Source organism: Saimiri boliviensis, chromosome 5, assembly GCF_048565385.1.
Source record: "Saimiri boliviensis isolate mSaiBol1 chromosome 5, mSaiBol1.pri, whole genome shotgun sequence".
In the NCBI taxonomy this organism is placed as follows: domain Eukaryota; kingdom Metazoa; phylum Chordata; class Mammalia; order Primates; family Cebidae; genus Saimiri; species Saimiri boliviensis.
This window is the reverse complement of record NC_133453.1, coordinates 152,613,142-152,685,230: the sequence shown is the minus strand read 5'-3', so window position 1 is coordinate 152,685,230 and position 72,089 is coordinate 152,613,142.

The window sequence follows — 72,089 nt, the reverse complement described above, 5'->3', positions numbered from 1 at the left end:
TGTGTATTTTCAAAAAGTTGTCTCTACCTGCCATAGCTCATGAAGTCAAAATGAGTGAGCTGTGTCCCCTTGAGTTGAGCATTCTTTTAGTAAGAAAGTAAATACAACCCCAAGCTGTGTTATTTTCAAAAATACAAATACAACACTTAGCTGTATCTTGGAAAATGATACAAATACACGCCCAAGCTGTGTTATTTTCAAAAACACAAATACAACCCTTAGCTGTATCTTGGATTATAATACAAATACAAACCCGAGCTGTGTTATTTTCAAAAATACAAATACAACACTTAGCTGTATCTTGGAAAATAATGCAAATACACACCCAAGCTGTGTTATTTTCAAAAACACAAATACAAGCCTTAGCTGTATCTTGGAAAATAATACAAATACACCCCCAAGCTGTGTTATTTTCAAAAATACAAATACAACCCTTATCTTTATCTCAGAAAATAATACAAATACACCCGCAAGCTGTGTTATTTTCAAAAATACAAATACAACCCTTAGCTGTATCTTGGAAAATAATGCAAACAAACCCCCAAGCTGTGTTATTTCCAAAAAAGCAAATACAACCCTTAGCTGTATCTTGGAAAATAATACAAATACACCCCCAATCTCTGTTATTTTCAAAACTACAAATACCATCCTTAGTTGTGTCTTTGAAAATAATACAAATACACCCCCAAGCTTTTTTATTGTCAAAAATACAAATACATACCTTAGTTGTATCTTGGGAAATGATACAAATACACCCCCAAGATACGTTATTTTCTAAAATACAAATACAACCATTTGCTGTATCTTGGAAAATAATACAAATACACCACAAGCTCTGTTATTTTCAAAAATACAAATACAACCCTTAGCTGTATCATGGAAAATAATACAAATACACCCTCAAGCTGTGTTATATTAAAAAACACAAATACAACCCTTAGCTGTAATTTGGAAAATAATGTAAATGCACACCCAAGCTGTGTTATTTTCAAAAACACACATACAAGCTTTAGCTGTATCTTGGAAAATAATACAAATACACCCCAAACCTGGGTTATTTTCAAAACAAAAAATAAAACCCTTAGCTGTATCTTGGAAAATAATACAAATACACCCCCAAGCTGTGTTAGTGTAAAAAATACAAATACAACGAAAAGATGTATCTTGGAAAATAATACAAATACACAACAAGCTGTGTTATTTTCAAAAATACAAATACAAACCTTAGCTATACCTTGGAAAATAATACAAATACCACCACAGGCTTTGTTATTGTCAAAAATACAAATACATCCCTTAGCTGTATTTGTAAAATAATACAAATACACCTTCAAGCTGTGTTATTTTCAAAAATACAAATACAACCCTTAGCTGCATCTGGAAAATAATACAAATACACCCCCTAGCTGTGTTACTTTCAAAAATACAAATACAACCCTTAGCTGTATCTTTGAAAATAATACAAATACAATCCCAAGGTGTGTTATTTTCAAAAATACAAATACAACCATTAGCTGTATCTTGGAAAATAATTCAATTACACCCCCAAGCTGTGTTATTGTCAAAAATACAAATACAACCCTTAGCTGTATCTTGGAAAATAATACAAATACACCCCCGGCTTTGTTTTTGTCAAAAATACAAATACAACCCTTAGCTGTATCTGTAAAATAATACAAATACACCTTCAAGCTGTGTTATTTTCAAAAATACAAATACAACTCTTGGCTGTATCTTGGAAAATAATGCAAATACACACCCAAGCTGTATTATTTTCAAAAACACAAATAGAAGCCTTACCTGTATCTTGGAAAATAATACAAATACACCCCCTAGATGTGTTATTTTCAAAAATACAAATACAACCCTTAGCTTTATCTGGGAAAATAATACAAATACACACCCAATCTGTGTTATTTTCAAAAATACAAATACAACCCTTAGCTGTATCTTGGAAAATCATACAAATACACCCCCAAGCTGTGTTATTTTCAAAAAAGCAAATACAACCCTAAGCTATACCTTGGAAAATAATTCAAATACACCCCCAAGCTGTGTTATTTTCAAAAACACAAATACAACACTTAGCTGTATCTTGGAAAATAATACAAATACAAACCCAAGCTGTGTTATTTTCAAAAATACAAATACAAGCCTTAGCTGTATCTTGGAAAATAATTCAAATACACCACCGGCTTTGTTATTGTCAAGAATACAAATAAAATCCTTAGCTGTATCTTGTAAAATAATTCAAATACACTCCCAAGCTGTGTTTTTTTAAAAAACACAAATACAACCCTTAGCTATATCTCGGAAAATAATACATATACAACCCCAAGCTGTGTTATTTTCAAAAATACAAATACAACCCTTAGCTGTTTCTTGGAAAATAATACAAATACAACCCCAAGCTGTGTTATTTTCAAAAACACAAATACAACCCTTAGCTGTATCTTGCAAAATAATACAAATACACTCACAAAATGTTTTATTTTCAAAAATACAAATACAACCCTTAGCTGTATCTTGGAAAATAATGCAAATGCACACCCAAGCTGTGTTATTTTAAAAAACACAAATACAAGTTTTAGCTGTATCTTGGAAAATAATACAAATACTCCCCAAAGCTGTGTTATTTTCAAAACTAAAAATACAACACTTAGCTGTATCTTGGAAAATAATACAAATAAACCCCCAAGCTGTGTTAGTGTAAAAAATACAAATGCAACTCAAAGATGTATCTTGGAAAGTAATACAAATATACCCCAAGCTGTGTTATTTTCAAAAATAGAAATACAAACCTTAGCTATACCTTGGAAAATAATACAAATACACCCACAGGTTTTGTTATTGTCAAAAATACATATACAACACTTAGCTGTATCTGTAAAATAATACAAATACACCTTCAAGCTGTGTTATTTTCAAAAAGACAAATACAACCATTAGCTGTATCTTGGAAAATAACACAAACACACCCCCAAGCTGTGTTATTTTCAAAAACACAAATAGAACCCTTAGCTGTATTTGGGCAAATAATACAAATACACTCCCAAGCTGGGGTATTTTCAAATATATAAATAGAACCCATAGCTGTATATGGCAAAATAATACAAATACAACCCCAAGCTGTGTTATTTTCAAAAATACAAATACAACCCATAGCTTTGTCTTGGAAAATAATATAAATACACCCCCAAGCTGTGTTATTTTTAAAAATACAAATACAACCCTTAGCTGTATCTCAGAAAATAATACAAATACACCCACAAGCTGTGTTATTTTCAAAAATACAAATACAACCCTTAGCTGTATCTCGGAAAAAAATACAAATACTCTTCCAAGCAGTGTTATTTTCAAAAATACAAATACAACCCTTAGGTGTATCTCCGAAAATAATACAAATACAAACCCAAGCTGTGTTATTTTAAAAATTACAAATAAAACCCTTAGCTGTATCCTGGAAAATAATAGAAATACACCCCCAAGCTGCGTTATTTTCAAAAATACAAATAAAATCCTTAGCTGTATCTCAGAAAATAATACAAATACAACCCCAAGCTGTGTTATTTTCAAAAATACCAAAACAACCCATAGCTGAGTCTTGGAAAATAATTCAAATACACCACCGGCTTTGTTATTGTCAAAAATACAAATACAACCCTTAGCTGTATCTTGTAAAATAATTCAAAAACAACCCCAAGCTGTGTTTTTTTGAAAAAAATAAAAAATACAACCCTTAGCTGTATCTTGGAAAATAATACAAATACAACCCCAAGCTGTGTTATTTTCAAAAATACAAATACAACCCATAGCTTTGTCTTGGAAAATAATATAAATACACCCCCAAGCTGTGTTATTTTTTAAAATACAAATACAACCCTTAGCTGTATCTCAGAAAATAATACAAATACACCCACAAGCTGTGTTATTTTCAAAAATACAAATACAACCCTTAGCTGTATCTCGGAAAAAAATACAAATACTCTTCCAAGCAGTGTTATTTTCAAAAATACAAATACAACCCTTAGGTGTATCTCCGAAAATAATACAAATACACACCCAAGCTGTGTTATTTTAAAAATTACAAATAAAACCCTTAGCTGTATCCTGGAAAATAATAGAAATACACCCCCAAGCTGTGTTATTTTCAAAAATACAAATAAAATCCTTAGCTGTATCTCAGAAAATAATACAAATACAACCCCAAGCTGTGTTATTTTCAAAAATACCAAAACAACCCATAGCTGAATCTTGGAAAATAATTCAAATACACCACCGGCTTTGTTATTGTCAAAAATACAAATACAACCCTTAGCTGTATCTTGTAAAATAATTCAAAAACAACCCCAAGCTGTGTTTTTTTGAAAAAAATAAAAAATACAACCCTTAGCTGTATCTTGGAAAATAATACAAATACAACCCCAAGCTGTGTTATTTTCAAAAACACAAATACAACCCTTATCTGTATCTTGGAATATAATAAAAATACACCCCCAAGCTGTGTTATTTTAAAAAAGACAAATAAAACCCTTAGATGTATCTCTGAAAATAATACAAATACAACCCCAAGCTGTGTTATTTTCAAAAATACAAATACAACCCTTAGCTGTATCTTCGAAAATAATACAAATACACCCCCAAGCTGTGTTATTTTCAAAAATACAAATACAACCCTTAGCTGTGTCTTGGAAAATAATACAAATACACCCCCAAGCTGTGTTATTTTCGAAAATACAAATACAACACTTAGCTGTATCTTTGAAAATAATACAAATACACCCAATTGCTGTGTTATTTTCAAAAATAAAAAGACAACCCTTAGCTGTATCTCGGAAAATAATTCAAATAAACCCGCAATCTATGTTATTTTCAAAAATACAAATACAACCCTTAGCTGTATCTTGGAAAATAATACAAATACACCCAAAAGCTGTGTTATTATCAAAAATACAAATACAACCCTTAGCTGTATCTCGGAAAATAATACAAATACAGACCCAAGCTGTGTTATTGTCAAAAATTCAGATACAACCCGAAGCTGTATCTCGGAAAATAATACAAAGACACCCCCAAGCTGTGTTATTTTCAAAACTACAGATAAAACCCTTAGCTTTATCTCGCAAATTAATACAAATACACAAACAAGCTGTTTTATGGTCAAAAATACGTACACAACCCTTAGCTGTAACTCGGAAAATACTACAAATACACCACCAAGCAGTGTTATTTTCAAAAATACAAATACAACCCCTAGCTGTATCTTGGAAAATAATACAAATACAGCCCCAAGATGTTTTATTATGAAAAATACAAACACAACCCTTAGCTGTATTTTGGAAAATAATACAAATACACCCCCTAGCTGAGTTATTGTCAAAAATACAAATACAATCCTTAGCTGTATCTTGGAAAATAATAAAAATACACCCACACGCTGTGTTATTGTCAAAAATACAAATACAACTTTTAGCTGTATCTTGGAAAATAATACAAATACACCCCCGGCTTTGTTATTGTCAAAAATACAAATACAACACTTAGCTGTAACTTTGAAATTAATACAAATACACCCCCAACCTGTGTTATTGTCAAAAATACACATAAATCCCTTAGCTGTATCTTTGAAAATAATACAAATACGCCCCCATGCTGTGTTATTGTCAAAAAAGAAATACAACCCTTAGCTCTATCTTGGAAAATAATACAAATACACCCCCAAGCTGTGTTATTTACAAAAATACAAATACAATCCTTAGCTGTATCTCGGAAAATAATACAAATACGCCCCCAAGCTGTGTTATTTTCAAAAATACAAACAACCCTTAGCTGTATCTCGGAAAATAATACAAATACACCACCAAGCTGTGTAATTTTCTAAAATACAAATACAACCCTTAGCTGTATCTTGGAAAATAATACAAATACAACCCGAAGCTGTGTTATTTTCAAAAATACAAACACAACCCTTAGCTGTATCTCGGAAAATAATACAAATACACCCCCAAGCTGTGTTATTGTCAAAAATACAATTACAACCCTTAGCCGTATGTCAGAATATAATACAAATAAACCCCCAAGCTGTGTTATTTTCAAAAAAACAAATTCAACCCTTAGCTGTATGTCGGAAAATAATACAAATACACCCCCAAGCTGTGTTATTTTCAAAAATACAAATAAAATCCATAGCTGTATCTTTGAAAATAATACAAATACACCCAAAAGTTGTGTTATTTTCAAAAATAAAAATAAAACCCTTAGCTGTATCTCCGAATATAATACAAATACACCCCCAAGCTGTGTTATTTTCAAAAATAGAAATACAACCCTTAGCTGTGTCTCGGAAAATAATACAAATACACCCACAAGCCGTGTGATTTTCAAAAATACAAATACAACCTTTAGCTGTATCTCGGAAAATAATACAAATACACCCCTAAGCCGTGTTATTGTTAAAAATACAAATAAAACCCTTAGCTGTATCTCGGAAAATAATACAAATACACCCCCAAGCTGTGTTATTTTCAAAAATACAATTACAACCCTTAGCTGTATCACAGAAAATAATACAAATACACCCCCAAGCGGTGTTATTTTCAAAAATACAAGTACAACCCTTAGCTGTATCAGGAAAATAATACAAATACACCCCCAAGCGCTGTTATTTAAAAAAATACAAAAACAACACTTATCTGTATCTCCGAAAGTAATACAAGTACAACCCCAAGCGGTGTTATTTTCAAAAATACAAATACACCCTTAGCTGTATCTTGGAAAGTAATACAAATACACCCCCAAGCTGTGTTATTTTCAAAAATACAAATACAACCCTTAGCTGTATCTTGGAAAATAATACAAATACACCCCAAAGCTGTGTTATTGTCAAAAATACAAATACAAACCTTAGCTGTATCTTGGAAAGTAATACACATACACTCCCAAGCTGTGTTATTTTCAAAAATACAAACACAACCCTTAGCTGTGTCTTGGAATATAATACAAATACACCCCTAAGCTCTGTTATTTTCAAAAATACAAGTACAACCCTTAGCTGTAACTTTGAAAATAATACAAATACAAACCCAAGCTGTGTTATTGTCAAAAATACAAATACAACCCTTAGCGGTATCTTTGAAAATAACACAAATACACACTCAAGTTGTGTTACTGTCAAAAATACAAATACAACCCTTAGCTGTATCTTTGAAAATAACACAAATACACCCACAAGCTGTGTTATTGTCAAAAATACAAATACAACTCTTAGCTGTATCTTGAAAAATAATACAAATACCCCCCAAAGCTCTGTTATTTTCAAAAATACAAACACAACCCATAACTGTATCTTTGAAACTAATACAAATACACCCCCAAGCTGTGTTATTTTCAAAAATACAAATACAACCCTTAGCTGTATATTGGAAAATAATACAAATACACCCCCAAGCTGTGTTATTTTCCAAAATACAAATAAAACCCATAGTTGTATCTTGAAAAATAACACAAATACACCCCCAAGCTGTGTTATTTTCAAAAATACCAATAAAACCCTTAGCTGTATCTTGGAAAATAATGCAAATACACTCACAAGCTCTGTTATTTTCAAAAATACAAATACAACCCATAGCTGTTTCTTGGAAAATAATACAAATAACCCCCCCAAGCTGTATTATTTTCAAAAATACAAATACACCCCTTAGCTGTATATTGGAAAATAATACAAATACACCCAGAATTTGTGTTATTTTCATAAATACAAATAGAAACCTTAGCTGTATCTTGGAAAATAATTCAAATACACACCCAAGCTGTGTTATTCTCAAAATTTCAAATACAACCCTTAGCTGTATTTTGAAAATAATTCAAATACACTCCAAAGCTGTGTTACTGTCAAAAATACAATTACCACCCTTAGCTGTATCTTTGAAAATAGCACAAATACACCCACAATCTGTGTTATTGTCAAAAATACAAACACAACCCTTAGCTCTATCGTGTAAAATAATACAAATACCCCTCCAAGCTCTGTGATTGTTAAAAATACAAATACAACCCATAACTGTAATTTTGAAAATAATACAAATACACCCCATAGCTGTGTTATTTTCAAAAATACAAATACATCCCTTAGCTGTATCTTGGAATATAATACAAATAAACCCCCAAGCCGTGTTATTTTCCAAAATACAAGTACTACCCTTAGCAGTATCTTGGGAGAAAACACAAATACACCCACAATCTGTGTAATTTTCAAAAATAACAATAAAAACCCTAGCTCTATCGTGGAAAATAATGCAAATACAACCCTAAGCTGTGTTATTTTCAAAAATACAAATACAACTCTGAGCTGTATCTTGGAAAATAATACAAATACAACCACAAGCTGTGTTATTTTCAAAAATACAAATACAATCCTTACCTGTATCTTTGAAAATAATACAAATACAACCCAAGCTGAGTTATTGTCAAAAATACAAATACAACCCTTAGCTGTATCTTTGAAAATAATACAAATACACCCCCAAGCCGCGTTATTGTGAAAAATACAAATACAACCCTTAGTTGTATCTTTGAAAATAATACAAATACACCCCCATGCTGTGTTATTTTCAAAAATACAAATACAACCCTTAGCTATATCTTTGAAAATAATACAAATAGAAGCCCAAGCTGTGTTATTTCCAAAAATACAAATACAACCCTTAGCTGTATCTTGGATAATAATACAAATACAACACCAAGCTGTGTTATTTTCAAAAATACAGAACTTAGCCGTAATTCAGAAAATAAGACAAATACACCCCAATCTGTGTTAATTTCAAAAATACAAACACAACCCTTAGCTGTACCTTGGAAAATAATACAAATACAACCCCAAGCTGTGTTATTTTCAAAAATACCAATACAATCCTTAGCTGTATCTTGCAAAATACTACAAAAATCCCCCCAAGCTCTGTGATTGTCAAAAATACAAATACAACCCATAACTATATTTTTGAAAATAATACAAATACACACCAAATCTGTGTTATTTTCAAAACTGCAAATACAACCCTCAGCTGTATCTTGGAAAATAATAGAAATACAAACCCAAGCCGTGTTATTTTCCAAAATACAAGTACAGCCGTTAGCTGTATCTTGGAAAAAAACACAAATACACCCCCAAGCTGTGTAATTTTCAAAAATACCAATACAACCCTTAGCTGTATCCTGGAAAATATTGCAAATACAACCCCAAGCTATGTTATTTTCAAAAATACAAATACAACCCTTAGCTGTACCTTGATAAATAATACAAATACACCCCCAAGATGTGATATTTTCAAAAAGACAAATACAACCCTTAGCTGTAAATTTGAAAATAATACAAATACACCCCAATCTGAGTTACTGTCAAAAATACAAATACAACCCTTAGCTGTATCTTTGAAAATAATACAAATACACTCCCAAGCTGCGTTATTGTGAAAAATACAAATAAAACCCTTAGTTGTATCTTTGAAAATAATACAAATACACCCCAATGCTGTGTTATTTTCAAAAACACAAATACAACCCTTAGCTCTATCTTTGAAAATAATACAAATACAACCTCAAGTTGTGTTATTTTCAAAAATACAAACCAAACCCTTAGCTGTATCTTGGAAAATAATACAAATACACCCCCCCAGCTGTGTTATTGTCAAAAATACAAACACAACACTTAGCTCTATCTTGGAAAGTAATACAAATACACCACCAAGCCGTCTTATTTTCAAAAATACAAATACAAACGTTAGCAGTATCTTGGAAAGTAATACAAATACACCCCAAAGCTGTGTTATTTTCAAAAATACATATACAACTCTTAGCTGTATCTTGGAAAGTAATACAAATACACCCCAAAGCTGTGTTATTGTCAAAAATACAGATATAATTCATAGCCTTATCTTGGAAAATAATACAAATACACCCCCAAGCTGTGTTATTTGCAAAAATACAAATAGAACCCTTAGCTGTATCTTGGAAAATGATGGAAATACAGCCACAAGCTGTGTTGTTTTCAAAAATACAAATACAAACCTTAGCTGTATCTTGGAAAATAATACAAATACAACCCCAAGCTGTGTTATTTTCAAAGATACAAATACAACCTTTAGCTGTATCTATGAAAATAATACAAATACACCCACAAGCTGTGTTATTTTCAAAAGTACAAATACAATCCTTAGCTGTATCTTTGAAAATGATACAAATACACCCCCAAGCTGTGTTATTTTCAAAAATACAAATACGACACTTAGCTGTATCTTGGAAAATAATACAAATACTCCCCTAAGCTGTGTTATTTTCAAAAATACAAATACGAACCTTAGCTCTATCTTGGAATATAATACAATTACATCCCCAAGCCGTGATATTTTCCAAAATACAAGTACAATCCTTAGCTGTATCTTGGAGAAAAACACAAATACACCCTCAGGCTGTGTTATTTTCAAAAAGACAAATACAACCCTTAGCTGTATCTTGGAAAATAATACAAATACGTCCCCAAGCTGTATTATTTTCAGAAATACAAACACAACCCTTATCTCTATCTAGGAAAATAATACAGATACACCCCCAAGCTGTGTTATTGTCAAAAATACAAATACAACCCTTAGCTGTATCTTTGAAAATAATACAAATACACCGCCAAGCTGCATTATTTTCAAAAATACAAATACAACCCTTAGCTGTATCTTGGAAAATGACAGAAATACACCGCCAAGCTGTGTTATTTTCAAAAATACAAATACAACCCTTAGCTGTATCTTGGAAAATAATACAAATACACCCCCAAGCTGTGTTATTTTCAAGAATACAAATAAAACCCTTAGCTGTATCTTGGAAAATAATACAAATTCACCCACATGCTGTGTTATTTTCAAAAATACAAATAAAACCCTTAGCTGTATCTTGGAAAATAATACAAATACACCCACATGCTGTGTTATTTTCAAAAATACAAATACAACTCTTAGCTGTATCTTGTAAAATAATACAAATACACCCCCAAGCAGTGTTATTTTCAAGAATACATATATAACACTTAGCTGTATCTTTGAAAATAATACAAATACACCACCAAGCTGTTTAATTTTCAAAAAACAAATACAACCCTTAGCTGTATCTTGGAGAATAATACAAATACAACCCGAAGCTGTGTTATTTTCAAAAATACAAATACAAACCTTAGCTGTATCTCGGAAAATAATACAAATACACCCACAAGCTGTGTTATTGTCAAAAATACAAATACAACCCTTAGCTGTATCTCGGAAAATAATACAAATACACACACAAGCTGTGTTATTTTCAAAAATACAAATACAACCCTTAGCTGTATCTAGGAAAATAATACAAATCACCTCCAAGCTTTGTTATTTCCAAAAATACAAATGCAACCCTTAGCTATATTTGGAAAATAATACAAATACACCCCAAGCTGTGTTATTTTCAAAAATACAAATACAACCCTTAGCTCTATCGCAGAAAACAGTACAAATACACCCACAAGCGGTGTTATTTTCAAAAATACAAGTACAAGAGTTTGCTGTATGTCGGAAAATAATATAAATACACTCCCAAGCTGTGTTATTTTCAAAAATACAAATACAACCCTTAGCTGTATCTCGGAAAATAGTACAAATACACCCCCAAGCTCTGTTATTTTCAAAAATACAAAAATACAGAACTTAGCCGTAATTCAGAAAATAAGACAAATACACCCCCAAGCTGTGTTAATTTCAAAAATACAAATACAACCCTTAGCTGTATCTCGGAAAATAATACAAATACACCCCCAGTCTGTGTTATTTTCAAAAATACAAATACAACCCTTAGCTCTATCTTGGAATATAATACAAATACAACCCGAAGCTGTGTTATTTTCAAAAATACAAATACAACCCTTAGCTGTGTTTCGGAAAATAATACAAACACACACCCAAGCGGTGTTATTTCCAAAAATACAACACTTAGCTGTATCAGGAGAAATAATGCAAATACACCCCCAAGCTCTGTTATTGTCAAAAATACAAAAACAACAATTAACTGTATCTTGGAAAAGAATACAAATACAACCCCAAGGTGTGTTGTTTTCAAAAACACAAATATAACCCTTAGCTGTATCTCAGAAAATAATACAAATACACCCCCAAAAGGTGTTATTTTCAAAAATACAAATACATCCCTTAGTTGAATGTCAGAAAATAATACAAATACACCCCCAAGTTGTGTTATTTTCAAAAATACAAATACAACCCTTAGCGGTATCTAGGAAAATAATACAAATACACCCCCAAACGGTGTTATTTTCAAAAATACAAATACAACCCTAAGCTATATCTAGGAATATAATACAAATACACCCCCAAGCTGTGTTATTTTCAAAAATACAAATACAACCCTTAGCTGTATCTTGGAAAATAATACACATACACCCCAAAGCTGTGTTATTTTCAAAAATAAAAATACACCCCTTAGCTGTATCTTTGAAAATAATACAAAGACACCCCCAAGCTGTATTATTTTCAAAAATAAAAATACAACCCTTAGCTCTAACTTGGAAAATAATACAAATACACCCCCAAGATGTGTTATTTTCAAAAATAAAAATACAACCCTTAGCTGTATCTCGGAAAATAATACAAATACACCCACAATCTCTGTTATTTTCCAAAATACAAATACAACCCTTAGTTCTATCTCGGAAAATAATACAAATACACACCCAAGCTGTGTTATTTTCAAAAATACAAATACAACCCATAGCTGTATCTCAGAAAATAATACAAATACACCCCCAAACGGTTTTATAGTCAAAAATACAAATACAACCCTTAGCTTTAACTAGGAATATAATACAAATACACCCCCAAGCTGTGTTATTTTCAAAAATACAAATGCAACCCTTAGCTGTATGTCAGAAAATATTACAAATACACCCTCAAACTATGGTATTTTCAAAAATACAAATTCAACCCTTAGCTGTATCTCGTAAAATAATACAAATACACCCCCAAGCTGTGTTATTTTCAAAAATACAGATACAACCCTTAGCTGTATCTCGCAAAACAATACAAATACACACCCAAGCTGTTTTATAGTCAAAAATACATATACAACATTTATCTGTAACTCGGAAAATAATACAAATTCACACCCAAGCTGTGTTATTTCCAAAAATACAAATACAACACTTAGCTGTATCTCGGAAAATATTGCAAATACACCCCCAAGCTCTGTTATTGTCAAAAATACAAATACAACAATTAACTCTATCTTGGAAAAGAATACAAATACAACCCCAAGGTGTGTTATTTTCAAAAACACAAATACGACCCTTAGCTGTATCTCAGAAAATAATACAAATACACCACCAAACGGTGTTATTTTCAAAAATACAAATACAACCCTTAGCTTAATCTCGGAAAATAATACAAATAAACCCCCAAGTTGTGTTATTTTCAAAAATTCAAATACAACCCTTAGCGGTATCTCGGAAAATAATAAAAATACACCCCCAAGGTGTGATATTTCGAAAATACAAAAACAATCCTTAGCTGTATCCTGGAAAATAATACAAATACACCCCAAAGCTGTGTCATTTTCAAAAATAAAAATACAACCCTTAGCTGTATCTTTGAAAATAATACAAAGACACCCCCAAGCTGTGTTATTTTAAAAAATAAAAATACAACCCTTAGCTCTAACTTGGAAAATAATACAAATACACCCCCAAGCTGTGTTATTTTCAAAAATACAAATACAACCCTTAGCTGTATGTCAGAAAATATTACAAATACACCCTAAAGCTGTGGTATTTTCAAAAATACAAATTCAACCCTTAGCTGTATCTCGAAAAATAATACAAATACACCCCCAAGCTGTGTTATTTTCCAAAAGACAAATACAACCCTTAACTGTATGTTTCAAAATAATACAAATACACACTCTAGCTGTGTTATTTTCAAAAATAAAAATAGAACCCTTAGCTGTATCTCGGAAAATAATACAAATAAACCCCCAAGCTGTGTTATTTTCAAAAATACAAATACAACCCTTAGCTGTATCTCGGAAAATAATACAAAAACACCCACAAGCTGTGTTATTTTCAGAAATACAAATTCAAACCTTAGCTGTATCTCGCAAAAAAATACAAATACGCACCCAAGCTCTTTTATAGTCAAAAATACATACACAACCTTTAGCTGTAACTCTGAAAATAATACAAATACACACGCAAGCTGTGTTATTGACAGAAATACAGATAAAACCCTAAGCTCTATCTCGGAAAATTATACAAATACACCCCCAAGCTGTGTTATTTTCAAAAATACAGATACAACCCTTAGCTATATCTCGCAAAATAATACAAATACACACCCAAGCTGTTTTACAGTCAAAAATACATATACAACCTTTTTCTATAACTAGGAAAATAATACAAATACACACCCAAGCTGTGTTATTGTCAAAAATACAGATACAACCCTTAGCTGTATATCGTAAAATAATACAAATAAACCCCCAAACTGTGTTATTGTCAAAAATACAAATACAACAATTAGCTGTATCTCGTAAAGTAATACAAATACACACCCAAGCTGTGTTACTGTCAAAAATACAGATACAACCCTTACCTGCATCTCGGAAAATAATTCAAAAACACACCCAATCACTGTTATTTTCAAAAATACAAGTACAACCCTTAGCTGTATCTCAAAAAATAACACAAATACACACCCAAGCGGTGTTATTTTCAAAAATACAAATATAACCCTTAGCTGTATCTCAGAAAATAATACAAATGCACACCCAAGCTGTGTTATTTTCAAAAATTCATATACGACCCTTAGCACTATCTCGGAAAATAATACAAATACCCCCCCAAGCTGTGTTATTTTCAAAAATACAAATACAACCCTTAGCTGTATCTCAGAAAATAATACAAATACACCCCCAAGCTGTGTTATTTTCAAAAATACAAATACAACCCTTAGCTGTATCGTGGAAAATAATACAAATACAACCGCACGGTGTCTTATTTTCAAATATACCAATACAACCCTTAGCTGTATCTCGGAAAATAATACAAACACACACCCAAGCTGTGTTATTTTCAAAAATAAAAATAAAAACCTTAGCTGTATCTCGGAAAATAATACAAATACACCCCCAAGCTGTGTTATTTTCAAAAACACAAATACAACCCTTAGCTGTATCTCGGAAAATAACACAAATACACCACCAAGCTGTGTTATTGTCAAAAATACAAATACAACAATTAGCTGTATCTCGTAAAGTAATACAAATACACACCCAAGCTGTGTTACTGTCAAAAATACAGATACAACACTTAGCTGCATCTCAGAAAATAATTCAAAAACACACCCAATCACTGTTATTTTCAAAAATACAAGTACAACCCTTAACTGTATCTCGGAAAATAACACAAATACACACCCAAGCGGTGTTATTTTCAAAAATACAAATATAACCCTTAGCTGTATCTCAGAAAATAATACAAATACACACCCAAGCTGTGTTATTTTCAAAAATTCATATACGACCCTTAGCACTATCTCGGAAAATAATACAAATACCCCCCCAAGCTGTGTTATTTTCAAAAATAAAAATAAAAACCTTAGCTGTATATCGGAAAATAATACAAATACACCCCCAAGCTGTGTTATTTTCAAAAACACAAATACAACCCTTAGCTGTATCTCGGAAAATAATACAAATACACCCACAAGCTGTGTTATTTTCAAAAATACAAACAACCCTTAGCTGTATCTCGGAAAATAATACAAATACACCCCCAAGCTGTGTTATTTTCAAAAAACAAATACAACCCTTAGCTGTATCTTGGAAAATAATACAAATACAACCCGAAGCTGTGTTATTTTCAAAAATACAAATACAAACCTTAGCTGTATCTTGGAAAATAATACAAATACACACACAAGCTGTGTTATTTTCAAAAATACAAATACAACCCTTAGCTGTATCTAGGAAAATAATACAAATCACCTCCAAGCTTTGTTATTTCCAAAAATACAAATGCAACCCTTAGCTATATTCGGAAAATAATACAAATACACCCCAAGCTGTGTTATTTTCAAAAATACAAATACAACCCTTAGCTCTTTCGCAGAAAACAATACAAATACACCCATAAGCGGTGTTATTTTCAAAAATACAAGTACAACAGTTTGCTGTATATCGGAAAATAATATAAATACACCCCCAGGCTGTGTTATTTTCAAAAATACAAATACAACCCTTAGCTGTATCTCGGAAAATAGTACAAATACACCCCCAAGCTGTGTTATTTTCAAAAATACAAAAAAACAGAACTTAGCCGTAATTCAGAAAATAAGACAAATACACCCCCAAGCTGTGTTAATTTCAAAAATACAAATACAACCCTTAGCTGTATCTCGGAAAATAATACAAATACACCCCCAGTCTGTGTTATTTTCAAAAATACAAATACAACCCTTAGCTGTATCTTGGAATATAATACAAATACAACCCAAAGCTGTGTTATTTTCAAAAATACAAATACAACCCTTAGCTGTATTTCGGAAAATAATACAAACACACACCCAAGCGGTGTTATTTCAAAAAATACAACTCTTAGCTGTATCAGGAGAAATAATGCAAATACACCCCCAAGCTCTGTTATTGTCAAAAATACAAAAACAACAATTAACTGTATCTTGGAAAAGAATACAAATACAACCCCAAGGTGTGTTGTTTTCAAAAACACAAATATAACCCTTAGCTGTATCTCAGAAAATAATAAAAATACACCCCCAAACGGTGTTATTTTCAAAAATACAAATAAATCCCTTAGCTGAATGTCGGAAAATAATACAAATACACCCCCAAGTTGTGTTATTTTCAAAAATACAAATACAACCCTTAGCTATATCTAGGAATATAATACAAATACACCCCCAAGCTGTGTTATTTTCAAAAATACAAATACAAACCTTAGCTGTATCTCGGAAAATAATACACATACTCACCAAAGCTGTGTTATTTTCAAAAATAAAAATACACCCCTTAGCTGTATCTTTGAAAATAATACAAAGACACCCCCAAGCTGTATTATTTTCAAAAATAAAAATACAACCCTTAGCTCTAACTTGGAAAATAATACAAATACACCCCCAAGCTGTGTTATTTTCAAAAATAAAAATACAACCCTCAGCTGTATCTCGGAAAATAATACAAATACACCCACAAGCTCTGTTATTTTCCAAAATACAAATACAACCCTTAGTTCTATCTCGGAAAATAATACAAATAAACACCCAAGCTGTGTTATTTTCAAAAATACAAATACAACCCATAGCTGAATCTCAGAAAATAATACAAATACACCCCCAAACGGTTTTATAGTCAAAAATACAAATACAACACTTAGCTGTATCTAGGAATAAAATACAAATACACCCCCAAGCTGTGTTATTTTCAAAAATACAAATGCAACCCTTAGCTGTATGTCAGAAAATATTACAAATACACCCTCAAACTATGGTATTTTCAAAAATACAAATTCAACCCTTAGCTGTATCTCGTAAAATAATACAAATACACCCCCAAGCTGTGTTATTTTCAAAAATACAGATACAACCCTTAGCTGTATCTCGCAAAATATTACAAATACACACCCAAGCTGTTTTATAGTCAAAAATACATATACAACATTTATCTGTAAGTCGGAAAATAATACAAATTCACCCCCAAGCTGTGTTATTTCCAAAAATACAAATACAACACTTAGCTGTATCTCGGAAAATAATGCAAATACACCCCCAAGCTCTGTTATTGTCAAAAATACAAATACAACAATTAACTGTATCTTGGAAAAGAATACAAATACAACCCCAAGGTGTGTTATTTTCAAAAACACAAACACAACCCTTAGCTGTATCTCAGAAAATAATACAAATACACCACCAAACGGTGTTATTTTCAAAAATACAAATACAACCCTTAGCTGAATCTCAGAAAATAATACAAATAAACCCCCAAGTTGTGTTATTTTCAAAAATTCAAATACAACCCTTAGCGGTATCTCGGAAAATAATAAAAATACACCCCCAAGGTTTGATATTTCAAAAATACAAAAACAACCCTTAGCTGTATCTCGGAAAATAATACAAATACACCCCAAAGCTGTGTCATTTTCAAAAATAAAAATACAACCCTTAGCTGTATCTTTGAAAATAATACAAAGACACCCCCAAGCTGTGTTATTTTCAAAAATAAAAATACAACCATTAGCTCTAACTTGGAAATTAATACAAATACACCCCCAAGCTGTGTTATTTTCAAAAATACAAATACAACCCTTAGCTGTATGTCAGAAAATATTACAAATACACCCTAAAGCTGTTGTATTTTCAAAAATACAAATTCAACCCTTAGCTGTATCTTGGAAAATAATACAAATACACCCCCAAGCTGTGTTATTTTCACAAAGACAAATACAACCCTTACCTGTATGTTTCAAAATAATACAAATACACACTCTAGCTGTGTTATTTTCAAAAATAAAAATAGAACCCTTAGCTGTATCTCGGAAAATAATACAAATAAACCCCCAAGCTGTGTTATTTTCAAAAATACAAATACAACCCTTAGCTGTATCTCGGAAAATAATACAAAAACACCCACAAGCTGTGTTATTTTCAGAAATACAAATTCAACCCTTAGCTGTATCTCGAAAAAAATACAAATACGCACCCTAGCTCTTTTATAGTCAAAAATACATATACACCTTTAGCTGTAACTCTGAAAATAATACAAATACACACGCAAGCTGTGTTATTGTCAGAAATACAGATAAAACCCTAAGCTGTATCTCGAAAAATTATACAAATACACCCCCAAGCTGTGTTATTTTCAAAAATACAGATACAACCCTTAGCTGTATCTCGCAAAATAATACAAATACACACTCAAGCTGTTTTACAGTCAAAAATACATATACAACCTTTATCTATAACTCGGAAAATAATACAAATACACACCCAAGCTGTATTATTGTCAAAAATACAGATACAACCCTTAGCTGTATCTCGTAAAATAATACAAATAAACCCCCAAACTGTGTTATTGTCAAAAATACAAATACAACAATTAGCTGTATCTCATAAAGTAATACAAATACACACCCAAGCTGTGTTACTGTCAAAAATACAGATACAACCCTTAGCTGCATCTCGGAAAATAATTCAAAAACACACCCAATCACTGTTATTTTCAAAAATACAAGTACAACCCTTAGCTGTATCTCGGAAAATAACACAAATACACACCCAAGCGGTGTTATTTTCAAAAATACAAATATAACCCTTAGCTGTATCTCAGAAAATAATACAAATACAAACCCAAGCTGTGTTATTTTCAAAAATTCATATACGACCCTTAGCACTATCTCGGAAAATAATACAAATACCCCCCCAAGCTGTGTTATTTTCAAAAATACAAATACAACCCTTAGCTGTATCTCAGAAAATAATACAAATACACCCCCAAGCTGTTTTTTTTCAAAAATACAAATACAACCCTTAGCTGTATCATGGAAAATAATACAAATACAACCGCAAGGTGTCTTATTTTCAAATATACCAATACAACCCTTAGCTGTATCTCAGAAAATAATACAAACACACACCCAAGCTGTGTTATTTTCAAAAATAAAAATAAAAACCTTAGCTGTATCTCGGAAAATAATACAAATACACCTCCAAGCTGTGTTATTTTCAAAAACACAAATACAACCCTTAGCTGTATCTCGGAAAATAATACAAATACACGCCCAAACTGTGTTATTGTCAAAAATACATATACAACCCTTATCTCTATCTCTGAAAATAATACACATAAACCCCAAGTTTTGTTATTGTCAAAAATACAGATAGAACCCTTAGTTGTATCTTTGAAAATAATACTAATACAACCCAAAGCTGTGTTATTGTCAGGAATACAAATACATCCCTTAGCTGTATCTTGGAAAATAATACAAATACACCCCCAAGCTGGGTTATTGTCAAAAATACAAATACAAACATTAGCTGTATCTTGAAAAATAATTCAAATACACCCACAAGCTGTGTTATGGTCACAAATATAAATAAAACCCATAGCTGTATCTTGGAAAATAATACAAATACACCCCCAAGCTGTGTTATTGTCAAAAATACAAAGAGAATCCTTAGCTGTATCTCAGAAAATAATACAAATACACCCCCAAACGGTGTTATTTTCAAAAATACAAATACATCCCTTAGCTGAATGTCGGAAAATAATACAAATACACCCCCAAGTTGTGTTATTTTCAAAAATACAAATACAACCCTTAGCTATATCTAGGAATATAATACAAATACACCCCCAAGCTGTGTTATTTTCAAAAATACAAATACAAACCTTAGCTGTATCTCGGAAAATAATACACATACTCACCAAAGCTGTGTTATTTTCAAAAATAAAAATACACCCCTTAGCTGTATCTTTGAAAATAATACAAAGACACCCCCAAGCTGTATTATTTTCAAAAATAAAAATACAACCCTTAGCTCTAACTTGGAAAATAATACAAATACACCCCCAAGCTGTGTTATTTTCAAAAATAAAAATACAACCCTTAGCTGTATCTCGGAAAATAATACAAATACACCCACAAGCTCTGTTATTTTCCAAAATACAAATACAACCCTTAGTTCTATCTCGGAAAATAATACAAATAAACACCCAAGCTGTGTTATTTTCAAAAATACAAATACAACCCATAGCTGAATCTCAGAAAATAATACAAATACACCCCCAAACGGTTTTATAGTCAAAAATACAAATACAACCCTTAGCTGTATCTAGGAATATAATACAAATACACCCCCAAGCTGTGTTATTTTCAAAAATACAAATGCAACCCTTAGCTGTATGTCAGAAAATATTACAAATACACCCTCAAACTATGGTATTTTCAAAAATACAAATTCAACCCTTAGCTGTATCTCGTAAAATAATACAAATACACCCCCAAGCTGTGTTATTTTCAAAAATACAGATACAACCCTTAGCTGTATCTCGCAAAATATTACAAATACACACCCAAGCTGTTTTATAGTCAAAAATACATATACAACATTTATCTGTAAGTCGGAAAATAATACAAATTCACCCCCAAGCTGTGTTATTTCCAAAAATACAAATACAACACTTAGCTGTATCTCGGAAAATAATGCAAATACACCCCCAAGCTCTGTTATTGTCAAAAATACAAATACAACAATTAACTGTATCTTGGAAAAGAATACAAATACAACCCCAAGGTGTGTTATTTTCAAAAACACAAACACAACCCTTAGCTGTATCTCAGAAAATAATACAAATACACCACCAAACGGTGTTATTTTCAAAAATACAAATACAACCCTTAGCTGAATCTCGGAAAATAATACAAATAAACCCCCAAGTTGTGTTATTTTCAAAAATTCAAATACAACCCTTAGCGGTATCTCGGAAAATAATAAAAATACACCCCCAAGGTTTGATATTTCAAAAATACAAAAACAACCCTTAGCTGTATCTCGGAAAATAATACAAATACACCCCAAAGCTGTGTCATTTTCAAAAATAAAAATACAACCCTTAGCTGTATCTTTGAAAATAATACAAAGACACCCCCAAGCTGTGTTATTTTCAAAAATAAAAATACAACCCTTAGCTCTAACTTGGAAAATAATACAAATACACCCCCAAGCTGTGTTATTTTCAAAAATACAAATACAACCCTTAGCTGTATGTCAGAAAATATTACAAATACACCCTAAAGCTGTTGTATTTTCAAAAATACAAATTCAACCCTTAGCTGTATCTTGGAAAATAATGCAAATACACCCCCAAGCTGTGTTATTTTCACAAAGACAAATACAACCCTTACCTGTATGTTTCAAAATAATACAAATACACACTCTAGCTGTGTTATTTTCAAAAATAAAAATAGAACCCTTAGCTGTATCTCGGAAAATAATACAAATAAACCCCCAAGCTGTGTTATTTTCAAAAATACAAATACAACCCTTAGCTGTATCTCGGAAAATAATACAAAAACACCCACAAGCTGTGTTATTTTCAGAAATACAAATTCAACCCTTAGCTGTATCTCGAAAAAAATACAAATACGCACCCTAGCTCTTTTATAGTCAAAAATACATATACACCTTTAGCTGTAACTCTGAAAATAATACAAATACACACGCAAGCTGTGTTATTGTCAGAAATACAGATAAAACCCTAAGCTGTATCTCGAAAAATTATACAAATACACCCCCAAGCTGTGTTATTTTCAAAAATACAGATACAACCCTTAGCTGTATCTCGCAAAATAATACAAATACACACTCAAGCTGTTTTACAGTCAAAAATACATATACAACCTTTATCTATAACTCGGAAAATAATACAAATACACACCCAAGCTGTATTATTGTCAAAAATACAGATACAACCCTTAGCTGTATCTCGTAAAATAATACAAATAAACCCCCAAACTGTGTTATTGTCAAAAATACAAATACAACAATTAGCTGTATCTCATAAAGTAATACAAATACACACCCAAGCTGTGTTACTGTCAAAAATACAGATACAACCCTTAGCTGCATCTCGGAAAATAATTCAAAAACACACCCAATCACTGTTATTTTCAAAAATACAAGTACAACCCTTAGCTGTATCTCGGAAAATAACACAAATACACACCCAAGCGGTGTTATTTTCAAAAATACAAATATAACCCTTAGCTGTATCTCAGAAAATAATACAAATACAAACCCAAGCTGTGTTATTTTCAAAAATTCATATACGACCCTTAGCACTATCTCGGAAAATAATACAAATACCCCCCCAAGCTGTGTTATTTTCAAAAATACAAATACAACCCTTAGCTGTATCTCAGAAAATAATACAAATACACCCCCAAGCTGTTTTTTTTCAAAAATACAAATACAACCCTTAGCTGTATCATGGAAAATAATACAAATACAACCGCAAGGTGTCTTATTTTCAAATATACCAATACAACCCTTAGCTGTATCTCAGAAAATAATACAAACACACACCCAAGCTGTGTTATTTTCAAAAATAAAAATAAAAACCTTAGCTGTATCTCGGAAAATAATACAAATACACCTCCAAGCTGTGTTATTTTCAAAAACACAAATACAACCCTTAGCTGTATCTCGGAAAATAATACAAATACACGCCCAAACTGTGTTATTGTCAAAAATACATATACAACCCTTATCTCTATCTCTGAAAATAATACACATAAACCCCAAGTTTTGTTATTGTCAAAAATACAGATAGAACCCTTAGTTGTATCTTTGAAAATAATACTAATACAACCCAAAGCTGTGTTATTGTCAGGAATACAAATACATCCCTTAGCTGTATCTTGGAAAATAATACAAATACACCCCCAAGCTGGGTTATTGTCAAAAATACAAATACAAACATTAGCTGTATCTTGAAAAATAATTCAAATACACCCACAAGCTGTGTTATGGTCACAAATATAAATAAAACCCATAGCTGTATCTTGGAAAATAATACAAATACACCCCCAAGCTGTGTTATTGTCAAAAATACAAAGAGAATCCTTAGCTGTATCTCAGAAAATAATACAAATACACCCCCAAACGGTGTTATTTTCAAAAATACAAATACATCCCTTAGCTGAATGTCGGAAAATAATACAAATACACCCCCAAGTTGTGTTATTTTCAAAAATACAAATACAACCCTTAGCTATATCTAGGAATATAATACAAATACACCCCCAAGCTGTGTTATTTTCAAAAATACAAATACAAACCTTAGCTGTATCTCGGAAAATAATACACATACTCACCAAAGCTGTGTTATTTTCAAAAATAAAAATACACCCCTTAGCTGTATCTTTGAAAATAATACAAAGACACCCCCAAGCTGTATTATTTTCAAAAATAAAAATACAACCCTTAGCTCTAACTTGGAAAATAATACAAATACACCCCCAAGCTGTGTTATTTTCAAAAATAAAAATACAACCCTTAGCTGTATCTCGGAAAATAATACAAATACACCCACAAGCTCTGTTATTTTCCAAAATACAAATACAACCCTTAGTTCTATCTCGGAAAATAATACAAATAAACACCCAAGCTGTGTTATTTTCAAAAATACAAATACAACCCATAGCTGAATCTCAGAAAATAATACAAATACACCCCCAAACGGTTTTATAGTCAAAAATACAAATACAACCCTTAGCTGTATCTAGGAATATAATACAAATACACCCCCAAGCTGTGTTATTTTCAAAAATACAAATGCAACCCTTAGCTGTATGTCAGAAAATATTACAAATACACCCTCAAACTATGGTATTTTCAAAAATACAAATTCAACCCTTAGCTGTATCTCGTAAAATAATACAAATACACCCCCAAGCTGTGTTATTTTCAAAAATACAGATACAACCCTTAGCTGTATCTCGCAAAATATTACAAATACACACCCAAGCTGTTTTATAGTCAAAAATACATATACAACATTTATCTGTAAGTCGGAAAATAATACAAATTCACCCCCAAGCTGTGTTATTTCCAAAAATACAAATACAACACTTAGCTGTATCTCGGAAAATAATGCAAATACACCCCCAAGCTCTGTTATTGTCAAAAATACAAATACAACAATTAACTGTATCTTGGAAAAGAATACAAATACAACCCCAAGGTGTGTTATTTTCAAAAACACAAACACAACCCTTAGCTGTATCTCAGAAAATAATACAAATACACCACCAAACGGTGTTATTTTCAAAAATACAAATACAACCCTTAGCTGAATCTCGGAAAATAATACAAATAAACCCCCAAGTTGTGTTATTTTCAAAAATTCAAATACAACCCTTAGCGGTATCTCGGAAAATAATAAAAATACACCCCCAAGGTTTGATATTTCAAAAATACAAAAACAACCCTTAGCTGTATCTCGGAAAATAATACAAATACACCCCAAAGCTGTGTCATTTTCAAAAATAAAAATACAACCCTTAGCTGTATCTTTGAAAATAATACAAAGACACCCCCAAGCTGTGTTATTTTCAAAAATAAAAATACAACCCTTAGCTCTAACTTGGAAAATAATACAAATACACCCCCAAGCTGTGTTATTTTCAAAAATACAAATACAACCCTTAGCTGTATGTCAGAAAATATTATAAATACACCCTAAAGCTGTTGTATTTTCAAAAATACAAATTCAACCCTTAGCTGTATCTTGGAAAATAATACAAATACACCCCCAAGCTGTGTTATTTTCACAAAGACAAATACAACCCTTACCTGTATGTTTCAAAATAATACAAATACACACTCTAGCTGTGTTATTTTCAAAAATAAAAATAGAACCCTTAGCTGTATCTCGGAAAATAATACAAATAAACCCCCAAGCTGTGTTATTTTCAAAAATACAAATACAACCCTTAGCTGTATCTCGGAAAATAATACAAAAACACCCACAAGCTGTGTTATTTTCAGAAATACAAATTCAACCCTTAGCTGTATCTCGAAAAAAATACAAATACGCACCCTAGCTCTTTTATAGTCAAAAATAAATATACACCTTTAGCTGTAACTCTGAAAATAATACAAATACACACGCAAGCTGTGTTATTGTCAGAAATACAGATAAAACCCTAAGCTGTATCTCGAAAAATTATACAAATACACCCCCAAGCTGTGTTATTTTCAAAAATACAGATACAACCCTTAGCTGTATCTCGCAAAATAATACAAATACACACTCAAGCTGTTTTACAGTCAAAAATACATATACAACCTTTATATATAACTCGGAAAATAATACAAATACACACCCAAGCTGTGTTATTGTCAAAAATACAGATACAACCCTTAGCTGTATCTCGTAAAATAATACAAATAAACCCCCAAACTGTGTTATTGTCAAAAATACAAATACAACAATTAGCTGTATCTCGTAAAGTAATACAAATACACACCCAAGCTGTGTTACTGTCAAAAATACAGATACAACCCTTAGCTGCATCTCGGAAAATAATTCAAAAACACACCCAATCACTGTTATTTTCAAAAATACAAGTACAACCCTTAGCTGTATCTCGGAAAATAACACAAATACACACCCAAGCGGTGTTATTTTCAAAAATACAAATATAACCCTTAGCTGTATCTCAGAAAATAATACAAATACAAACCCAAGCTGTGTTATTTTCAAAAATTCATATACGACCCTTAGCACTATCTCGGAAAATAATACAAATACCCCCCCAAGCTGTGTTATTTTCAAAAATACAAATACAACCCTTAGCTGTATCTCAGAAAATAATACAAATACACCCCCAAGCTGTTTTTTTTCAAAAATACAAATACAACCCTTAGCTGTATCATGGAAAATAATACAAATACAACCGCAAGGTGTCTTATTTTCAAATATACCAATACAACCCTTAGCTGTATCTCAGAAAATAATACAAACACACACCCAAGCTGTGTTATTTTCAAAAATAAAAATAAAAACCTTAGCTGTATCTCGGAAAATAATACAAATACACCTCCAAGCTGTGTTATTTTCAGAAACACAAATACAACCCTTAGCTGTATCTCGGAAAATAATACAAATACACGCCCAAACTGTGTTATTGTCAAAAATACATATACAACCCTTATCTCTATCTCTGAAAATAATACACATAAACCCCAAGTTTTGTTATTGTCAAAAATACAGATAGAACCCTTAGTTGTATCTTTGAAAATAATACTAATACAACCCAAAGCTGTGTTATTGTCAGGAATACAAATACATCCCTTAGCTGTATCTTGGAAAATAATACAAATACACCCCCAAGCTGGGTTATTGTCAAAAATACAAATACAAACATTAGCTGTATCTTGAAAAATAATTCAAATACACCCACAAGCTGTGTTATGGTCACAAATACAAATAAAACCCATAGCTGTATCTTGGAAAATAATACAAATACACCCCCAAGCTGTGTTATTGTCAAAAATACAAAGAGAATCCTTAGCTGTATCTCAGAAAATAATACAAATACACCCCCAAACGGTGTTATTTTCAAAAATACAAATACATCCCTTAGCTGAATGTCGGAAAATAATACAAATACACCCCCAAGTTGTGTTATTTTCAAAAATACAAATACAACCCTTAGCTATATCTAGGAATATAATACAAATACACCCCCAAGCTGTGTTATTTTCAAAAATACAAATACAAACCTTAGCTGTATCTCGGAAAATAATACACATACTCACCAAAGCTGTGTTATTTTCAAAAATAAAAATACACCCCTTAGCTGTATCTTTGAAAATAATACAAAGACACCCCCAAGCTGTATTATTTTCAAAAATAAAAATACAACCCTTAGCTCTAACTTGGAAAATAATACAAATACACCCCCAAGCTGTGTTATTTTCAAAAATAAAAATACAACCCTTAGCTGTATCTCGGAAAATAATACAAATACACCCACAAGCTCTGTTATTTTCCAAAATACAAATACAACCCTTAGTTCTATCTCGGAAAATAATACAAATAAACACCCAAGCTGTGTTATTTTCAAAAATACAAATACAACCCATAGCTGAATCTCAGAAAATAATACAAATACACCCCCAAACGGTTTTATAGTCAAAAATACAAATACAACCCTTAGCTGTATCTAGGAATATAATACAAATACACCCCCAAGCTGTGTTATTTTCAAAAATACAAATGCAACCCTTAGCTGTATGTCAGAAAATATTACAAATACACCCTCAAACTATGGTATTTTCAAAAATACAAATTCAACCCTTAGCTGTATCTCGTAAAATAATACAAATACACCCCCAAGCTGTGTTATTTTCAAAAATACAGATACAACCCTTAGCTGTATCTCGCAAAATATTACAAATACACACCCAAGCTGTTTTATAGTCAAAAATACATATACAACATTTATCTGTAAGTCGGAAAATAATACAAATTCACCCCCAAGCTGTGTTATTTCCAAAAATACAAATACAACACTTAGCTGTATCTCGGAAAATAATGCAAATACACCCCCAAGCTCTGTTATTGTCAAAAATACAAATACAACAATTAACTGTATCTTGGAAAAGAATACAAATACAACCCCAAGGTGTGTTATTTTCAAAAACACAAACACAACCCTTAGCTGTATCTCAGAAAATAATACAAATACACCACCAAACGGTGTTATTTTCAAAAATACAAATACAACCCTTAGCTGAATCTCGGAAAATAATACAAATAAACCCCCAAGTTGTGTTATTTTCAAAAATTCAAATACAACCCTTAGCGGTATCTCGGAAAATAATAAAAATACACCCCCAAGGTTTGATATTTCAAAAATACAAAAACAACCCTTAGCTGTATCTCGGAAAATAATACAAATACACCCCAAAGCTGTGTCATTTTCAAAAATAAAAATACAACCCTTAGCTGTATCTTTGAAAATAATACAAAGACACCCCCAAGCTGTGTTATTTTCAAAAATAAAAATACAACCATTAGCTCTAACTTGGAAAATAATACAAATACACCCCCAAGCTGTGTTATTTTCAAAAATACAAATACAACCCTTAGCTGTATGTCAGAAAATATTACAAATACACCCTAAAGCTGTGGTATTTTCAAAAATACAAATTCAACCCTTAGCTGTATCTTGGAAAATAATACAAATACACCCCCAAGCTGTGTTATTTTCACAAAGACAAATACAACCCTTACCTGTATGTTTCAAAATAATACAAATACACACTCTAGCTGTGTTATTTTCAAAAATAAAAATAGAACCCTTAGCTGTATCTCGGAAAATAATACAAATAAACCCCCAAGCTGTGTTATTTTCAAAAATACAAATACAACCCTTAGCTGTATCTCGGAAAATAATACAAAAACACCCACAAGCTGTGTTATTTTCAGAAATACAAATTCAACCCTTAGCTGTATCTCGAAAAAAATACAAATACGCACCCTAGCTCTTTTATAGTCAAAAATAAATATACACCTTTAGCTGTAACTCTGAAAATAATACAAATACACACGCAAGCTGTGTTATTGTCAGAAATACAGATAAAACCCTAAGCTGTATCTCGAAAAATTATACAAATACACCCCCAAGCTGTGTTATTTTCAAAAATACAGATACAACCCTTAGCTGTATCTCGCAAAATAATACAAATACACACTCAAGCTGTTTTACAGTCAAAAATACATATACAACCTTTATCTATAACTCGGAAAATAATACAAATACACACCCAAGCTGTGTTATTGTCAAAAATACAGATACAACCCTTAGCTGTATCTCGTAAAATAATACAAATAAACCCCCAAACTGTGTTATTGTCAAAAATACAAATACAACAATTAGCTGTATCTCGTAAAGTAATACAAATACACACCCAAGCTGTGTTACTGTCAAAAATACAGATACAACCCTTAGCTGCATCTCGGAAAATAATTCAAAAACACACCCAATCACTGTTATTTTCAAAAATACAAGTACAACCCTTAGCTGTATCTCGGAAAATAACACAAATACACACCCAAGCGGTGTTATTTTCAAAAATACAAATATAACCCTTAGCTGTATCTCAGAAAATAATACAAATACAAACCCAAGCTGTGTTATTTTCAAAAATTCATATACGACCCTTAGCACTATCTCGGAAAATAATACAAATACCCCCCCAAGCTGTGTTATTTTCAAAAATACAAATACAACCCTTAGCTGTATCTCAGAAAATAATACAAATACACCCCCAAGCTGTTTTTTTTTCAAAAATACAAATACAACCCTTAGCTGTATCATGGAAAATAATACAAATACAACCGCACGGTGTCTTATTTTCAAATATACCAATACAACCCTTAGCTGTATCTCAGAAAATAATACAAACACACACCCAAGCTGTGTTATTTTCAAAAATAAAAATAAAAACCTTAGCTGTATCTCGGAAAATAATACAAATACACCCCCAAGCTGTGTTATTTTCAAAAACACAAATACAACCCTTAGCTGTATCTCGGAAAATAATACAAATACACGCCCAAACTGTGTTATTGTCAAAAATACATATACAACCCTTAGCTGTATCATGGAAAATAATACAAATACAACCGCAAGGTGTCTTATTTTCAAATATACCAATACAACCCTTAGCTGTATCTCAGAAAATAATACAAACACACACCCAAGCTGTGTTATTTTCAAAAATAAAAATAAAAACCTTAGCTGTATCTCGGAAAATAATACAAATACACCTCCAAGCTGTGTTATTTTCAGAAACACAAATACAACCCTTAGCTGTATCTCGGAAAATAATACAAATACACGCCCAAACTGTGTTATTGTCAAAAATACATATACAACCCTTATCTCTATCTCTGAAAATAATACACATAAACCCCAAGTTTTGTTATGGTCAAAAATACAGATAGAACCCTTAGTTGTATCTTTGAAAATAATACTAATACAACCCAAAGCTGTGTTATTGTCAGGAATACAAATACATCCCTTAGCTGTATCTTGGAAAATAATACAAATACACCCCCAAGCTGGGTTATTGTCAAAAATACAAATACAAACATTAGCTGTATCTTGAAAAATAATTCAAATACACCCACAAGCTGTGTTATGGTCACAAATACAAATAAAACCCATAGCTGTATCTTGGAAAATAATACAAATACACCCCCAAGCTGTGTTATTGTCAAAAATACAAAGAGAATCCTTAGCTGTATCTTGGAAAATAATATAAATACACCCCCTAGCTGTGTTATTGTCAAAAATACAAATACAACCCTTAGCTGTATCTTGGAAAATAATACAAATACACCTCCACGCTGTGATATTGTCAAAAATACAAATACAACGATTAACTGTATGTTGGAAAATAATACAAAAACACTCACAAGCTGTGTTATTGTCAAAAATACAAATACTACCCTTAGCTCTATCTCTGAAAACAATACACATACACCTCCAAGCTGTGTTATTGTCAAAAATACAGATACAACCCTTAGCTGTATCTTTGAAAATAATACAAATACACCCCAAAGCTGTGTTTTTGTCAGGAATACAAATACATCACTTAGCTGTATCTTGGAAAATAATTCAAATACACCCCCAAACAGTGTTATTTTGAAAAATACAAATACAACTCATAACTGTTTTTTGGAAAATAATACAAATACTCCCCCAAGATTGGTTATTGTGAAAAATACAAATACAACGCTTAGCTGTTTCTAGAAAAGTAATACAAATAGACTCCCAAGCTGTGTTCTTTTCAAAAATACAAAAATTCAGCCCTTAGCCGTAATTCGGAAAATAATACAAATACACCCACAAGCTGTGTTATTTTCAAAAATACAAATACATCCCTTAGCTCTATCTTGGAACATAATACAAATACACACCCAAGCTGTGCTTGTCAATAATACAAATACAATCCTTAGCTGTATCTTGGAAAATAATAGAAATACACCCCCAAGCTCTGTTATTGTCAAAAATACAAATACAACAATTAACTGTATCTTGGAAAAGAATACAAATACAACCCCAAGGTGTGTTATTTTCAAAAACACAAATACAACCCTTAGCTGTATCTCAGAAAATAATACAAATACACCACCAAACGGTGTTATTTTCAAAAATACAAATACAACCCTTAGCTTAATCTCGGAAAATAATACAAATAAACCTTCAAGTTGTGTTATTTTCAAAAATTCAAATACAACCCTTAGCGGTATCTCGGAAAATAATAAAAATACACCCCCAAGGTGTGATATTTCAAAAATACAAAAACAACCCTTAGCTGTATCTCGGAAAATAATACAAATACACCCCAAAGCTGTGTCATTTTCAAAAATAAAAATACAACCCTTAGCTGTATCTTTGAAAATAATACAAAGACACCCCCAAGCTGTGTTATTTTCAAAAATAAAAATACAACCCTTAGCTCTAACTTGGAAAATAATACAAATACACCCCCAAGCTGTGTTATTTTCAAAAATACAAATACAACCCTAAGCTGTATGTCAGAAAATATTACAAATACACCCTAAAGCTGTGGCATTTTCAAAAATACAAATTCAACCCTTAGCTGTATCTCGGAAAATAATACAAATACACCCCAAAGCTGTGTTATTTTCCAAAAGACAAATACAACCCTTACCTGTATGTTTCAAAATAATACAAATACACACTCTAGCTGTGTTATTTTCAAAAATAAAAATAGAACCCTTAGCTGTATCTCGGAAAATAATACAAATAAACCCCCAAGCTGTGTTATTTTCAAAAATACAAATACAACCCTTAGCTGTATCTCGGAAAATAATACAAAAACACCCACAAGCTGTGTTATTTTCAGAAATACAAATTCAACCCTTAGCTGTATCTCTCAAAAAAATACAAATACGCACCGAAGCTCTTTTATAGTCAAAAATACATACACAACCTTTAGCTGTAACTCGGAAAATAATACAAATACACACGCAAGCTGTGTTATTGTCAGAAATACAGATAAAACCCTAAGCTGTATCTCGGAAAATTATACAAATACACCCCCAAGCTGTGTTATTTTCAAAAATACAGATACAACCCTTAGCTATATCTCGCAAAATAATACAAATACACACCCAAGCTGTTTTACAGTCAAAAATACATATACAACCTTTATCTATAACTAGGAAAATAATACAAATACACACCCAAGCTGTGTTATTGTCAAAAATACAGATACAACCCTTAGCTGTATCTCGTAAAATAATACAAATAAACCCCCAAACTGTGTTATTGTCAAAAATACAAATACAACAATTAGCTGTATCTCGTAAAGTAATACAAATACACACCCAAGCTGTGTTACTGTCAAAAATACAGATACAACCCTTAGCTGCATCTCGGAAAATAATTCAAAAACACACCCAATCACTGTTATTTTCAAAAATACAAGTACAACCCTTAGCTGTATCTTGGAAAATAACACAAATACACACCCAAGCGGTGTTATTTTCAAAAATACAAATATAACCCTTAGCTGTATCTCAGAAAATAATACAAATACACACCCAAGCTGTGTAATTTTCAAAAATTAATATACGACCCTTAGCACTATCTCGGAAAATAATACAAATACCCCCCCAAGCTGTGTTATTTTCAAAAATACAAATACAACCCTTAGCTGTATCTCAGAAAATAATACAAATACACCCCCAAGCTGTGTTATTTTCAAAAATACAAATACAACCCTTAGCTGTATCGTGGAAAATAATACAAATACAACCGCACGGTGTCTTATTTTCAAATATACCAATACAACCCTTAGCTGTATCTCGGAAAATAATACAAACACACACCCAAGCTGTGTTATTTTCAAAAATAAAAATAAAAACCTTAGCTGTATCTCGGAAAATAATACAAATACACCCCCAAGCTGTGTTATTTTCAAAAACACAAATACAACCCTTAGCTGTATCTCGGAAAATAATACAAATACACCCACAAGCTGTGTTATTTTCAAAAATAAAAATATAACCCTTAGCTGTATATCGGAAAATAATACAAATACACGCCCAAACTGTGTTATTGTCAAAAATACATATACAACCCTTATCTCTATCTCCGAAAATAATACACATAAACCCCCAAGTTTTGTTATTGTCAAAAATACAGATAGAACCCTTAGTTGTATCTTTGAAAATAATACTAATACAACCCAAAGCTGTGTTATTGTCAGGAATACAAATACATCCCTTAGCTGTATCTTGGAAAATAATACAAATACACCCCCAAGCTGGGTTATTGTCAAAAATATAAATACAACCATTAGCTGTATCTTGAAAAATAATTCAAATACACCCACAAGCTGTGTTATTGTCACAAATACAAATAAAACCCATAGCTGTATCTTGGAAAATAATACAAATACACCCCCAAGCTGTGTTATTGTCAAAAATACAAAGAGAATCCTTAGCTGTATCTTGGAAAATAATATAAATACACCCCCTAGCTGTGTTATTGTCAAAAATACAAATACAACGATTAACTGTATGTTGGAAAATAATACAAAAACACTCACAAGCTGTGTTATTGTCAAAAATACAAATACTACCCTTAGCTCTATCTCTGAAAACAATACACATACACCTCCAAGCTGTGTTATTGTCAAAAATACAGATACAACCCTTTGCCGTATCTTTGAAAATAATACAAATACACCCCAAAGCTGTGTTTTTGTCAGGAATACAAATACATCACTTAGCTGTATCTTGGAAAATAATTCAAATACACCCCCAAACTGTGTTATTTTGAAAAATACAAATACAACTCTTAACTGTTTTTTGGAAAATAATACAAACACTCCCCCAAGATTTGTTATTGTGAAAAAATACAAATACAACGGTTAGCTGTGTCTAGAAAAGTAATACAAATAGACTCCCAAGCTGTGTTATTTTCAAAAATACAAAAATTCAGCCCTTAGCCGTAATTCGGAAAATAATACAAATACACCCACAAGCTGTGTTATTTTCAAAAATACAAATACATCCCTTAGCTCTATCTTGGAACATAATACAAATACACCCCCAAGCTGTGTTATTGTCAAAAATACAAATACAATCCTTAGCTGTATCTTGGAAAATAATAGAAATACACCCCCAAGCTCTGTTATTGTCAAAAATACAAATACAACTTTTAGCTGTATCTTGGAAAATAATAAAAATACACCCCCAAGCTTTCTTATTGTCAAAAATACAAATATAAGCCTTAGCTGTAACTTTGAAATTAATACAAATACACCCCGAAGCTGTGTTATTGTCAAAAATACAAATACAAAGCTTAGCTGTATCTTTGAAAATAATACAAATACGCCACCAAGCTGTGTTACTGTCAAAAATAAAAATGCAGCCCTTAGCTGTATCTTGGAAAATAATACAAATACGCCCCCATGCTGTGTTATTTTCAAAAATACAAAATACATCCCTTAGCTGTATCTCGGAAAATAATACAAACACACGCCCAAGGTGTCTTATTTTCAAAAATACAAATACAACCCTTAGCTCTATGTCGGAAAATAATACAAATACATCAACAAGGTGTGTTATTTTCAAAAATGCAAACACAACCCTTAGCTGTATCTCGGAAAATAATACAAATACACACCCATCGGTGTTATTTTCAAAAATACAAATATAATCCTTAGCTGTATCTCGGAAAATAATACAAATACACCACCAAGCTGTGTTATTTTCAAAAATAGAAATAAAACCCTTAGCTGTATCTCGGAAAATAATACAAATACACTTCCAAGCTGTGTGATTTTCAAAAATACAAATACAACCCTTAGCTGTATCTGGGAAAATAATACAAATACACCCCCAAGCAGTGTTATTCTCAAAAATACAAAAAAAAAAACCCTTAGCTGTATCTCGGAAAATAATACAAATACATCCCCAAGCTGTGTTATTTTCAAAAATACAAATAAAACCCTTAGCTGTATCTAGGAAAATAATACAAATACACCTCCAAGCTGTGTTATTTCCAAAAATACAAATACAACCCTTAGCGGTATCGCAGAAAATGATAAAAAATACACCCCCAAGCTGTTTTATTTTCAAAAATACAAATACAACCCTTAGCTGTATCGCAGAAAATAATACAAATACACCCCCAGGTAGTGTTATTTTCAAAAATAAAAGTACAACCCTTAGCTGTATGTCGGAAAATAATACAAATACACACACAAACAGTGTTATTTTAAAAAATACAAACAAAACCCTTAGCTGTATCTAGGAAAATAATACAAATACACCCCGAAGCGCTGTTATTTTAAAAAATACAAATACAACACTTAGCTGTATCTCGGAAAATAATACAAATACAACCCTAAGCGGTGTTATTTTCAAAAATACAAATACAACCCTTAGCTGTATCTTGGAGAGTAATACAAATACACCCGCAAGCTGCGTTGTTTTCAAAAATACAAATACAACCCTTAGCTGTATCTTGGAAAATAATACAAATAAACCCCCAAGCCGTGTTATTGTCAAAAATACAAATACAACCTTAAGCTGTATCTTGGAAAGTAATACAAATACACTCCCAAGCTGTGTTATTTTCAAAAATACAAATACAACCCTTAGCTGTATCTTGGAAAATAATACAAACACACCCCCAAGCTGTGTTATTTTTAAAAATACAAAAATACAGAACTTAGCCGTAATTCAGAAAATAAGACAAATACACCCCCAAGCTGTATTAATTTCAAAATATAAATACTACCCTTAGCTGTACCTCGGAAAATAATACAAATACACCCCCAGGCTGTGTTATTTTCAAATATACAAATACAACCCTTAGCTGTGTCTTGGCAAATAATACAAATACAACACCAAGCTGTGTTATTTTCAAAAATATAAATACAACCCTTAGCTTTATCTAGGAAAATAATACAAATACACCTCGATACTGTTTTATTTCCAAAAATACAAATACAACCCTTAGCTGTATCGCAGAAAATAATACAAATACACCCCCAAGCGGTGTTATTTTCAAAAACACAAGTACAACACTTAGCTGTATGTCGGAAAATAATACAAATACACACCCAAGCTGTGTTATTTTCAAAAATACAAACACAACCCTTAGCTGCATGTAGGAAAATAATACAAATACACCCCCAAGAGCTGTTATTTTAAAAAATACAAATACAACACTTAGCTCTATCTCGGATAATAATACAAATACAAACCCAAGCGGTGTTATTTTCAAAAATGCAAATACAACCCTTAGCTGTATCTTGGAAAGTAATACAAATACACCCCCAAGCTGTGTTATTTTCAAAAATACAAATAAAACCCTTAGCTGTATCTAGGAAAATAATACAAATACACCACCAAGCGCTGTTATTTTAAAAAATACAAATACAACACCTAGCTGTATCTCGGAAAATAATACAAATACAACCCCAAGCGGTGTTATTTTCAAAAATACAAATACAACCCTTAGCTGTATCTCGGAAAGTAATACAAATACACCCCCAAGCTGTGTTATTGTCAAAAATACAAATACAACCCTTAGCTGTATCTTGGAAAGTAATACAAATACACTCCCAAGCTGTGTTATTTTCAAAAATACAAATACAAACCTTAGCTGTATCTTGGAAAATAATACAAATACACCCCCAAGCTGTGTTATTTTAAAAAATACAGAAATACAGAACTTAGCCGTAATTCACAAAATAAGACTAATACACACCCAAGCTGTGTTAATTTCAAAAATACAAACACAACCCTTAGCTCTGTCTCGGAAAATAATACAAATACACCCCCAAGCTGTGTTAATTTCAAAAATACAAATACAACCCTTAGCTGTATCTCGGAAAATAATACAAATACACCCCTAAGCTGTGTTATTTTCAAAAATACAAATAGAACCCTTAGCTGTATCTCGGAAAATAATACAAATACTCCCCCAAGCTGTATTATTTTCAAAAATACAAATACAACCCTTAGCTCTATTTTAGGAAATAATACAAACACACCCCCAAGCTGTGTTATTTTCAAAAATATAAATTCAAACCTGAGCTGTATCTCAGAAAATAATACAAATACACCCCCAAGCTGTGTTATTTTGAAAAATACAAATACAACTCTTAACTGTTTTTTGGAAAATAATACAAATACTCCCCAAGATTTGTTATTGTCAAAAATACAAATACAACTCTTAGCTGTGTCTTGAAATGTAATACAAATACACTCCCAAGTTGTCTTATTTTTAAAAATATAAAAATACAGCCCTTAGCTGTAATTCAGAAAATAACACAAATACACCCACAAGCTGTGTTATTTTCAAAAATACAAATACATCCCTTAGCTCTATCTTGGAACATAATACAAATACACCCCAAAGCTGTGTTATTGTCAAAAATACAAATACAATCCCTAGCAGTATCTTGGAAAATAATAGAAATACACCCCCAAGTTGTGTTATTGTCAAAAATACAAATACAACTTTTAGCTGTATCTTGCAAAATAATAAAAATACACCCCCAAGCTTTCTTATTGTCAAAAATACAAATACAACCCTTAGCTGTACCTTTGAAATTGATACAAATACACCCCGAAGCTGTGTTATTGTGAAAAATACAAATACAAACCTTAGCTATATCTTTGAAAATAATACAAATACGCCACCAAGCTGTGTTATTTTCAAAAATGCAAACACAACCCTTAGCTGTATCTCGGAAAATAATACAAATACACACCCAAGCGTTGTTATTTTCAAAAATACAAATATAACCCTTAGCTGTATCTCGGAAAATACTACAAATACACCCACAAAGTGTGTTATTTTCAAAAATACCTATACAACCCTAAGCTGTATCTCGGAAAATAATACAAATAAACCCGCAAGCTGTGTTATTTTCAAAAATACAAATACAACCATTAGCTGTATCTTGGAAAGTAATACAAATACACCCCCAAGCTGGGTTATTGTCAAAAATAAAAATACATCCCTTAGCTGTATCTCGGAAAGTAATAAAAATACAAACCCAAACAGTGTTATTTTCAAAAATACAAATACAACCCTTAGCTGTATCTTGGAAAACAATACAAATACAACCTCAAGCTGTGTTATTTTCAAAAACACAAATAAAACCCTTAGCTGTCTCTTGGAACATAATACACATACACACACAAGCTGTGTTATTGTCAAAAATACAAATACCACCCTTAGCTGTATCTTGGAAAATAATACAAATACACCCCCAATCTGTGTTATTATTAAAAATACAAATACAACCCTTAGCTGTATCTTGTAAAATAATAGAAATAAACCCCCAAGATGTATTCTTATCAAAAATAAAAATACAACCCTTAGTTGTATCTTGGAAAATAATACAAATACACCCCGAAGCTGTGTTACTGTCAAAAATACAAATACAACCCTTAGCTGTATATTGGAAATTAATACAAAAATATACCCAAGCTGTGTTATTGTCCAAAATACAAATACAACCCGTAGCTGTAACTTGGAAAATAATACAAACACACCCCCAACCTGTGTTATTTTCAGAAATACAAATACAACCCTTAGCTGTATCTTGGAAAATAATACAAATACACCCCCAAACTGTGTTGTTGTCAAAAATACAAATACAACCCTTAGCTCTATCTTGGAAAGCAATACAAATAAACACAGAAGCCGTCTTATTTTCAAAAATACAAATACAACCCTTAGCTTTATCTTGGAAAATAAAAGAAATACACCGCCAAGCTGTGTTATTTTAAAAAATACAAATAGAACCCTTAGCTGTATCTCGGAAAATAATTCAAATACAAACCCAAGCTGTGTTATTGTCAAAAATACAAATACAAACTTTAGTTTTATCTTTGAAAATAACACAACTACACCCACAAGCTCTGTTATTTTCAAGAGTACAGATACAACCCTTAGCTGTATCTCGTAAAATAATACAAATAAACCCCCAAACTGTGTTATTGTCAAAAATACAAATACAACAATTAGCTGTATCTCGTAAAGTAATACAAATACACACCCAAGCTGTGTTACTGTCAAAAATACAGATACAACCCTTAGCTGCATCTCGGAAAATAATTCAAAAACACACCCAATCACTGTTATTTTCAAAAATACAAGTACAACCCTTAGCTGTATCTTGGAAAATAACACAAATACACACCCAAGCGGTGTTATTTTCAAAAATACAAATATAACCCTTAGCTGTATCTCAGAAAATAATACAAATACACACCCAAGCTGTGTAATTTTCAAAAATTAATATACGACCCTTAGCACTATCTCGGAAAATAATACAAATACCCCCCCAAGCTGTGTTATTTTCAAAAATACAAATACAACCCTTAGCTGTATCTCAGAAAATAATACAAATACACCCCCAAGCTGTGTTATTTTCAAAAATACAAATACAACCCTTAGCTGTATCGTGGAAAATAATACAAATACAACCGCACGGTGTCTTATTTTCAAATATACCAATACAACCCTTAGCTGTATCTCGGAAAATAATACAAACACACACCCAAGCTGTGTTATTTTCAAAAATAAAAATAAAAACCTTAGCTGTATCTCGGAAAATAATACAAATACACCCCCAAGCTGTGTTATTTTCAAAAACACAAATACAACCCTTAGCTGTATCTCGGAAAATAATACAAATACACCCACAAGCTGTGTTATTTTCAAAAATAAAAATATAACCCTTAGCTGTATATCGGAAAATAATACAAATACACGCCCAAACTGTGTTATTGTCAAAAATACATATACAACCCTTATCTCTATCTCCGAAAATAATACACATAAACCCCCAAGTTTTGTTATTGTCAAAAATACAGATAGAACCCTTAGTTGTATCTTTGAAAATAATACTAATACAACCCAAAGCTGTGTTATTGTCAGGAATACAAATACATCCCTTAGCTGTATCTTGGAAAATAATACAAATACACCCCCAAGCTGGGTTATTGTCAAAAATATAAATACAACCATTAGCTGTATCTTGAAAAATAATTCAAATACACCCACAAGCTGTGTTATTGTCACAAATACAAATAAAACCCATAGCTGTATCTTGGAAAATAATACAAATACACCCCCAAGCTGTGTTATTGTCAAAAATACAAAGAGAATCCTTAGCTGTATCTTGGAAAATAATATAAATACACCCCCTAGCTGTGTTATTGTCAAAAATACAAATACAACGATTAACTGTATGTTGGAAAATAATACAAAAACACTCACAAGCTGTGTTATTGTCAAAAATACAAATACTACCCTTAGCTCTATCTCTGAAAACAATACACATACACCTCCAAGCTGTGTTATTGTCAAAAATACAGATACAACCCTTTGCCGTATCTTTGAAAATAATACAAATACACCCCAAAGCTGTGTTTTTGTCAGGAATACAAATACATCACTTAGCTGTATCTTGGAAAATAATTCAAATACACCCCCAAACTGTGTTATTTTGAAAAATACAAATACAACTCTTAACTGTTTTTTGGAAAATAATACAAACACTCCCCCAAGATTTGTTATTGTGAAAAAATACAAATACAACGGTTAGCTGTGTCTAGAAAAGTAATACAAATAGACTCCCAAGCTGTGTTATTTTCAAAAATACAAAAATTCAGCCCTTAGCCGTAATTCGGAAAATAATACAAATACACCCACAAGCTGTGTTATTTTCAAAAATACAAATACATCCCTTAGCTCTATCTTGGAACATAATACAAATACACCCCCAAGCTGTGTTATTGTCAAAAATACAAATACAATCCTTAGCTGTATCTTGGAAAATAATAGAAATACACCCCCAAGCTCTGTTATTGTCAAAAATACAAATACAACTTTTAGCTGTATCTTGGAAAATAATAAAAATACACCCCCAAGCTTTCTTATTGTCAAAAATACAAATATAAGCCTTAGCTGTAACTTTGAAATTAATACAAATACACCCCGAAGCTGTGTTATTGTCAAAAATACAAATACAAAGCTTAGCTGTATCTTTGAAAATAATACAAATACGCCACCAAGCTGTGTTACTGTCAAAAATAAAAATGCAGCCCTTAGCTGTATCTTGGAAAATAATACAAATACGCCCCCATGCTGTGTTATTTTCAAAAATACAAAATACATCCCTTAGCTGTATCTCGGAAAATAATACAAACACACGCCCAAGGTGTCTTATTTTCAAAAATACAAATACAACCCTTAGCTCTATGTCGGAAAATAATACAAATACATCAACAAGGTGTGTTATTTTCAAAAATGCAAACACAACCCTTAGCTGTATCTCGGAAAATAATACAAATACACACCCATCGGTGTTATTTTCAAAAATACAAATATAATCCTTAGCTGTATCTCGGAAAATAATACAAATACACCACCAAGCTGTGTTATTTTCAAAAATAGAAATAAAACCCTTAGCTGTATCTCGGAAAATAATACAAATACACTTCCAAGCTGTGTGATTTTCAAAAATACAAATACAACCCTTAGCTGTATCTGGGAAAATAATACAAATACACCCCCAAGCAGTGTTATTCTCAAAAATACAAAAAAAAAAACCCTTAGCTGTATCTCGGAAAATAATACAAATACATCCCCAAGCTGTGTTATTTTCAAAAATACAAATAAAACCCTTAGCTGTATCTAGGAAAATAATACAAATACACCTCCAAGCTGTGTTATTTCCAAAAATACAAATACAACCCTTAGCGGTATCGCAGAAAATGATAAAAAATACACCCCCAAGCTGTTTTATTTTCAAAAATACAAATACAACCCTTAGCTGTATCGCAGAAAATAATACAAATACACCCCCAGGTAGTGTTATTTTCAAAAATAAAAGTACAACCCTTAGCTGTATGTCGGAAAATAATACAAATACACACACAAACAGTGTTATTTTAAAAAATACAAACAAAACCCTTAGCTGTATCTAGGAAAATAATACAAATACACCCCGAAGCGCTGTTATTTTAAAAAATACAAATACAACACTTAGCTGTATCTCGGAAAATAATACAAATACAACCCTAAGCGGTGTTATTTTCAAAAATACAAATACAACCCTTAGCTGTATCTTGGAGAGTAATACAAATACACCCGCAAGCTGCGTTGTTTTCAAAAATACAAATACAACCCTTAGCTGTATCTTGGAAAATAATACAAATAAACCCCCAAGCCGTGTTATTGTCAAAAATACAAATACAACCTTAAGCTGTATCTTGGAAAGTAATACAAATACACTCCCAAGCTGTGTTATTTTCAAAAATACAAATACAACCCTTAGCTGTATCTTGGAAAATAATACAAACACACCCCCAAGCTGTGTTATTTTTAAAAATACAAAAATACAGAACTTAGCCGTAATTCAGAAAATAAGACAAATACACCCCCAAGCTGTATTAATTTCAAAATATAAATACTACCCTTAGCTGTACCTCGGAAAATAATACAAATACACCCCCAGGCTGTGTTATTTTCAAATATACAAATACAACCCTTAGCTGTGTCTTGGCAAATAATACAAATACAACACCAAGCTGTGTTATTTTCAAAAATATAAATACAACCCTTAGCTTTATCTAGGAAAATAATACAAATACACCTCGATACTGTTTTATTTCCAAAAATACAAATACAACCCTTAGCTGTATCGCAGAAAATAATACAAATACACCCCCAAGCGGTGTTATTTTCAAAAACACAAGTACAACACTTAGCTGTATGTCGGAAAATAATACAAATACACACCCAAGCTGTGTTATTTTCAAAAATACAAACACAACCCTTAGCTGCATGTAGGAAAATAATACAAATACACCCCCAAGAGCTGTTATTTTAAAAAATACAAATACAACACTTAGCTCTATCTCGGATAATAATACAAATACAAACCCAAGCGGTGTTATTTTCAAAAATGCAAATACAACCCTTAGCTGTATCTTGGAAAGTAATACAAATACACCCCCAAGCTGTGTTATTTTCAAAAATACAAATAAAACCCTTAGCTGTATCTAGGAAAATAATACAAATACACCACCAAGCGCTGTTATTTTAAAAAATACAAATACAACACCTAGCTGTATCTCGGAAAATAATACAAATACAACCCCAAGCGGTGTTATTTTCAAAAATACAAATACAACCCTTAGCTGTATCTCGGAAAGTAATACAAATACACCCCCAAGCTGTGTTATTGTCAAAAATACAAATACAATCCTTAGCTGTATCTTGGAAAGTAATACAAATACACTCCCAAGCTGTGTTATTTTCAAAAATACAAATACAAACCTTAGCTGTATCTTGGAAAATAATACAAATACACCCCCAAGCTGTGTTATTTTAAAAAATACAGAAATACAGAACTTAGCCGTAATTCACAAAATAAGACTAATACACACCCAAGCTGTGTTAATTTCAAAAATACAAACACAACCCTTAGCTCTGTCTCGGAAAATAATACAAATATACCCCCAAGCTGTGTTAATTTCAAAAATACAAATACAACCCTTAGCTGTATCTCGGAAAATAATACAAATACACCCCTAAGCTGTGTTATTTTCAAAAATACAAATAGAACCCTTAGCTGTATCTCGGAAAATAATACAAATACTCCCCCAAGCTGTATTATTTTCAAAAATACAAATACAACCCTTAGCTCTATTTTAGGAAATAATACAAACACACCCCCAAGCTGTGTTATTTTCAAAAATATAAATTCAAACCTGAGCTGTATCTCAGAAAATAATACAAATACACCCCCAAGCTGTGTTATTTTGAAAAATACAAATACAACTCTTAACTGTTTTTTGGAAAATAATACAAATACTCCCCAAGATTTGTTATTGTCAAAAATACAAATACAACGCTTAGCTGTGTCTTGAAATGTAATACAAATACACTCCCAAGTTGTCTTATTTTTAAAAATATAAAAATACAGCCCTTAGCCGTAATTCAGAAAATAACACAAATACACCCACAAGCTGTGTTATTTTCAAAAATACAAATACATCCCTTAGCTCTATCTTGGAACATAATACAAATACACCCCAAAGCTGTGTTATTGTCAAAAATACAAATACAATCCCTAGCAGTATCTTGGAAAATAATAGAAATACACCCCCAAGTTGTGTTATTGTCAAAAATACAAATACAACTTTTAGCTGTATCTTGCAAAATAATAAAAATACACCCCCAAGCTTTCTTATTGTCAAAAATACAAATACAACCCTTAGCTGTACCTTTGAAATTGATACAAATACACCCCGAAGCTGTGTTATTGTGAAAAATACAAATACAAACCTTAGCTATATCTTTGAAAATAATACAAATACGCCACCAAGCTGTGTTATTTTCAAAAATGCAAACACAACCCTTAGCTGTATCTCGGAAAATAATACAAATACACACCCAAGCGTTGTTATTTTCAAAAATACAAATATAACCCTTAGCTGTATCTCGGAAAATACTACAAATACACCCACAAAGTGTGTTATTTTCAAAAATACCTATACAACCCTTAGCTGTATCTCGGAAAATAATACAAATAAACCCGCAAGCTGTGTTATTTTCAAAAATACAAATACAACCATTAGCTGTATCTTGGAAAGTAATACAAATACACCCCCAAGCTGGGTTATTGTCAAAAATAAAAATACATCCCTTAGCTGTATCTCGGAAAGTAATAAAAATACACACCCAAACAGTGTTATTTTCAAAAATACAAATACAACCCTTAGCTGTATCTTGGAAAACAATACAAATACAACCTCAAGCTGTGTTATTTTCAAAAACACAAATAAAACCCTTAGCTGTCTCTTGGAACATAATACACATACACACACAAGCTGTGTTATTGTCAAAAATACAAATACCACCCTTAGCTGTATCTTGGAAAATAATACAAATACACCCCCAATCTGTGTTATTATTAAAAATACAAATACAACCCTTAGCTGTATCTTGTAAAATAATAGAAATAAACCCCCAAGATGTATTCTTATCAAAAATAAAAATACAACCCTTAGTTGTATCTTGGAAAATAATACAAATACACCCCGAAGCTGTGTTACTGTCAAAAATACAAATACAACCCTTAGCTGTATATTGGAAATTAATACAAAAATATACCCAAGCTGTGTTATTGTCCAAAATACAAATACAACCCGTAGCTGTAACTTGGAAAATAATACAAACACACCCCCAACCTGTGTTATTTTCAGAAATACAAATACAACCCTTAGCTGTATCTTGGAAAATAATACAAATACACCCCCAAACTGTGTTGTTGTCAAAAATACAAATACAACCCTTAGCTCTATCTTGGAAAGCAATACAAATAAACACAGAAGCCGTCTTATTTTCAAAAATACAAATACAACCCTTAGCTTTATCTTGGAAAATAAAAGAAATACACCGCCAAGCTGTGTTATTTTAAAAAATACAAATAGAACCCTTAGCTGTATCTTGGAAAATAATTCAAATACAAACCCAAGCTGTGTTATTGTCAAAAATACAAATACAAACTTTAGTTTTATCTTTGAAAATAACACAACTACACCCACAAGCTCTGTTATTTTCAAGAGTACAAATACAACCCTTAGCTGTATCTTGGAAAATAATACAAATACACCCACAAGCTGTGTTATTTTCAAGAATACAAATACTACCCTTAGCTATATCTTGGAAAATAATACAAATTCACCCACAAGCTGTGTTATTTTCAAAAACACAAATACAACCCTTAGCTGTATCTTGGAAAATAATACAAATACACCCACAAGCTGTGTTATTTTCAAAAATACAAATATATCCCTTAGCTGTATCTTGGAAAATAGTAAAAATACACCCCCAAGCTGTGTTATTTTCAAGAATACAAATACAACCCTTAGCTGTATCTTGGAAGATAATACAAATTCACCCACAAGCTGTGTTATTTTCAAAAATACAAATACAACCCTTAGCTGTATCTTGGAAGATAATACAAATACACCCACAAGCTGTGTTATTTTCAAAAATACAAATACAATCCTTAGCTGTATCTTAGAAAATAATACAAATACACCCACAAGCTGTGTGATTTTCAAAGATACAAATACAACCCTTAGCTGTATTTTGGAAAATAATACATATACACCCACAAGCTGTGTTATATTCAAAAATACAAATAAAACCCTAAGAGATATCTTGGAAAATAATACAAATACACCCCCATGCTGTGTTATTTTCAAAAATACAAATAAAACTCTTAGCTGTATCTTGGAAAATAATACAAATACACCCCCAAGCTGTGTTATTTTCAAGAATACATATAAAACACTTAGGTGTATCATCGAAACTAATACAAATACACAAACAAGATGTGTGATTTTCAAAAATAAAAGTACAACCCGTAGATGTATCTTGGAAAGTAATACAAATACATCCCCAAGCTGTGTTATTTTCAAAAATACAAACACAACCCTTAGCTGTATTTTGAAAATAATCCAAATACATGCCCAAGCTGTGTTATTGTCAAAAATAAAAATACAACCCTTAGCTGTATCTTTGAAAATAATACAAATACACACACAAGCTGTGTTATTTTCAAAAATACAAATACAACCTTTAGCTGTATCTTGGAAAATAATACAAATACACCCACAAGCTGTGTTATTTTCAAAAATACAAATATATCCCTTAGCTGTATGTTGGAAAATAATACAAATACACCCCCAAGCTGTGTTATTTTCAAAAATACAAATAAAACCCTTAGCTGTATCTAAGAAAATAATACAAATACACCCCCAAGCTGTGTTATTTTCAGAAATACAAATAGAACCCTTAGCTGTATTTTGGATATAATTAAAATACAAGCCCAAGCTGTGTTATTGTCAAAAATGCAAATAGATCACTTAGCTCTATCTTTGAAAGTAATACAACTACAACCCCAAGCTGTGTTAATGTCAAAAATACAAATACAACCCTTAGTTGTATGTTGGAAAATAATACAAATACACCCCCAAGCTGTGTTAGTATCAAAAATTCAATAAAAACCCTTAGCTGTATCTTGGAAAATAATACATATACACCAACAAGCTGTGTTATTTTCAAAAATACAAATATATCCCTTAGCTCTATCTTGGAAAATAATACAAATACACACACAAGCTGTGTTATTTTCAAAAATACAAATACAACCCTTAGCCGTATCTTTGAAAATGATACAAATACTCCCCCAAGCTGTGTTATTTTCAAAAATAAAAATACAACCCTTCGCTGTATCTAGAAAAATGATACAAATACACACACAAGGTGTGTTATTTTCAAAAATACAAATACGACCCTTAGCTGTATCTTGTAAAATAATACAAATAAACCCCCAAAGTGTGTTATTTTAAAAAATACAAACACAGCACTTATCTGTATTTTGGAAAATAATACAAATACACCCCGAAGCTGTGTTATTTTCCAAAATACCAATACAACCCTTAGCTGTATCATGGAAAATAATACAAATACATCCACAAGCTGTGTTATTTTAAAAAATAACAAGACATCCCTTAGAGGTATCTTGGAAAATAATACAAATACACCCCCAAGCTCTGTTATTTTCAAAAATACAAATACAACCCTTAGCTGTATCTTGGAAAATAATACAAATACACCCCCAAGCTGTGTTATTTTCAAAAATACAAAATACATCCCTTAGCTGTATCTCGGGAAATAATACAAACACACGCCCAAGGTGTGTTATTTTCAAAAATACAAATACAACCCTTAGCCCTATGTCAGAAAATAATACAAATACATCCACAAGCTGTGTTATTTTCAAAAATGCAAACACAACCCTTAGCTGTATCTCGGAAAATAATACAAATACACACCCAAGCGTTGTTATTTTCAAAAATACAAATAATTCCCTTAGCTGTATCTTGGAAAATAATACAAAGACACCCCCAAACTGTGTTATTTTCAAAAATACAAATACAACCCTTAGCTGTATCTTGGAAAATAATACAAATACACACACAAGTTCTGTTACTATAAAAAATACAAATACAACCCTTAGCTGTATTTGAAAATAATTCAAATACAACCCCAAGCTGTGTTATTGTCAAAAAAACAAATACAACCCTTAGCTGTATCTTTGAAAATAATACAAATACACCCCCAAGCTGTTTTATTGTCAAAAATACAAATAGAACTCTTAGCTGTATATTTGAAAATAACACAAAAACACCCACAAGCTGTGTTATTGTCAAAAATACAAATGCAACACTTAGCTGTATCTTTGAATATAATACAAATACACCCCCAAGTTGTGTTATTGTCAAAAATACAAATACAACCCTTAGCTGTATCTTGGAAAATAATACAATACACCCCCACGCTGTGTTATTTTAAAAAATACAAATAGAACCCTTAGCTGTATCTTTGAAAATAACATAAATACACCCCCAAGCTGTGTTAATGTCAAAAATACAAATACAACCCTTAGCTGTATCTTGGAAAATAATACAAATACACCCCCAATCTGTGTTTCTGTCAAAAATACAAATACAACCATTAGCTGTATCTTGGAAAATAATACAAATACACACCCAAGCTGTGTTCTTTTCAAAAATACAAATACAAACCTTAGCTGTATCTTTGAAAATACTACAAATACACCCCAAGCTGTGTTATTGTCAAAAATACAAATACAACAATTAGCTGTATCTTGGAAAATAATACAAAGACACCGGCAAGCTGTGTTATTTCCAAAAATACAAATGCAACCCTTAGCAGTATCTTGGAAAATAATACAAATACACCCCCAAGCTGTGTTACTGACGAAAATACAAATACAACCCTTAGAAGTATCTTGGAAAATAATACAAATACACCTCCAATCTGTGTTATTTTCAAAATTAATAATACAACCCTTAGCTGTATCTTGGAAAATAAAACAAATACACCCTAAAGCTGTGTTATTTTCAAAAATACAAATACAACCCGTAGCTGTATCTTCTAAAATAATACAAATACAACACCAAGCTGGGTTATTTTCAAAAATACAAATACAACCCTTCGCAGTATCTTGGAAGATAATACAAATACACCCCCAAGCTGTGTTATTTTCAAAAACACAAATACAACCCTTAGCTGTATCTTGGAAAATAATACAATACACTCCCAAGCTGTGTTATTTTCAAAAATACAAATAGAACCCTTAGCTGTATCTTTGAAAATAACAATAATACACCCCCAAGCTGTGTTATTGTCAAAAATAAAAATACAACGCTTAGCTTTATCTTTGAAAAAAATACAAATACACACCCAAGCTGTGTTATTGTCAAAAATACAAATAAAACCCTTAGCTGTATCTTGGAAAATAATACAAATACAACACTAAGCTGTGTTATTTTCAAAAATACAAATGCAACCCTTAGCTGTATCTTGGAATATAATACAAATACACCCTTAAGCTGTGTTATTTTCAAGAATACATATATATCCCTTAGCTGTATCTTGGAAAATAATACAAATACACCCCCAAGCTGTGTTATTTTCAAAAGTACAAATACAACCCTTAGCTGTATCTTAGAAAATAATACAAATACACCCCCAAACTGTGTTATTTTCAGAAATACATATAGAACCCTTAGCTGTATTTTGAATGTAATTAAAATACAAGCCCAAGCAGTGTTATTGTCAAAAATACAAATACAACCCTTAGTTGTATGTTGGAAAATAATACAAATACACCCCCAAGCTGTGTTAGTGTCAAAAATTCAAATACAACCCTTAGCTGTATCTTGGAAATTAATACATATACACCAACAAGCTCTGTTATTTTCAAAAATACAAATAAAACCCTTAGCTGTATCTTGGAAAATAATACAAATACATCCCCAAGCTGTGTTATTTCCAAAAATACAAATGCAACCCTTAGCAGTATCTTGGAAAATAATACAAATACACCCCCAAGCTGTGTTACTGACGAAAATACAAATACAACCCTTAGAAGTATCTTGGAAAATAATACAAATACACCCCCAATCTGTGTTATTTTCAAAAATAATAATACAACCCTTAGCTGTATCTTGGAAAATGAAACAAATACACCCAAAAGGTGTGTTATTTTCAAAAATACAAATACAACCCGTAGCTGAATCATGGAAAATAATACAAATACACCCCCAAGCTGGGTTATTTTCAAAAATACAAATACAACCCTTAGCAGTATCTTGGAAAATAATACAAATACACCCCCAAGCTGTGTTATTTTCAAAAATACAAATACAACCCTTAGCTGTATCTTGGAAAATAATACAATACACCCCCAAGCTGTGTTATTTTCAAAAATACAAATAGAACCCTTAGCTGTATTTTTGAAAATAACATAAATACACCCCCAAGCTCTGTTATTGTCAAAAATACAAATACAACGCTTAGCTTTATCTTTGAAAATAATACAAATACACCCCCAAGCTGTGTTATTGTCAAAAATACAAATAAAACCCTTAGCTGTATCTTGGAAAATAATACAAATACACCCCCAAGCTGTATTATTTTCAAAAATACAAATACATCCCTTAGCTGTAGCTTGCAAAATAATACATATACACCCACAACTGTGTTATTTTCAAAAATACAACACTTACCTGTATCTTGGAAAATAATACATATACACCCAAAAGCTGTGTTATTTTCAAAAATACAAATAAAACCCTGAGCTCTAGCTTGGGAAATAATACAAATACACACCCAATCTTTGTTATTTTTAAAAAAATACAAATATAACCCTTATCCGTATCTTTGAAAATGATACAAATACTCCCCCAAGCTGTGTTATTTTCAAAAATAAAAATAAAACCCTTCGCTGTATCTAGAAAAATGATACAAATACTCCCACAAGCTGTGTTATTTTCAAAAATATAAATACAACCCTTATCTGTATATTGGAAAATAATAAAATACACCCCCAAGCTGTGTTATTTTCGAAAATACAAGTACAACCCTTAGCTGTATCTTGGAAAATAACACAAATACACCCCCAAGTTGCGTTATTTTAAAAAATACAAATACAACCCTTAGCTGTATTTTGAAAATAATTCAAAAACAACCCCAAGCTGTGTTGTTGTCAAAAATACAAATACAACCCTTAGCTGTATCTTGGAAAATAATACAAATACACCCCTAAGCTCTGTTATTTTCAAAAATAAAATACCTCCCTTAGCTGTATCTTGCAAAATAATACAAATACACCCACAATCTATGTTATTTTCAAAAATACCAATACATCCCTTAGCTCTATCTTGGAAAATAAAACAAATACAGACGCAAGCTGTGTTATTTTCAAAACTACAATTATGACCCTTAGCTGTACCTTGGAAAATAATATCACTACACCTCCAAATTGTGTTATTTTCAAAAAGAAAAATAAAACCCTTAGCTGTATCTTGGAAAATAATACAAATACACCCGCCAGCTGTGTTGTTCTCAAAAATACAAATAGAACCCTTAGCTATATGTTGGAAAATAATACAAATACACCCCCAAGCTGTGTTATTGAAAAAAATACAAATACAACCCTTAGCCGTATCTTGCAAAATAATACAAATACACCCCCAAGATGTGTTATTGTCAAAAATACAAATAAAATCCTTAGCTGTATCTTGGAAAATAATGCAAATACACCTCCAAGGGGTGTTATTTTCAAAAATACAAATAATACCCTTAGCTATATCATGGAAAATAATACAAATACACCCACGAGCTGTGTTATTTTTAAAAAGACAAATACAACCCTTAGCTGAATCTTGGAGAATAGTACAAATACACCCCCAAGCTGTGTTATTGTCAAAAATACAAATACAACCCTAAGTTGTATATTGGAAAATAATACAAATACACCCCCAAGCTGTGTTATTGTCAAAAATACAAATTCAACCCTTAGCTGTATCTTGGAAAATAATACAAATACACACCGAGCTGTGTTATTTTCAAAAATACAAATACAACCCTTTGCTGTATCTTGGAAAATAATACAAATACACCCCCAAGGTGTGTTATTTTCAAGAATACAAATACAACCCTTAGCTTTATCTTGAAAAATAATACAAATACAACCCCAAGCTGTGTAATTTTCAAAAATACAAATACAACCCTTAGCTGTATCTTGGAAAATAATACAAATACACACGCAAGCTGTGTTATTTCCAAAAATACAAATACAACCCTTAGCAGTATCTTGGAAAATAATACAAATACACCCCCAAGCTGTGTTATTGATGATAATACAAATACAACCCTTAGAAGTATCTTGGAAAATAATACAAATACACCCCAAATCTGTGTTATTTTCAAAAATACAAATACAACCCTTAGCTGTATCTTGGAAAATAAAAAAAATACACCCGAAAGCTGTGTTATTTTCAAAAATACAAATACAACCCTTAGCTGTATCTTGGAAAATAATACAAATACACCCCGAATCTGGGTTATTTTCAAAAATACAAATACAACCCTTAGCAGTATCTTGGAAAATAATACAAATACACCCCCAAGCTGTGTTATTATCAAAAATACAAATACAACCCTTAGCTGTATCTTGGAATATAATACAATACACCCCCAACCTGTGTTATTTTCAAAAATACAAACAGAACCCGTAGCTGTATCTTTGAAAATAACATAAATACACCCCAAAGCTGTGTTATTGTAAAAAATACAAATAAAACGCTTAGCTTTATCTTTGAAAATAATACAAATACACCCCCAAGCTGTGTTATTGTCAAAAATACAAATACAACCCTTAGCCGTATCTTAGAAGATGATACAAATACTCCCCCAAGCTGTGTTATTTTCAAAAATAAAAATACAACCCTTCGCTGTATCTAGAAAAATGATGCAAATACACCCACAAGCTGTGTTATTTTCAAAAATACAAAGACGACCCTTAGCTGTATCTTGTAAAATAATACAAATAAACCCCCAAGGTGTGTTATTTTAAAAAATACATATACAACCCTTATCTGTATTTTGGAAAATAATACAAATACACCCCAAAACTGTGTTATTTTCCAAAATACCAACAAAACCCTTAGCTGTATCTTGGAAAATAATACAAATACATCACCAAGGTGTGTTATTTTCAAAAATACCAATACATCCCTTAGCTGTATCTTGGAAAATAATACAAATACACCCCCAAGCTGTATTATTTTCAAAAATACAAATACAACCCTTAGCTGTATCTTGGAAAATAATACAAATACACTCACAAGTTGTGTTATTTTAAAAAATACAAATACAACCCTTAGCTGTATTTTGAAAATAATTCAAATACAACCCCAAGCTGTGTTATTGTCAAAAATACAAATAAAACGCTTAGCTTTATCTTTGAAAATAATACAAATACACCCCCAAGCTGTGTTATTGTCAAAAATACAAATACAACCCTTAGCTGTATCTTGGAAAATAATACAATACACCCCCACGCTGTGTTATTTTAAAAAATACAAATAGAACCCTTAGCTGTATCTTTGAAAATAACATAAATACACCCCCAAGCTGTGTGAATGTCAAAAATACAAATACAACCCTTAGCTGTATCTTGGAAAATAATACAAATACACCCCTAATCTGTGTTTCTGTCAAAAATACAAATACAACCATTAGCTGTATCTTGGAAAATAATACAAATACACACCCAAGCTGTGTTCTTTTCAAAAATACAAATACAAACCTTAGCTGTATCTTTGAAAATAATACAAATACACCCCAAGCTGTGTTATTGTCAAAAATACAAATACAACAATTAGCTGTATCTTGGAAAATAATACAAAGACACCGGCAAGCTGTGTTATTTCCAAAAATACAAATGCAACCCTTAGCAGTATCTTGGAAAATAATACAAATACACCCCCAAGCTGTGTTACTGACGAAAATACAAATACAACCCTTAGAAGTATCTTGGAAAATAATACAAATACACCTCCAATCTGTGTTATTTTCAAAATTAATAATACAACCCTTAGCTGTATCTTGGAAAATAAAACAAATACACCCTAAAGCTGTGTTATTTTCAAAAATACAAATACAACCCGTAGCTGTATCTTCTAAAATAATACAAATACAACACCAAGCTGGGTTATTTTCAAAAATACAAATACAACCCTTCGCAGTATCTTGGAAGATAATACAAATACACCCCCAAGCTGTGTTATTTTCAAAAACACAAATACAACCCTTAGCTGTATCTTGGAAAATAATACAATACACTCCCAAGCTGTGTTATTTTCAAAAATACAAATAGAACCCTTAGCTGTATCTTTGAAAATAACAATAATACACCCCCAAGCTGTGTTATTGTCAAAAATAAAAATACAACGCTTAGCTTTATCTTTGAAAAAAATACAAATACACACCCAAGCTGTGTTATTGTCAAAAATACAAATAAAACCCTTAGCTGTATCTTGGAAAATAATACAAATACAACACTAAGCTGTGTTATTTTCAAAAATACAAATGCAACCCTTAGCTGTATCTTGGAAAATAATACAAATACACCCTTAAGCTGTGTTATTTTCAAGAATACATATATATCCCTTAGCTGTATCTTGGAAAATAATACAAATACACCCCCAAGCTGTGTTATTTTCAAAAATACAAATACAACCCTTAGCTGTATCTTAGAAAATAATACAAATACACCCCCAAACTGTGTTATTTTCAGAAATACATATAGAACCCTTAGCTGTATTTTGAATGTAATTAAAATACAAGCCCAAGCTGTGTTATTGTCAAAAATACAAATACAACCCTTAGTTGTATGTTGGAAAATAATACAAATACACCCCCAGCTGTGTTAGTGTCAAAAATTCAAATACAACCCTTAGCTGTATCTTGGAAAATAATACATATACACCAACAAGCTCTGTTATTTTCAAAAATACAAATAAAACCCTTAGCTGTATCTTGGAAAATAATACAAATACATCCCCAAGCTGTGTTATTTCCAAAAATACAAATGCAACCCTTAGCAGTATCTTGGAAAATAATACAAATACACCCCCAAGCTGTGTTACTGACGAAAATACAAATACAACCCTTAGAAGTATCTTGGAAAATAATACAAATACACCCCCAATCTGTGTTATTTTCAAAAATAATAATACAACCCTTAGCTGTATCTTGGAAAATGAAACAAATACACCCGAAAGGTGTGTTATTTTCAAAAATACAAATACAACCCGTAGCTGAATCATGGAAAATAATACAAATACACCCCCAAGCTGGGTTATTTTCAAAAATACAAATACAACCCTTAGCAGTATCTTGGAAAATAATACAAATACACCCCCAAGCTGTGTTATTTTCAAAAATACAAATACAACCCTTAGCTGTATCTTGGAAAATAATACAGTACACCCCCACGCTGTGTTATTTTCAAAAATACAAATAGAACCCTTAGCTGTATTTTTGAAAATAACATAAATACAACCCCAAGCTGTGTTACTGTCAAAAATACAAATACAACCCTTAGCTGTATCTTGGAAAATAATACAAATACACCCCCAATCTGTGTTATTGTCAAAAATACAAATACAACCCTTAGCTGTATCTTGGAAAATAATACAAATACACATCCAAACTGTGTTTTTTTCAAAAATACAAATACAAACCTTAGCTGTATCTTTGAAAATAATACAAATACACCCCAAGCTGTGTTATTGTCAAAAATACAAATACAACAATTAGCTGTATCTTGGAAAATAATACAAAGACACCGGCAAGCTGTGGTATTTCCAAAAATTCAAATGCAACCCTTAGCAGTATCTTGGAAAATAATACAAATACACCCCCAAGCTGTGTTATTGACGAAAATACAAATACAACCCTTAGAATTATCTTGGAAACTAATACAAATACACCCCCAATCTGTGTTATTTTCAAAAATACTAATACAACCCTTAGCTCTAATTTGGAAATTAAAACAAATACACCCGAAAGCTGTGTTATTTTCAAAAAAAAAAAAATACAACACTTAGCTGTATCTTGGAAAATAATACAAATACACCCCCAAGCTGGGTTATTTTCCAAAATACAAATACAACCCTTAGCAATATCTTGGAAAATAATACAAATACACCCCTACGCTGTATTATTTTCAAAAATACAAATATATCCCTTAGCTGTATCTTGGAAAATAATACATATACACCCCCAACTGTGTTATTTTCAAAAATACAACACTTACTGTATCTTGGAAAATAATACATATACACCCAAAAGCTGTGTTATTTTCAAAAATACAAATAAAACCCTTAGCTCCACCTTGGGATATAACACAAATACACACCCAATCTTTGTTATTTTAAAAAGTACAAATAAAACTCTTAGCTGTATCTTGGAAAATAATACAAATACACCCCCAAGCTGTGTTATTTTCAAAAATACAAATATAACCCTTAGCCGTATCTTTGAAAATGATACAAAAACTCCCCCAAGCTGTGTTATTTTCAAAAATAAAAATAAAACCCTTCGGTGTATCTGGAAAAATTATACAAATACACCCATAAGCTGTGTTATTTTCAAAAATACAAATACGACCCTTAGCTGTACGTTGTAAAATAATACAAATACACCCCCAAGGTGTGTTATTTTAAAAAATACAAATACAACCCTTATCTGTATCTTGGAAAATAATACAAATACTCCCCCAAGCTGTGTTATTTTCCAAAATACCAATACAACCCTTAGCTGTATCTTGGAAAATAATACAAATACATCCTCAAGTTGTGTTATTTTCAAAAATACCAGTATATCCCTTAGCTGTATCTTGGAAAATAATACAAATACACCCCCAAGCTGTTTTATTTTCAAAAATACAAGTACAACCCTTAGCTGTAACTTGGAAAATAATACAAATACACCCCCAAGTTGTGTTATTTTAAAAAATACAAATACAACCCTTAGCTGTATTTTGAAAATAATTCAAATACAACCCCAAGCTGTGTTATTGTCAAAAATACAAATAAAACGCTTAGCTTTATCTTTGAAAATAATACAAATACACCCCCAAGCTGTGTTATTGTCAAAAATACAAATACAACCCTTAGCTGTATCTTGGAAAATAATACAATACACCCCCACGCTGTGTTATTTTAAAAAATACAAATAGAACCCTTAGCTGTATCTTTGAAAATAACATAAATACACCCCCAAGCTGTGTTAATGTCAAAAATACAAATACAACCCTTAGCTGTATCTTGGAAAATAATACAAATACACCCCCAATCTGTGTTTCTGTCAAAAATACAAATACAACCATTAGCTGTATCTTGGAAAATAATACAAATACACACCCAAGCTGTGTTCTTTTCAAAAATACAAATACAAACCTTAGCTGTATCTTTGAAAATAATACAAATACACCCCAAGCTGTGTTATTGTCAAAAATACAAATACAACAATTAGCTGTATCTTGGAAAATAATACAAAGACACCGGCAAGCTGTGTTATTTCCAAAAATACAAATGCAACCCTTAGCAGTATCTTGGAAAATAATACAAATACACCCCCAAGCTGTGTTACTGACGAAAATACAAATACAACCCTTAGAAGTATCTTGGAAAATAATACAAATACACCTCCAATCTGTGTTATTTTCAAAATTAATAATACAACCCTTAGCTGTATCTTGGAAAATAAAACAAATACACCCTAAAGCTGTGTTATTTTCAAAAATACAAATACAACCCGTAGCTGTATCTTCTAGAATAATACAAATACAACACCAAGCTGGGTTATTTTCAAAAATACAAATACAACCCTTCGCAGTATCTTGGAAGATAATACAAATACACCCCCAAGCTGTGTTATTTTCAAAAACACAAATACAACCCTTAGCTGTATCTTGGAAAATAATACAATACACTCCCAAGCTGTGTTATTTTCAAAAATACAAATAGAACCCTTAGCTGTATCTTTGAATATAACAATAATACACCCCCAAGCTGTGTTATTGTCAAAAATAAAAATACAACGCTTAGCTTTATCTTTGAAAAAAATACAAATACACACCCAAGCTGTGTTATTGTCAAAAATACAAATAAAACCCTTAGCTGTATCTTGGAAAATAATACAAATACACCCTTAAGCTGTGTTATTTTCAAGAATACATATATATCCCTTAGCTGTATCTTGGAAAATAATACAAATACACCCCCAAGCTGTGTTATTTTCAAAAATACAAATACAACCCTTAGCTGTATCTTAGAAAAGAATACAAATACACCCCCAAACTGTGTTATTTTCAGAAATACATATAGAACCCTTAGCTGTATTTTGAATGTAATTAAAATACAAGCCCAAGCTGTGTTATTGTCAAAAATACAAATACAACCCTTAGTTGTATGTTGGAAAATAATACAAATACACCCCCAAGCTGTGTTAGTGTCAAAAATTCAAATACAACCCTTAGCTGTATCTTGGAAAATAATACATATACACCAACAAGCTCTGTTATTTTCAAAAATACAAATAAAACCCTTAGCTGTATCTTGGAAAATAATACAAATACATCCCCAAGCTGTGTTATTTCCAAAAATACAAATGCAACCCTTAGCAGTATCTTGGAAAATAATACAAATACACCCCCAAGCTGTGTTACTGACGAAAATACAAATACAACCCTTAGAAGTATCTTGGAAAATAATACAAATACACCCCCAATCTGTGTTATTTTCAAAAATAATAATACAACCCTTAGCTGTATCTTGGAAAATGAAACAAATACACCCGAAAGGTGTGTTATTTTCAAAAATACAAATACAACCCGTAGCTGAATCATGGAAAATAATACAAATACACCCCCAAGCTGGGTTATTTTCAAAAATACAAATACAACCCTTAGCAGTATCTTGGAAAATAATACAAATACACCCCCAAGCTGTGTTATTTTCAAAAATACAAATACAACCCTTAGCTGTATCTTGGAAAATAATACAATACACCCCCAAGCTGTGTTATTTTCAAAAATACAAATAGAACCCTTAGCTGTATTTTTGAAAATAACATAAATACACCCCCAAGCTCTGTTATTGTCAAAAATACAAATACAACGCTTAGCTTTATCTTTGAAAATAATACAAATACACCCCCAAGCTGTGTTATTGTCAAAAATACAAATAAAACCCTTAGCTGTATCTTGGAAAATAATACAAATACACCCCCAAGCTGTATTATTTTCAAAAATACAAATACATCCCTTAGCTGTATCTTGCAAAATAATACATATACACCCACAACTGTGTTATTTTCAAAAATACAACACTTACCTGTATCTTGGAAAATAATACATATACACCCAAAAGCTGTGTTATTTTCAAAAATACAAATAAAACCCTGAGCTCTAGCTTGGGAAATAATACAAATACACACCCAATCTTTGTTATTTTTAAAAAAATACAAATATAACCCTTATCCGTATCTTTGAAAATGATACAAATACTCCCCCAAGCTGTGTTATTTTCAAAAATAAAAATAAAACCCTTCGCTGTATCTAGAAAAATGATACAAATACTCCCACAAGCTGTGTTATTTTCAAAAATATAAATACAACCCTTATCTGTATATTGGAAAATAATAAAATACACCCCCAAGCTGTGTTATTTTCGAAAATACAAGTACAACCCTTAGCTGTATCTTGGAAAATAACACAAATACACCCCCAAGTTGCGTTATTTTAAAAAATACAAATACAACCCTTAGCTGTATTTTGAAAATAATTCAAAAACAACCCCAAGCTGTGTTGTTGTCAAAAATACAAATACAACCCTTAGCTGTATCTTGGAAAATAATACAAATACACCCCTAAGCTCTGTTATTTTCAAAAATAAAATACCTCCCTTAGCTGTATCTTGCAAAATAATACAAATACACCCACAATCTATGTTATTTTCAAAAATACCAATACATCCCTTAGCTCTATCTTGGAAAATAAAACAAATACAGACGCAAGCTGTGTTATTTTCAAAACTACAAATATGACCCTTAGCTGTACCTTGGAAAATAATATCACTACACCTCCAAATTGTGTTATTTTCAAAAAGAAAAATAAAACCCTTAGCTGTATCTTGGAAAATAATACAAATACACCCGCCAGCTGTGTTGTTCTCAAAAATACAAATAGAACCCTTAGCTATATGTTGGAAAATAATACAAATACACCCCCAAGCTGTGTTATTGAAAAAAATACAAATACAACCCTTAGCCGTATCTTGCAAAATAATACAAATACACCCCCAAGATGTGTTATTGTCAAAATATACAAATAAAATCCTTAGCTGTATCTTGGAAAATAATGCAAATACACCTCCAAGGGGTGTTATTTTCAAAAATACAAATAATACCCTTAGCTATATCTTGGAAAATAATACAAATACACCCACGAGCTGTGTTATTTTTAAAAAGACAAATACAACCCTTAGCTGAATCTTGGAGAATAGTACAAATACACCCCCAAGCTGTGTTATTGTCAAAAATACAAATACAACCCTAAGTTGTATATTGGAAAATAATACAAATACACCCCCAAGCTGTGTTATTGTCAAAAATACAAATTCAACCCTTAGCTGTATCTTGGAAAATAATACAAATACACACCGAGCTGTGTTATTTTCAAAAATACAAATACAACCCTTTGCTGTATCTTGGAAAATAATACAAATACACCCCCAAGGTGTGTTATTTTCAAGAATACAAATACAACCCTTAGCTTTATCTTGAAAAATAATACAAATACAACCCCAAGCTGTGTAATTTTCAAAAATACAAATACAACCCTTAGCTGTATCTTGGAAAATAATACAAATACACACGCAAGCTGTGTTATTTCCAAAAATACAAATACAACCCTTAGCAGTATCTTGGAAAATAATACAAATACACCCCCAAGCTGTGTTATTGATGATAATACAAATACAACCCTTAGAAGTATCTTGGAAAATAATACAAATACACCCCAAATCTGTGTTATTTTCAAAAATACAAATACAACCCTTAGCTGTATCTTGGAAAATAAAAAAAATACACCCGAAAGCTGTGTTATTTTCAAAAATACAAATACAACCCTTAGCTGTATCTTGGAAAATAATACAAATACACCCCGAATCTGGGTTATTTTCAAAAATACAAATACAACCCTTAGCAGTATCTTGGAAAATAATACAAATACACCCCCAAGCTGTGTTATTATCAAAAATACAAATACAACCCTTAGCTGTATCTTGGAATATAATACAATACACCCCCAAGCTGTGTTATTTTCAAAAATAAAAATACAACCCTTCGCTGTATCTAGAAAAATGATGCAAATACACCCACAAGCTGTGTTATTTTCAAAAATACAAAGACGACCCTTAGCTGTATCTTGTAAAATAATACAAATAAACCCCTAAGGTGTGTTATTTTAAAAAATACATATACAACCCTTATCTGTATTTTGGAAAATAATACAAATACACCCCAAAACTGTGTTATTTTCCAAAATACCAACAAAACCCTTAGCTGTATCTTGGAAAATAATACAAATACATCACCAAGGTGTGTTATTTTCAAAAATACCAATACATCCCTTAGCTGTATCTTGGAAAATAATACAAATACACCCCCAAGCTGTATTATTTTCAAAAATACAAATACAACCCTTAGCTGTATCTTGGAAAATAATACAAATACACTCACAAGTTGTGTTATTTTAAAAAATACAAATACAACCCTTAGCTGTATTTTGAAAATAATTCAAATACAACCCCAAGCTGTGTTATTGTCAAAAAAACAAATACAACCCTTAGCTGTATCTTTGAAAATAATACAAATACACCCCCAAGCTGTTTTATTGTCAAAAATACAGATAGAACTCTTTGCTGTATATTTGAAAATAACACAAAAACACCCACAAGCTGTGTTATTGTCAAAAATACAAATGCAACACTTAGCTGTATCTTTGAACATAATACAAATACACCCCCAAGCTGTGTTATTGTCAAAAATACAAATACAACCCTTAGCTGTATCTTGGAAAATAATACAGTACACCCCCACGCTGTGTTATTTTCAAAAATACAAATAGAACCCTTAGCTGTATTTTTGAAAATAACATAAATACAACCCCAAGCTGTGTTACTGTCAAAAATACAAATACAACCCTTAGCTGTATCTTGGAAAATAATACAAATACACCCCCAATCTGTGTTATTGTCAAAAATACAAATACAACCCTTAGCTGTATCTTGGAAAATAATACAAATACACATCCAAACTGTGTTTTTTTCAAAAATACAAATACAAACCTTAGCTGTATCTTTGAAAATAATACAAATACACCCCAAGCTGTGTTATTGTCAAAAATACAAATACAACAATTAGCTGTATCTTGGAAAATAATACAAAGACACCGGCAAGCTGTGGTATTTCCAAAAATTCAAATGCAACCCTTAGCAGTATCTTGGAAAATAATACAAATACACCCCCAAGCTGTGTTATTGACGAAAATACAAATACAACCCTTAGAATTATCTTGGAAACTAATACAAATACACCCCCAATCTGTGTTATTTTCAAAAATACTAATACAACCCTTAGCTCTAATTTGGAAATTAAAACAAATACACCCGAAAGCTGTGTTATTTTCAAAAAAAAAAAAATACAACACTTAGCTGTATCTTGGAAAATAATACAAATACACCCTCAAGCTGGGTTATTTTCCAAAATACAAATACAACCCTTAGCAATATCTTGGAAAATAATACAAATACACCCCTACGCTGTATTATTTTCAAAAATACAAATACATCCCTTAGCTGTATCTTGGAAAATAATACATATACACCCCCAACTGTGTTATTTTCAAAAATACAACACTTACTGTATCTTGGAAAATAATACATATACACCCAAAAGCTGTGTTATTTTCAAAAATACAAATAAAACCCTTAGCTCCACCTTGGGATATAACACAAATACACACCCAATCTTTGTTATTTTAAAAAGTACAAATAAAACTCTTAGCTGTATCTTGGAAAATAATACAAATACACCCCCAAGCTGTGTTATTTTCAAAAATACAAATATAACCCTTAGCCGTATCTTTGAAAATGATACAAAAACTCCCCCAAGCTGTGTTATTTTCAAAAATAAAAATAAAACCCTTCGGTGTATCTGGAAAAATTATACAAATACACCCATAAGCTGTGTTATTTTCAAAAATACAAATACGACCCTTAGCTGTACGTTGTAAAATAATACAAATACACCCCCAAGGTGTGTTATTTTAAAAAATACAAATACAACCCTTATCTGTATCTTGGAAAATAATACAAATACTCCCCCAAGCTGTGTTATTTTCCAAAATACCAATACAACCCTTAGCTGTATCTTGGAAAATAATACAAATACATCCTCAAGTTGTGTTATTTTCAAAAATACCAGTATATCCCTTAGCTGTATCTTGGAAAATAATACAAATACACCCCCAAGCTGTTTTATTTTCAAAAATACAAGTACAACCCTTAGCTGTAACTTGGAAAATAATACAAATACACCCCCAAGTTGTGTTATTTTAAAAAATACAAATACAACCCTTAGCTGTATTTTGAAAATAATTCAAATACAACCCCAAGCTGTGTTATTGTCAAAAATACAAATAAAACGCTTAGCTTTATCTTTGAAAATAATACAAATATACCCCCAAGCTGTGTTATTGTCAAAAATACAAATACAACCCTTAGCTGTATCTTGGAAAATAATACAATACACCCCCACGCTGTGTTATTTTAAAAAATACAAATAGAACCCTTAGCTGTATCTTTGAAAATAACATAAATACACCCCCAAGCTGTGTTAATGTCAAAAATACAAATACAACCCTTAGCTGTATCTTGGAAAATAATACAAATACACCCCCAATCTGTGTTTCTGTCAAAAATACAAATACAACCATTAGCTGTATCTTGGAAAATAATACAAATACACACCCAAGCTGTGTTCTTTTCAAAAATACAAATACAAACCTTAGCTGTATCTTTGAAAATAATACAAATACACCCCAAGCTGTGTTATTGTCAAAAATACAAATACAACAATTAGCTGTATCTTGGAAAATAATACAAAGACACCGGCAAGCTGTGTTATTTCCAAAAATACAAATGCAACCCTTAGCAGTATCTTGGAAAATAATACAAATACACCCCCAAGCTGTGTTACTGACGAAAATACAAATACAACCCTTAGAAGTATCTTGGAAAATAATACAAATACACCTCCAATCTGTGTTATTTTCAAAATTAATAATACAACCCTTAGCTGTATCTTGGAAAATAAAACAAATACACCCTAAAGCTGTGTTATTTTCAAAAATACAAATACAACCCGTAGCTGTATCTTCTAGAATAATACAAATACAACACCAAGCTGGGTTATTTTCAAAAATACAAATACAACCCTTCGCAGTATCTTGGAAGATAATACAAATACACCCCCAAGCTGTGTTATTTTCAAAAACACAAATACAACCCTTAGCTGTATCTTGGAAAATAATACAATACACTCCCAAGCTGTGTTATTTTCAAAAATACAAATAGAACCCTTAGCTGTATCTTTGAATATAACAATAATACACCCCCAAGCTGTGTTATTGTCAAAAATAAAAATACAACGCTTAGCTTTATCTTTGAAAAAAATACAAATACACACCCAAGCTGTGTTATTGTCAAAAATACAAATAAAACCCTTAGCTGTATCTTGGAAAATAATACAAATACACCCTTAAGCTGTGTTATTTTCAAGAATACATATATATCCCTTAGCTGTATCTTGGAAAATAATACAAATACACCCCCAAGCTGTGTTATTTTCAAAAATACAAATACAACCCTTAGCTGTATCTTAGAAAATAATACAAATACACCCCCAAACTGTGTTATTTTCAGAAATACATATAGAACCCTTAGCTGTATTTTGAATGTAATTAAAATACAAGCCCAAGCTGTGTTATTGTCAAAAATACAAATACAACCCTTAGTTGTATGTTGGAAAATAATACAAATACACCCCCAAGCTGTGTTAGTGTCAAAAATTCAAATACAACCCTTAGCTGTATCTTGGAAAATAATACATATACACCAACAAGCTCTGTTATTTTCAAAAATACAAATAAAACCCTTAGCTGTATCTTGGAAAATAATACAAATACATCCCCAAGCTGTGTTATTTCCAAAAATACAAATGCAACCCTTAGCAGTATCTTGGAAAATAATACAAATACACCCCCAAGCTGTGTTACTGACGAAAATACAAATACAACCCTTAGAAGTATCTTGGAAAATAATACAAATACACCCCCAATCTGTGTTATTTTCAAAAATAATAATACAACCCTTAGCTGTATCTTGGAAAATGAAACAAATACACCCGAAAGGTGTGTTATTTTCAAAAATACAAATACAACCCGTAGCTGAATCATGGAAAATAATACAAATACACCCCCAAGCTGGGTTATTTTCAAAAATACAAATACAACCCTTAGCAGTATCTTGGAAAATAATACAAATACACCCCCAAGCTGTGTTATTTTCAAAAATACAAATACAACCCTTAGCTGTATCTTGGAAAATAATACAATACACCCCCAAGCTGTGTTATTTTCAAAAATACAAATAGAACCCTTAGCTGTATTTTTGAAAATAACATAAATACACCCCCAAGCTCTGTTATTGTCAAAAATACAAATACAACGCTTAGCTTTATCTTTGAAAATAATACAAATACACCCCCAAGCTGTGTTATTGTCAAAAATACAAATAAAACCCTTAGCTGTATCTTGGAAAATAATACAAATACACCCCCAAGCTGTATTATTTTCAAAAATACAAATACATCCCTTAGCTGTATCTTGCAAAATAATACATATACACCCACAACTGTGTTATTTTCAAAAATACAACACTTACCTGTATCTTGGAAAATAATACATATACACCCAAAAGCTGTGTTATTTTCAAAAATACAAATAAAACCCTGAGCTCTAGCTTGGGAAATAATACAAATACACACCCAATCTTTGTTATTTTTAAAAAAATACAAATATAACCCTTATCCGTATCTTTGAAAATGATACAAATACTCCCCCAAGCTGTGTTATTTTCAAAAATAAAAATAAAACCCTTCGCTGTATCTAGAAAAATGATACAAATACTCCCACAAGCTGTGTTATTTTCAAAAATATAAATACAACCCTTATCTGTATATTGGAAAATAATAAAATACACCCCCAAGCTGTGTTATTTTCGAAAATACAAGTACAACCCTTAGCTGTATCTTGGAAAATAACACAAATACACCCCCAAGTTGCGTTATTTTAAAAAATACAAATACAACCCTTAGCTGTATTTTGAAAATAATTCAAAAACAACCCCAAGCTGTGTTGTTGTCAAAAATACAAATACAACCCTTAGCTGTATCTTGGAAAATAATACAAATACACCCCTAAGCTCTGTTATTTTCAAAAATAAAATACCTCCCTTAGCTGTATCTTGCAAAATAATACAAATACACCCACAATCTATGTTATTTTCAAAAATACCAATACATCCCTTAGCTCTATCTTGGAAAATAAAACAAATACAGACGCAAGCTGTGTTATTTTCAAAACTACAATTATGACCCTTAGCTGTACCTTGGAAAATAATATCACTACACCTCCAAATTGTGTTATTTTCAAAAAGAAAAATAAAACCCTTAGCTGTATCTTGGAAAATAATACAAATACACCCGCCAGCTGTGTTGTTCTCAAAAATACAAATAGAACCCTTAGCTATATGTTGGAAAATAATACAAATACACCCCCAAGCTGTGTTATTGAAAAAAATACAAATACAACCCTTAGCCGTATCTTGCAAAATAATACAAATACACCCCCAAGATGTGTTATTGTCAAAAATACAAATAAAATCCTTAGCTGTATCTTGGAAAATAATGCAAATACACCTCCAAGGGGTGTTATTTTCAAAAATACAAATAATACCCTTAGCTATATCTTGGAAAATAATACAAATACACCCACGAGCTGTGTTATTTTTAAAAAGACAAATACAACCCTTAGCTGAATCTTGGAGAATAGTACAAATACACCCCCAAGCTGTGTTATTGTCAAAAATACAAATACAACCCTAAGTTGTATATTGGAAAATAATACAAATACACCCCCAAGCTGTGTTATTGTCAAAAATACAAATTCAACCCTTAGCTGTATCTTGGAAAATAATACAAATACACACCGAGCTGTGTTATTTTCAAAAATACAAATACAACCCTTTGCTGTATCTTGGAAAATAATACAAATACACCCCCAAGGTGTGTTATTTTCAAGAATACAAATACAACCCTTAGCTTTATCTTGAAAAATAATACAAATACAACCCCAAGCTGTGTAATTTTCAAAAATACAAATACAACCCTTAGCTGTATCTTGGAAAATAATACAAATACACACGCAAGCTGTGTTATTTCCAAAAATACAAATACAACCCTTAGCAGTATCTTGGAAAATAATACAAATACACCCCCAAGCTGTGTTATTGATGATAATACAAATACAACCCTTAGAAGTATCTTGGAAAATAATACAAATACACCCCAAATCTGTGTTATTTTCAAAAATACAAATACAACCCTTAGCTGTATCTTGGAAAATAAAAAAAATACACCCGAAAGCTGTGTTATTTTCAAAAATACAAATACAACCCTTAGCTGTATCTTGGAAAATAATACAAATACACCCCGAATCTGGGTTATTTTCAAAAATACAAATACAACCCTTAGCAGTATCTTGGAAAATAATACAAATACACCCCCAAGCTGTGTTATTATCAAAAATACAAATACAACCCTTAGCTGTATCTTGGAATATAATACAATACACCCCCAACCTGTGTTATTTTCAAAAATACAAACAGAACCCGTAGCTGTATCTTTGAAAATAACATAAATACACCCCCAAGCTGTGTTATTGTCAAAAATACAAATAAAACGCTTAGCTTTATCTTTGAAAATAATACAAATACACCCCCAAGCTGTGTTATTGTCAAAAATACAAATACAACCCTTAGCCGTATCTTAGAAGATGATACAAATACTCCCCCAAGCTGTGTTATTTTCAAAAATAAAAATACAACCCTTCGCTGTATCTAGAAAAATGATGCAAATACACCCACAAGCTGTGTTATTTTCAAAAATACAAAGACGACCCTTAGCTGTATCTTGTAAAATAATACAAATAAACCCCCAAGGTGTGTTATTTTAAAAAATACATATACAACCCTTATCTGTATTTTGGAAAATAATACAAATACACCCCAAAACTGTGTTATTTTCCAAAATACCAACAAAACCCTTAGCTGTATCTTGGAAAATAATACAAATACATCACCAAGGTGTGTTATTTTCAAAAATACCAATACATCCCTTAGCTGTATCTTGGAAAATAATACAAATACACCCCCAAGCTGTATTATTTTCAAAAATACAAATACAACCCTTAGCTGTATCTTGGAAAATAATACAAATACACTCACAAGTTGTGTTATTTTAAAAAATACAAATACAACCCTTAGCTGTATTTTGAAAATAATTCAAATACAACCCCAAGCTGTGTTATTGTCAAAAAAACAAATACAACCCTTAGCTGTATCTTTGAAAATAATACAAATACACCCCCAAGCTGTTTTATTGTCAAAAATACAGATAGAACTCTTTGCTGTATATTTGAAAATAACACAAAAACACCCACAAGCTGTGTTATTGTCAAAAATACAAATGCAACACTTAGCTGTATCTTTGAACATAATACAAATACACCCCCAAGCTGTGTTATTGTCAAAAATACAAATACAACCCTTAGCTGTATCTTGGAAAATAATACAGTACACCCCCACGCTGTGTTATTTTCAAAAATACAAATAGAACCCTTAGCTGTATTTTTGAAAATAACATAAATACAACCCCAAGCTGTGTTACTGTCAAAAATACAAATACAACCCTTAGCTGTATCTTGGAAAATAATACAAATACACCCCCAATCTGTGTTATTGTCAAAAATACAAATACAACCCTTAGCTGTATCTTGGAAAATAATACAAATACACATCCAAACTGTGTTTTTTTCAAAAATACAAATACAAACCTTAGCTGTATCTTTGAAAATAATACAAATACACCCCAAGCTGTGTTATTGTCAAAAATACAAATACAACAATTAGCTGTATCTTGGAAAATAATACAAAGACACCGGCAAGCTGTGGTATTTCCAAAAATTCAAATGCAACCCTTAGCAGTATCTTGGAAAATAATACAAATACACCCCCAAGCTGTGTTATTGACGAAAATACAAATACAACCCTTAGAATTATCTTGGAAACTAATACAAATACACCCCCAATCTGTGTTATTTTCAAAAATACTAATACAACCCTTAGCTCTAATTTGGAAATTAAAACAAATACACCCGAAAGCTGTGTTATTTTCAAAAAAAAAAAAAAAATACAACACTTAGCTGTATCTTGGAAAATAATACAAATACACCCCCAAGCTGGGTTATTTTCCAAAATACAAATACAACCCTTAGTAATATCTTGGAAAATAATACAAATACACCCCTACGCTGTATTATTTTCAAAAATACAAATACATCCCTTAGCTGTATCTTGGAAAATAATACATATACACCCCCAACTGTGTTATTTTCAAAAATACAACACTTACTGTATCTTGGAAAATAATACATATACACCCAAAAGCTGTGTTATTTTCAAAAATACAAATAAAACCCTTAGCTCCACCTTGGGATATAACACAAATACACACCCAATCTTTGTTATTTTAAAAAGTACAAATAAAACTCTTAGCTGTATCTTGGAAAATAATACAAATACACCCCCAAGCTGTGTTATTTTCAAAAATACAAATATAACCCTTAGCCGTATCTTTGAAAATGATACAAAAACTCCCCCAAGCTGTGTTATTTTCAAAAATAAAAATAAAACCCTTCGGTGTATCTAGAAAAATTATACAAATACACCCATAAGCTGTGTTATTTTCAAAAATACAAATATGACCCTTACCTGTACGTTGTAAAATAATACAAATACACCCCCAAGGTGTGTTATTTTAAAAAATACAAATACAACCCTTAGCTGTATTTTGAAAATAATTCAAATACAACCCCAAGCTGTGTTATTGTCAAAAATACAAATAAAACGCTTAGCTTTATCTTTGAAAATAATACAAATACACCCCCAAGCTGTGTTATTGTCAAAAATACAAATACAACCCTTAGCCGTATCTTTGAAGATGATACAAATACTCCCCCAAGCTGTGTTATTTTCAAAAATAAAAATACAACCCTTCGCTGTATCTAGAAAAATGATGCAAATACACCCACAAGCTGTGTTATTTTCAAAAATACAAAGACGACCCTTAGCTGTATCTTGTAAAATAATACAAATAAACCCCCAAGGTGTGTTATTTTAAAAAATACATATACAACCCTTATCTGTATTTTGGAAAATAATACAAATACACCCCAAAGCTGTGTTATTTTCCAAAATACCAATACAACCCTTAGCTGTATCTTGGAAAATAATACAAATACATCCCCAAGGTGTGTTATTTTCAAAAATACAAATACAACCCTTAGCTGTATCTTGGAAAATAATACAAATACACTCACAAGTTGTGTTATTTTAAAAATTACAAATACAACCCTTAGCTGTATTTTGAAAATAATTCAAATACAACCCCAAGCTGTGTTATTGTCAAAAAAACAAATACAACCCTTAGCTGTATCTTTGAAAATAATACAAATACACCCCCAAGCTGTTTTATTGTCAAAAAAACAGATAGAACTCTTAGCTGTATATTTGAAAATAACACAAAAACACCCACAAGCTGTGTTATTGTCAAAAATACAAATGCAACACTTAGCTGTCTTTGAATATAATACAAATACACCCCCAAGCTGTGTTATTGTCAAAAATACAAATACAACCCTTAGCTGTATCTTGGAAAATAATACAGTACACCCCCACGCTGTGTTATTTTCAAAAATACAAATAGAACCCTTAGCCGTATTTTTGAAAATAACATAAATACACCCCCAAGCTGTGTTACTGTCAAAAATACAAATACAACCCTTAGCTGTATCTTGGAAAATAATACAAATACACCCCCAATCTGTGTTATTGTCAAAAATACAAATACAACCCTTAGCTGTATCTTGGAAAATAATACAAATACACATCCAAACTGTGTTGTTTTCAAAAATACA